The sequence below is a fragment of the Malurus melanocephalus genome, unplaced genomic scaffold, assembly GCF_030028575.1.
Source record: "Malurus melanocephalus ecotype Western Australia unplaced genomic scaffold, MMel_1.1 scaffold_4, whole genome shotgun sequence".
Classification (NCBI taxonomy): Eukaryota; Metazoa; Chordata; class Aves; order Passeriformes; family Maluridae; genus Malurus; species Malurus melanocephalus.
Window position 1 is genome coordinate 4880748 of NW_026623236.1, and position 72089 is coordinate 4952836.

At 40.7% G+C, this 72089-nt stretch overlaps 1 protein-coding gene across 2 annotated transcripts; it reads left to right on the forward strand.

Moving 5' to 3' along the window:
• Window positions 1–10475: 10475 nt before the first annotated feature.
• On the forward strand, window positions 10476–49760 carry SH3BGRL2 (SH3 domain binding glutamate rich protein like 2). 2 transcript variants are annotated; one of them, XM_057369404.1, is made up of 4 exons: window positions 10476–10661; window positions 31800–31985; window positions 45310–45390; window positions 46509–49760. In XM_057369404.1, exons 1-4 carry the CDS (start codon window positions 10617–10619, stop codon window positions 46521–46523), a joined length of 327 nt encoding a protein of 108 aa, XP_057225387.1. In that variant the 5' UTR covers window positions 10476–10616; the 3' UTR covers window positions 46524–49760. The 2 variants fall into 2 exon arrangements, with proteins under 2 accessions (XP_057225387.1, XP_057225396.1); XM_057369413.1 differs by having other exon boundaries at window positions 10477–10661; window positions 46506–49760.
• The last annotated feature ends 22329 nt before the right edge of the window (window positions 49761–72089 follow it).

Genomic DNA, 72089 nt, shown 5'->3' on the forward strand with positions numbered 1-72089 from the left:
TGTCACCTTGAAAAAAACTCTGAAGCCTGCTGAAAAGTGCTGGCACTAATACATAGGTAAGGGAGCAGTCTTTCCCTYTTTTTGACACCTCTCTGAGGTCACTGTGTAATGACAGATCCTCTCAGCTCCTTCTCCACAGTGACTCCAAGTGTTCCTGGCACAGATGCATGGACTCCTTTGCTGTTCAGGGAGCTCCATCTGCAGCTCAGTGATCACAAGCTGGGTTTTAACCAATAGATATAAATAGATTTGATGGAGATGATGAATGTGATAATCATCCCTAGACAGTCACTGCCAGGAAAACAGCAATATTATTAAAAAAAATTCCAAATGTTTGGCCTTTTTGGAGGGGCAGAATGRGAACAAACTGGGGTGAAAGGCAACAGTTAAGGCAGATGTAGAACTTAAAAATAGTGTTCACTGATATTAATGTTGACTAAATATAATAAATACAGCACTGGCTAAATTCAGGTCTACCAGTGTTGAACTAAGAACTGGTGAATATTGCTTGTGATAGGAAAAGTAGAATGTGCACAAGTTTTTTTTGTTTTTTAAAATCTTGACTTTTCTGTTCAATCTTCGTATATTTTAAAACACAATCACAACCTCCTGCTCATCAGTTTTAAAAAAAAAAACCAAACAGGCTGCTTCTCAGGCTTCTCCTTATAAATTCTATAAAGACTATTTTAAGGGTATTTCATGTACTTCTTTTGGTGGGAAATTACATTTGACATTGGAGTTAAAGGTCATATGACCTCACACAAGATGGGTGCAAGCGTTGAGAAAACTGAATAGAGTGGTACAATTTCCACAGGATTTAAAATTAACCTCATTGGATGATTGGCTTACATTTCTAATCCGATATATGAGGCTAAATATAGACTTTGAAGACAATTTCTTTCCCTGCAAATAATCACTGCAGGCTAAAAATGAGTAAAAATTTAAAAGAACAGAGACAAATACTAAGTTAAATTATAGACAAACTGCCATCTTGCTAGAATATTGACCCAAAACTGCACATATGAAAGAGCCTGCAAGGAAGAGAAGGCAAGAGCAGAAAAAGAAAGAGCAAAAATGTTATGTTTAAATATATATTTATAGAGGGAGAGTTTCTGATGCTGTCAGCAATTTCTGACAAAGATCTACCTTCAGAGGCATCACTGTTGACTTTCAAACATTTCATGTTTTATTACTGCATTTTAATCATTAACTATGAATGGCGTCCCTGAATGATCTGCAGGAGCCATGAATCATTCATTATAACTAAAGCAACCTTTTTTTTTCTTTCAAAAAAAAATAGCAAAAGGACAGAAAAACCTTTAGAAAAGAACTAATACTTTAAGAAAGACTACAAATCAATACCGCAAAAACCTCCAAGGTCACAGAARGAAACAGAGCATGGGGATCTGAGATCAAGACTGTATGCAGGGTTGTTTTTTTGTTTTTGCTTCCTTTCTCCTCTGGTCTCCTAAATTCCTGAAGAATATAAATATAATAAAATATATTATGTAGGCAGATGTAACTTGAATTAAGTAAGTCCATGCTAATATTCTGTAGATAAGAGAAATGCTTCTGTACAAGAACCAGCTCTGTGGCACTAAACCCACTTGGGAACAGACTTTCATTTCCCATATTAAAGCAAGACATGAATTTCCATGTGACAGACTGAAAAAGAGTTGCCTCACTGACAAAAGTTCCTATCTCTGCTGGAATCCAGCAAGTTCCAAACATAAAACCAGTTTACTTGGTTTTATTTGTTAGTGTTACTTGTACCAAGAAATATAAATAGCCCTTGGTTCCTGGGGAAGCTCACAGCACTGTTTTTGCTCAGTCTCACGAGAAATTTGCTCTGAATACTTATAGGGTTTATTCTTAATCCATGAATTCCAGCCTGTAAGAGAAACTGTATCTTCAGCCATGATCTTCATTATATCCTAGTCCTATAAAAAGAGTTCTTATCGGTTCAACATCTATGTTGAGCAGATGCAGCTTCCAGACTACCAAGTGACACAGCCCAGCCTTGGAAGTGGCAGCAATGTGATACAGTGTGAAGACACCACAGGTAAAGATGAATCTGAGTAAGATGGAGATGTCTGTAGGTATGAAAACTATGTCTAACATTTGTTTACTGCTTGTCATGCTTAATGGCTACATCACAGAAAGCAACACAATGGAAAGAACCTCAAAGAAATATTGCAAGAGAGAATGTCTCTCAGAAGTTGCTTTCAAGAAGATATGCAAGATACACATGATTCTCTGATTTTCTGCCTGCTCAGCTAGGTTGGCTGCTAGTCAGAACCAAACCAGGTTTGTCTAGGCAAGTATCTCACCACTGGATCAWGCAATAGAAGGTTTGCAAGACCTTGCCAGTCATATTATAAAAATAAATCTGTTCTTTGTGGTCATTGTCATTCACAGTAGTCTCCCAGCCTGAATCTGCAACCCATCTTGTAGAGTATCCATCCTTCACATAGACAGTCCCATTTATTTCTCTTGTCTGAGTAAGGTCTGCTCAGTGGCAATAAGGACTGCAGCTACAGGCTTTAGTGATCCAAAGGGTGTTGGAAATGAAGTATTTGAATTGGCTGTGTGGGCATATGACACAATATTTTTCTCTTCTGTGAAGTCTCCCATTGAGGTCTTTGCTGGACCCTTTGAGGTCTTTGCTAGTGTTTGAACCACTGATGATGTGAAGGATCTCAGGAGGAACTCCTCACATTGGCCTCCAGTGCAGCCTACTATGTAGTCCAAAATCTCTGAGAATGGGTCTCTGTATGTCCTATTACCTAGATTCCACTAAGAAATATTACATCTAATTATGACACTGTTGTATTGAGTTTAAAAAACCTCAGACTTTCCTAAGCTTTAGTTATCATCATCCAAAAGTTAATATTGAATCAAAGTTATTTCCTGTTGTTTTAAATAGAACTGKTGGGGGCAGTGAGAGGGGGCTTACATGGCAAAGTAGACTGGGCATCACAAATATTTACCCACTTGGAGTCTGATACAGCTGTTACATCATATTTGTCTGCTTGTGGACAAATTGTGGTCCACAKACCACAACTTTCTGAATACAAATAAGGAAATTTATTCAAGTAAGGTTTTTAAAATATTGTAGCTTCTTTTTCGGGAGTTATCTAAGAGCAGCCTATGGTCACCATGGCTAAAATAGGTTACAACTGAAACAGGTATGCTGTTTAAAATAGGTTTAGTAGCATAGTTGCTTGGCTGTATCTTCATTAGTTATATCTGCTATTCTGAAAGTAGTTTTAGTTCAGTCTAGCTGCATTTAGAAAAAATCAATGGCAGCTTTGACATGCTTACCCTTGCCATGCCRTTAGCAGAGCAGCAGACCTGACCCTGCTGGCTGTGTGATGTTTGTTGCTTAGTGAAATAGGAAGTGTGTATCTTGAGAAGATGGTTTTGAGGAATTGAGAAAATAATATTTCYTGCAGCAAGATTAATTTTGCTAACCTCTCATAGCTTCTCATTTAGCTTGCCATGCTTGTTTTACTGATTTCCTATGAAGACAAGTTGTGTGTCTTTCATCATTCTTTTCTAATTAATTATTAAAAAACCCCAACAAAACARGGTTGTATTAGCTTTTTGTTCTTACCATCCAATTCATGCTCTGAATAATCTGGAAGCTGTCCTAAGCTGAGCCTTCACTGACAAAAGTCATACATGCTTATTGTGCCAAGCWGCAGTTCTCCCAGTGAAAAAAACATGGATGCAAAGAATGTAGTTTAATTTCTGCGAAGAAGGGATAGTAATAATATCAGATGTGGCCAGGGTAACAGTACTGAGTTTTGTAACTAACTTTGGGGAAGTGCTAAAAATTCCACTTAGYATTTTCATCATTTTACATTTTACAACTGAACAACAGTTGCAGGTTAATTAGTCCTCTATGGAAAATATTACTTTCCAACTGCTGCTTCCCCAGTACCTTTATAGCAGTGGAAAATAAATCTYAGGTAGCTCTGAGACAGAGTAACAGCTGCACCCAAGATCTCATTAGGGAAAACATTGTACAGAAAACAAGATATGGAAATGAAAAATGTAACAAACTTTAGTCTACAAATCTGAAAGGAATAAACAAATGTTAGCAAATTTTGTGGGGTTAGTTTACCAAAGAACACAAAATGTATATCTACTTTGAGAGGCAGGTCTGTGTTTAATTCAAAACAGTTTGGGTGGAGACTTGTAAGGCCATGCATGGAAGGACAATGATTTCTCTACCCGTCACTGAATGGTTTCTCATTTATTTGGCTGATGTTTAGTTTGGCTTACATTGCCTCCTACCTGTTCCTTTGTTCAGTGTTGCACAGGTTGTATCTGCACTAACCTGATGGCACCAGGCCAGGCAYGTGGTTTACATTCCATGTGCTCCTGCTCCCAGCCCACATCTCTTCGGCTTCTGTCGAGGCAGTAAAGGCTCATCTTGTTCCAAAACAACCTATGACATTGACATCACTTCCCATGTAGGTCAATACAGCCTGTCTGCAGCACATCCCTAATCAAACCTGTGACTGAGTGCAGTCTTGTGTCCTCTCAATATGAGAGTGGCCTCCATCTGAGGGCTTGAACCCATGCTTGAAATGCAGTGCATACATTATATTTATCCTCAAATTTACATCAGCTTTCCAAGTTTGAGATGTCTCCCTACATCCCTGTTTTGTGTAACATCTAAAACACTCCTAAATACTACAAAAAGAGTAACTATTCTTAGCTCATTTCATGCATACACTTTAGGAAAGTCACAAAAAAAAAAAAAAAGAAAATTCATGACTCAGCTGCTCCTTATTCTCCACAAGATTACTCTTTTTTTGTCCTTGTATATGTAAATATTATTGCAAACCCGCTTCTGCATCCTGCAAGAAATGAGTCTTCTAAAGTGCCTTGTCAGAATGGAACTGAGCAGATATGGGAAAACAGCTGAAAAGAAGCCAAAATGAATGTGGTGGTAGATTGTTTTTCCAAGAGCTTGGCACAAGGTCCCTCCTGGAAAGGACTGGCAAGAATGTAATGCTCTATGGCTGCTCTTTGAGTGCACTTCATATCTTGAGTGCTTGCTAATTTAGGTTTCATTGGAAACTGCAAATGGGAAAATGAGATTTTTGGGGGCTTTCATCCCTCATCCCTCTGCAGTAATGTAGATTACTAAAGGTTGCTCAAATTAGCAGAAATACAGACACAAACCTACTGGACTTGACATTGTTTGGCCTGATTTATTTGCAGTATCTTGTGCTGAAAGGGTAGACGGGGTAGAAGGCTTGACACTGACTGAAACCTGCCTAAATTCCTGCTCCTCACGCAGAGCCACCAACTTCAGTAACAGTGGATCTTTAAAGACACGAGTAGAAAATKAACTCTAAGACTTCTTACACAATGTAGCTGTAAATTTAAGGAATGATGACTGATTTAATTCAGAATATGAAAGATGTTTAAATCTCCAGGTTCAGTTGACTGAGCAAGTCAGATGACTGACCTACATCAGATGAGGAATTTCACAGGAAAATGTTCTTCTTTTCAAAGGTCCGTAGTATTAGGAATTCATGGGGGGAATCAAAGCAGGCACAGATACTAAAACTAATCATGTTTCAACTAAAGAGCAGCAGATTGTGACTTCTACTAAAGGACAGCAGCTGAGAAGAATGGACTTATACAGCTTTRTTATTATCTAGGTACATTTCGGTTTAAACGACATGAAGGAAGGGTTACTCAAGCACTCTGTGGAATTTTTTTWAAAATAATTTTGTTTGTTTGGCTTTATTTTCTTCTGTAAGTTATAAAGAGATGGTACAGAAATAATTCTAAAATGAAGAACAGCTGTACTTTGCTGCTCTCCTCAACATGCTACAAATTTAGAAATGCAAGAATCAAAACCTCTGTCAAAATTGTTCCAACTTTGTCTCTTTCCAAGACCCCGCTTTAACATGTKGGCTTTGTAGTAGCTTCAGAGTAAAAAAAGAGAGAGCTTTGTCTTAGGATGTTATCTCTAAAATCTGACTGTGAGGAAAGCTGAGAAATGCTCTGAATGCAAACCTCTGGCCACAGTGAAGGTTCTGGGAAAAACAGAGTCTTGCAATAAACTGAGTTTGTTATTGAGAAACATCAGTGACAGATAAAACACTCAAAAGAATTTTGCAAAGGATAGAGTGATCTTGATTAGGAGGTTCTTGAMCTGTTGTGCATGTAGAGAAGGATTCATACGAGTATCCACAGACCATGGCTGCAGGCATTTAAGCACAACTGAGAAAATTGCCCTGGAGGTTACTTCTGTGAATAAAATAATACCTTTAAAATATGGTGGCTTCTAGGATGTATGCAGAGAATCGGGCTCCAAGCAGCCTTATCTCATACATTTTCAAACTGTGTCTGGCCAAGATGTTTATGGGCTATCAGCCACCACGGTGAGTGCTATTACACAACGAGTGAAACAGTTCTGTTCTTAAATTATGTTACTTTGGCCATTCTGTATGGTTTAAATTATTTTTCTCTGGTGCTGTGCAGTGCAATAAGCAGGAAATGATACTCTGTAGTTCTATCGAAGCTGAAACACTAGGTTTTCTCTGCCCTTTATTTTCTGCTCCCTATCATGACAGTCACATTTCTACCAAAGAAGACTGATGTAAACTGTCACAGCTTTTAATGGCATTATAAATCTGTAATTCAACATGTTTTAATACTTGGAATTTATTAAAAGTGATGAAGACCTCCTTAGAAAGCAAAAGGATGTGGTCTGTTGCAGAGTCGATGAAACTTCACTATTTTTTAGCAATGTTTCACAGAACCCAGAGAAATAATTGATTGGTACCAACCACCCAGACCAGAAAACTTCTGAAATGCCTCAGGCAGACTGCTTCTTTCATGGAAATAAAGCCATCCTAACTATTTTTTCAGTCCTGAACACAATATGCTGTTTCTCCCATATTTTTATCCAGTGCATGTTGCATCTTGCTATGCAATCATCCTTTATCATAACTAGAATGTTCTTTGTTCGAAGTTGTTCTTTTAGACTTCTGTTTCCACACACYAGTAAGCCTTGGTTCTGTGTGTACTTTGTTACCTTAGCAGCAGTAAAGTTCTGTTTAATCTTCCATGAAGGTCTGACATAACAATGAATCATTCTTACCGTGAAATCTTTAGAAACTACCCCTGCCCCCCATAAATTTACATTGTCAACTGGAGTCTTTCAGTACCTGCTGTAAACATGGSAAACTGCTCATAAATCATTTTAGCAATGTTTTTAATTTATTACATTTCTTCTACTTAACTAAAAGTTTGTACAATTTTGTCTTCAAGCCTCCAGAACTGTACAACAGAAATGGAGTAAAAGGCATGGCCTCAGGGATATTTGCCAGCAGCAGCTGCAGGACAAAGGGTGATGTCCAGTCTTAACCTGTATACCACCTAAAAATGCAAAACAACATATGGTGATGTCCAGTAGGTTTTACACTCYACAGAGGAATATTTCTCTTCTTAGGAGTCACATAGATTAAGAGGCTGCTGTATAAGCTTTAAAATCTTCACTTTCTCAGTGTAATGTTTAGGTTTTCCTAACTTTCTGGACTACTTCTATAACAAAYTAGCTGCTTTATGTGTATGGAAAGACCGGCAAAAGAAAAACATGAGAAAGCTGTCTGGATTTTCAATGCCCTTTGTTGCATCAAAGTTTATACTGAAAAGTCATAGATGCAAAAGTATTAACCCAAAACTTTATCAATTTACTTATGAAAATAGAGAATTATAAGAAAAAAATGTGGAAATATAGCTTGAGATTGTTCAAATTCAGTTTCAAAGGAAGTCCTCAAGGATGCTTTAAGTTGCATTCATTATGAAGTTGAATGTAGGCAGTGAGTTCCCCTGCTCTGTCTTTGATGGTTTCTCCAAATATGTGTGGAGTAAGGATGCTGAAGCTTTGGCTAAAACTGTGTCAAGTGTGATAGAGGGAAGATTTTCATGAGCTCTGGTACTTTAGCTCAATTTGATTTTATCAACTCTGGCCATGAGTTTAGCTGCTCAGACCATATTTTGAAGTTCAAGCTGCAGGAAGCTACCAACCTTAGGGCTGCAGGAACAAAAAGGAGACTCTAAAAACAATAAAAAAGAAGAATGTGCATTGTCTTGTCTTTTTTTCCCATAGCTTTTGAGAATTTATGCAGTTCATAAACACTTTCAAGTGAACTGAAATGGAAGTTGTATGTTTTCCACATAGGAACAGAGGCTATATCTGTGGCTTTTGGAGCTAACAAAATAGAGGATTCTTATACAGAGAGGAAACAATCTTAAAAAATACATTAGTTACAGTTTTTACATTCTCATTAGAATTCTTAATTTTCTTAGTTACAATTCATGCTTTTTCTATGTGATGATGCCATTGCCATATGTTTTCTCTGGGTTATTGTTATGTGTCAAGGCTGTCTCTGAGATGTAGGAGCATTCTCTTCCTGGGTTTAATGAAAGATAAAGATCTCCAGCAGCCTTCAGAATCAGTCTTATTATCTTTTTTGCTCCTTTGCTGTATTTATAAAATATATTAGAAAGCAGGAGTTATTAATATTATAGTTTAATGCTATATATTACTGCAGTGAATGAATCACATACAACCAGCTGCAATGAGTTGCCCTGATTTTGTTTCATAAAATAAGAGTACGACCAAAATAKAATATTACACCCAATATTTTCTAGTAGTGAGTAAACAGAGAAATAAGTAGGAAGTAAGCACCTCTATCTTCTAAATAAAACTTGGAGAAATACAAGAAAAATTGTTGCCAGAAGTAGTCCTGTAGCACGAAGGAATTCACTGAGTAAGGTAATGGGAATTTTCCAGAAAATTCCTATAATTACTCACCTATCACAGAATTTTAACAAGTTGCTTGGTSTTGCCTTACAAACCAACATAAAAACAAGTTTGTCTCCTTTGCTGCTTTCACTGGACATTCAGCTGCAATTAAACAATAAACACTTGTTATTCACTGGTTCATGGTTCCCACAGTAAAAGTTATGCTCAAGTGAAGACAAGAGCACTGAAGCCAGAAAACCTTAACCTTTGTACCTAAGTGTTCTCCAGCAAAGTTTACTCTTCTTTTATTTCAACAAGCACTCTCACGAAAGCAAAGTAATGCATAAATRTAAATCTTTGCAAGATTGATACTTGAATTCCCATTTAAGGACTTTATATTCCTGATATTAAGCTTCAGTCCAGAGGACAGTGAAATCAGYGGAAAGCTTTCCAATGACTTCCACAAGATAAATCAAGCTCTAAGAGAGCACTGAGCATTTTATGACACTTGCTAGGTACCTTCTTCAAGACCTTCAGGATTTCAAAATAAATTATCAATGTTAAAAAGTACAACAGATTTAAGGACACATTTAGCAGCAAGTCGAGGTCTGTGCTTAGTCTGGACAGTGGAAATTCACTGAGGGCAGTGCAATGCAAAGGTGTGAAGGAGGATGACACAGCACACTTCATCATTGGGGTGAAAGGGTGGGAAGGTTTAGTCAGAGGGAATGAGGAACCATCTGGCTGCACGTAGGGATGTAAGAGGATGAGGGTTACGAGTGTAGTAACATGTATAAGGCTGTCWGCTGTGTATTCTTGACTTTAAAGGAAGGCAGGCTGCAACCTCACAGACCCGAGGCTGWTGAGGACCGAGTTCGCCTTGGTCACTTGCACATGAGCTGCCTGAAGGGTTATTTGGGGTTATCTGCTTATCCTGATGATTAATAACATCTGTTCCACAGCTGACACTATTGGGAACTGTACATCTATACCAGGGAGTGAAAACGGGCAGGGCTGTTAACTCCTTCTGGATGTACGGCGTAGGACAGCCCTCTCGCCCGGTGTCCTGCCTTTCCTGCGTTGTCCCTGTTGCTTGCCTTGACAGGAATGACAGTCCAGAACGGTTTCATTTTCCATCCCTTTGCCGCAGTAAGCGGCGACCAAGGATCAGATCTGGCGGCTCCGCAGGGGGCATGAGGACCAGGATCAGCCTGAGCTGGAAGCGAGGGGAGCAGCTCTCGGCGGGAGGGGCGGCAATTTCAGGCGTTGTTCACCTCTTCGGGTGGGCAGCGCACCTGGAGGCGGCACAAGCCCCTCTCAGCCCCCACAAAGCGCACGGTGGCACCGGGCAGTCCTGGGCGCCAGGGCACGGCAGCCGGGGCGGACAGGCTGCCTCACGCCTCCGTTTGCCCGCAGCCGGGGCCGGGCAAGCTCCCTCCTGCCTCCGTCCTACGGCTGTCCCCGCCCGGGGAGAACTACAGCGCCCGTCGGTCCCTGCGCGCCGCCCACACATTCCCGCCTCTGCCGCTATCGCCTGCCTCCTGCCAGCCGGGAGCCGGACCCGGCTCGCCCGAGAGGGGCTGCGCTCGCTGGGCAGGGCAGGGCAGGGGAGGGCAGGCAGGGGAGGGCAGGGGGTGCTGCGGGCCCTGCGGGTGCTGCGGGTGCTGTGGGCGCTGAGGGCGCTGCGGGCGCTGCGGGCGGTGGCCGCCCTCGGGGGCGGTGGCGGGGTGGAGCCGGGCGGCCCCGGCCCCGTCCCGTGCGGGGGAGCGGCTCCTCGTAGCCTCGCTGCCCCGTCCCCACCGCTCCTGTCGCCGCGGCTCATGAGGTGAAGATGGTGATCCGCGTCTTCGTCGCCTCCTCCTCGGGCTCGGTGGCGGTGAGTGGGGGCGAGCGGCGGGGAGGAGGGAGAGGAGCGGGGCCGCGGCGGGCAGGGCTCAGCCTGCGGGGCCGGGGACTGCGCGGGGCTGGCGGCTGTCCCCCCCGCCCTCGGCTCCCAGCCTTGTCCCCGCACTCCTGCACGGACCCCGGAGTCCATCCGTCTGTGGGCTGCCCTGCGACGCGGGGCTGAATTTGCCGCGGTTGCGTGTGCGATGGGGGCGGAAAAGACAACTCTCCTCCGCAAGGCTGCCGAAGCTTAACTAGTTCGTAAATTGCCTTTGGCAAACCAAGCGCCCCGAAATTTTTGTGGGGACAAAACTTGGGTGTGTTTGGGTCTTAGAGGTCATTAAGCGGGGCTAGACTTCCCCTCCTGGGAAGCGATCGGCGCCGCGGCGCAGGGGAGACCGTCCCGAGGGGAGCCGAGCCCGGGCAGGTGCGGTGCCTCCGTGCCTGCCACCCACGGCAAGGGACAGATAAAAACAAGGAGAGCCTAGGGACAGGCTTCAGGCCGCCTGCACCTCTCTGCATTAAGAAATACTCTGGAATTGGTACAGCTTCTCTCAAACTCGCTTTGAAGGGCATCATTGCGTTCTCTGTTTAATTCAAGCTCGTACATCATTCTCTTGTTGAATTAATTATGCGTGTGAYCTATGAATTTCCATATTTTCTCATAAAGTGACAGCTATCTGTTAAGGAAATCTGTGCATAAGCATCCTACTGAATTCATTCTTTAGTAAGAAACATCACTTAGATATAATTGATATTCTTTATGCTTCAGCAGTGAGGATAGCAGCATTTTTTGTGTTGTGGAAGTATGTGCCACTTTGCTGTCTGAAGGTTTATTGTGTATTCAGTTCCTTCARCCTTTTATTGTGTAGATCTAGTTTTCAGTTCAGTGGCGTGATGACAGGTATGTGTTCTGATATGTTTTGGCATGATGTGTTCAAAATGCTTAGTGGYTACATTACAGCTAATAAAAACTAATTATCCATTTCAGTAGCCAACTGAGTAAACAGCATCTTCAGAACTCTGTAATCCATGTCCATCAAGTACCCACAAGAGAAACATCCTCTTCCCTGCATGGGCAGTTTGTTCATGCTGTGGTAGTGTAGCATTGCTAGTTTTACTTTCTGCTTYGTGTCTCATGGGCTGAACAATATACATAGTTTTGTATATTGTTTTTGTTCTAGGGGTTGAAAAGGGCCACATAATTCACTCACCCACATCTCCAGTCTGCAAGCAGATTATTGATATGAATTTCTGATTCTKCTGCCTCCTTACCCTGTCTGCTTGCAAGGTTCATATCCATTTAGCAGAGCAATATAACCCTCATAACTGTCCATTAACCCAGCAAACCAAATCAGAATTTGAGAAGCAATTTAAATTGCACATCAGTTCTCTTGCTCACTCTTGTTCTGGGTTGGACAACAAGAATGAACGGAATATGGGTAACAGTTTGCATGCTGGTRATAGTCAACTTTCTTCATCTAGACWGCAGCACATCTGACAGCAGCCTAACCAGAGAGGAACAGATGATTTAGTGATTGAAGATACTGTTAGAAAGGGCCAGAGATGTGCCATCTCTTTTCTGTCAGTTTTTTTTTTTTTTTTTAATCTGTGTTATCACAGGATTTAAGAACTTTAATTATGGGTTAGGTTCCTGCTGTTCTCGGTGTTGCATCATGGAGGCTTTTTTTCTGTGGGCTTTGCAGGGGGTGTCCTTAGATCTGGGCTAAGAGATGGAGGAAAATGACAAAGAAAAAACTATTATTAGCTGGTTATGTGGGAATCTGTGTCTGGAGAAGAAGGTGGTTACTGTATTTCATGTCTCTAAACAGTTTTAAKGGAAGTTTTAAACTTATTATTCTCTTTCTAGAACTAAACATTAGTAAAAGGAAACAAAAGTGTTTGAGTCACACAATTGTCATCTCCTCCAGCCTTCAATAGTACATCAGCTGTTTTTTGGGATTCCATGCAATTCATGAGATGGGATTATTTCCCTGTTGAGAAAAATGAGTATGCCTTATAGGTCCTAATGTGTCTTCTGCTAAAAATGGTGTCAGAATCCATGGTTTCATTTCTACCTGTAGGTCAATTTGARTCAAATTGTAGGCTAGTTGCTTGTAACAGTGGGTATTTTTCAGATTAGTATCTGACATGTTGTAATTGACCAAAAACTTCTATATGCAATATTGACTGACAAAAAAAAGCAGTGTCATKGTGACATTATTAGTTTTCCCAATCTCTCTAGACATACTTAGTTGAATTACTCTATTATACAATGGAAAGTCGGTGTAGTCTCTAGAATATACTTTTGTTTTGGCAAATATGATGAGCTAAACTCTTTGTTAGGACTCCTTTTGAAATCTTCAGAATGCCCAGGTCAAATGATAGGCATTTGGCTGAAGCATTGCTGAGAAATACACCAATTTTATGCTCAGAAAATGCTTTAGCTTGAATAAATATAACTTTCTCTGGAAGCTGCTGAAGTAGTTATTGATCTCRATACTTGGTGTAATTTATTAGGTGCTAAAGAAGGTAAAGATATATAGTTGTCACGCATAATTCTAAGAGTCTTGTGCATAARACATGTTGAGGGTCATTCCAAAGAATGAGAAAAGGAAGTAATTGAAGCAAATGAGAAGGAGCCAAGAACAATATGAATTTTCCCTTAATTTGGTTTTGGAGTTCTCCCTGGACCATCTTCCAAACATCTGAAAGTTCTTAGACCTCTGAGAAGTTAATGGTAGTAACTGCTTTTTGTTTGTTCAATAAAACTTGTGACTATAAATGCTTTGTGAGCTTAAAATAACTCACAGATCTCAAAATTTAGTTGTTGCTTGAGTGGCAACATTGATCTTCAGTGTTGAGGAAAGCTGGACTGTGGGTTTAGCCTGTAGGGACGCTGTAGAAAAGTTTCTCAGACTTTCTAGTGGGAAGGGAGGAGAGCGGTACTGTGCGTGAGTGCGTTTCTAAATCACCTCCTGTCGTTTCAAGCATGCATTAGGCAGATTCAATTGAATCACAGTGCGAAGCCTCTGAATAGGCAGGCAGGCATGTTTCTACAAGCCTTACTGTCTCCTGYTCTTTCTGACCTGAATTTCTGCTTGTATTGGTAAGCTGTGTCTCAAATTCCACACACTTCTTTGTAGGGCTTGGGAGGCTTTGCTACTCCTCCCTGATAAGGACAATCAGTGTTCTTTTGTGCCTAAGAGAATGGTTACTTTAAAAGTAGCCTTTACTTTTCTCCCTCAGCAGTGCTTCACTGTTTTCAGGGAATAGTTTATGCCCAYGTTTTTTACCAAATCATTCCAAATTGACTGTAATTTTCTCTGTTTTACTTTCTCTAGTCTATCAATAAAAATTTATATTTGTGCTAGTGTACTACGTACAGACTCATAATTAAATGGTTTTCAGTGTTTTAAAGCAGCTCTACCTTTGCCAGAAAGCTGGTAGTATAACCTAAGTTACTCTAAGGCTGGACTTCCTACAGTTGTCTAGAAATGCCAAAACAGAGAAGATTTCAATCTTGCAGTTAGGGGACTCGTGATCAGGTAAGGGAAATATCATTGAAGAGCTATGAAATAATGGAGAMACTTCAAACAACTGCTTGTACTGTCTCCTTTGTACTGTACTGTCTTGTACAGTCTCCTTTGTGGTATTAATTTATTGAAGCTTCATCTATTGAGCTCAACAGATAATGCAAGGGGAGTTAGTGAAATAATACAGAAGGTAGAATCTACTCTGACTAGTGAGAAATGTGAAACACCTTCCCATTGAAATTTTTATAAGTTCACAAGATGAGAAAAACAYGTCACCTACATGAATTCCTTTTAGTGCACAAAGATAAGTGCTGCTTAGCCACATTCTTCAGGAGAACATGTTGGGACGATAGGAGGGTTTGGGAAGGAACAGCAACAACCTGAAAAKAATAGACTTTTTTACATGACCAAAGCTTGGACTTTGACTCTTGCGACTGAAGAGGATTATGGATTTTTTACTAGGGAGCTTGATAAGATAGGTGCAGTTGCAGTTAAATTGTTTCTATAGCAAATATTGGTTTTATGAGACTAAAGCTTTGCTTTTGATTAAGCGTATTATGGAGGTGAAATGAATTGGATTTTTTGTTTCCTGGAATGACTTGAAATCACATTATAAAACATTGGAATGTCAGRATAATTATAGTCATGTTTGTTTGGTTCACGTGTTGTTGGGTAATGTAATGAAGACAAATACAGTGCTAGCATTCTTAAGGCTAAGCTGGTTTCTGATCAATGATGAATTTTAACTCCACCCTTGTTTGTAAAAAGTCACCGGAACTCAACATTTCTCATAGCACTTCTCAGAAAGATTGTGCTTCTTACTGGAGGTGTGGAATAAGTTAACTTAGAATATGTCACTTCTAGAATACCCACCATCTTAACTTTTTTTTTGCCTCTATGCACCCCAAAAGTACAGCAGGCGAAACAGAAAGTGATTTGGTTGAGCAATACAAGTGCCTTTTGAGAAAACGGCATTAATTATGGTGGTCATTTGGAGGGATTTACAACTTGTTGCATGTGATTTACGAGAGTTCAACTGCGTATAATATAAAATAATAAGCTTTGCAAATTATAAATATTATCATGATTTTTAAATATTTGTAAAATCAGATCAGAGCAGCAGATAAGTTAGCTTTTCAGAAATGAGACAATAATCTTTACTGTTAGAAGTAATCCTGCAATATTTACATGGGACATATCAGTATTTTAAATGCTTAACCACAGGATTGTCTAACATGTCAGCATGTTGAGGATACAGTTGTTGAATTGGATCATCAAATCCTAARTTATGAATGCCACATGACATCATACTGGGTCACTTCACTTGTTCAAGGTGGTGGTGCTTTTGGTTATGCACCTACAAAGCACTGCTGTAACTACAGCAGTGATACTGGAAGAAAAAATTTGGATCCTTGCTCAGTAACTGGACACATCATGTGTATCCACGATCTTGGACGTTAGCAATTACATTAATGCATAGGAGAGATCTGGGGACTTTCTGGATCTATTCCCTTTGATGAACAATATTAGTTCCTTCATCCTTCCTCAAGTTTCTTATTATCAGGTCAGGTGGCTCATTCATCTCTGCTGGCTCCTGTCCTTCCTGTTTGACAGGGATGTGGCAGGGTGAGAGCCTCACCCATGACTATGAATTCTGTGAGGCAGGGAGGTCAGTGCTGAAAGCTTTAGCTGGTTTTCACCCTAAGGACTTACTGCAGATCTAGGTTTCAGGTCTGCATTCCAAATAAGTCTAAACTCTAGTTACATTCTCCTGCCTTGTGATGGAAAGAACCTTGAGCCTCTGAACCTTAAGTTCAGATCACTTAAGGAATGTTCAGTAGGGAGCTGTGTGTGTGAACCCTAGTCACAAGGATGCAGGTTAAAGTTGTGTATGGAATTTAGTAGCTAATTGTTGCACCATTCTTGTATGCTCTAGTGATTTTCAAATATTTACATTTCTTCTTGGCAGGTAGAGTATGTCAGAAATAATGCTATTTTAAAGAATGTGCTTTGGACTACACAGTGTCATGTGCAGTAGGATGGTTACTGACCTTTGATTACAATTAACTGTAATRAAACTTCAAAGGAGGTATTGTTCTGACTGGGGTTATGAAAACTTTTCCCCTTTATTTTTCTATAGTGTACAGCAGTATCAATGTGCAAGTCCCCAAATGGGCACACTTCACTGATGGCGACCTATTCTCCTTAATCTTCCACCCATAAAAAAAGCCTTTTTCCTAACTCTGGTCATAGTGCCAGTGATTACTGGATGTTGCATGTAACTGAATTTGATTGTAATAAATGAAAAAGAATACTGAAGTAATAACTGACTTGTATGCAATTTATGAGTACAAATTACTTAGGAATGTTCAGAAATTTGGAGTTGTGGAAAAATAGCATTTAAGGAAGTTCTTCATTGTATAAAATCAGTATCACTTTTTTGYTTATCAATTCTAGTGCAACTTGGAGAGAATTGTCACTGAGCTGTTAACCCAGAGTGTATCTCTGTACTAGCAAGTACACTAAGTGCAACAGCTTCCTCATCTGCAGCCTCAAGTGTTGGCCCCCTCAGGAAATCTGTCCAAAAGGAAATACTGCAATCTTTGTTTTCCTTACAGTGTGGAAGCTTGCTAAAAAAAAGTAATGAACACAAAAATGCAGTCTCCATGAAATCTATTCCTAGTTCTATTGTATCCAAAAAAAACCATGATCATGTTCCTAAATGTCAGTGTTTTTTAACATCCTAATTTTTAAAGAAGTTTTACMGAAGATAGTTAACATTTTTCAAGTCTCTTAAGTTGGCAAAGTTTCTTCTTGGCAAGGTGAGGGGGAATGTGGAGGTGGTGCTAGTATTTCTTACCTGTGACTATCAATGAAAATAGTCTGCAGATAACTGACAGAGCTCAGAAGAGCTTCTGAATTCCTCAGTAGCCAAGAGATTGTTTCCATAATCTTCTCTCCTGGGGTTGCTGTGTTGTTGAGTTGGCACCAGTTGGATGGGCAGATGGAATCAATTCAGAAACCTAAGCCACTGTTGCCTGTCATTTCTGAAAACATCAGATTTTAGTGTGGCTCATGACTCAAAGTTGTTGTTGACTGGGCAGAATCAGTGAYTGAGATACAAATATTGTACAGGCAATTCATTTAGCATATTTTGTCTTATAGCAAGAGAACATGGATACAAAACTTCCTTTCTTGTCTTATGTGGGCTGTAGACATCCATYTGTGAATTATTTTGGGGTGAAATCTTTTAATTCTTCAGTTCAAAGCTGTGTCAGTCCTTCCATTCAGGTGTGCYACTTTACTGTAAGTTATTTATCACCATTCTGAAGGGCCTGAGTCTAAAGCATGTGGGTATCYTCCTTTTGTGGTTGTAAGAGCTATAGTGATGAGAAACCTTCTGAAAACAAGTTATTTCTATCTCATTAGTGAGGAAGAGAAAATCAATTTGATTTTATATTAGTAAACAAGCTTATTTAGTCTAAATTTAATATTGTACTTTGCTATAATTGAATTTGGTACAGAGAAAAGGGAGTAATGGTCTTGCTAGCTGATTTCTGAAGAGAAGCTCTTAGGAGATGCAGGTTGTTCAGGGAGTCGTGAATTATCAGTGACAGCATGCCCTTCTGTTGCTACCCATCTCCCTTGGGTAGGACAGACCTTGTCCTCACAGTTAAGAGTTCCAGGATYTGATATTGTTGGTTTTGCTGTTCTATCCCTGGGTAACTAATCCCCATCATTCCTACTAAAACAACATGGGAAACACAAGATGTTTGTCATTTTACTGCAAGGAATAAACTTGCGGAAGTTAATGGCTGGGAGTGACCTTTGTATATGTTGCAACTTGCATTTTGTTTGAATATGCATATGTAGATATGTACTTCTGCATACACACATATATATGGAGATATACAAATATCCATATATATATGTTCATGTATATATACTCGAATCTTGGAATCACTGATAAATGCTGATTATCCCTCAGTAAAAATAAACTACTGAGTTTAGCATTTTGAGAAGTGAAAAAGAGTCTTGCTGCCTTTAAGATGCTCAAGATACGCTAGCACCTGCTGGGACTATGTAAAAAATGCCTGCTCCTTTACTGTAACTGTGGATATCTGTCTTCAGAGTAAGMTAGAGTGGTGAAATTGTGATACTTGCTCACCTATCTCTATTATCTCATGGTATTTCATGTATATGGCCAGTACTTAAAAGCTTTATTTATGTAACTTATTTCACATAAGGAGCTGTTTGCAAAATATCAGAATAGTTATACCAACATAAGATACCGACCAATTTAATGGTGCTGGCTAATGGGGACACRCAGTGGAATAAATAGCTCCCTTCCTACCTAGGAAAAAGGTAACATTGGTGTAAATAGTGTTACAAAGATTTTTATCTGGCACTGACAAGGATGGCAGGGACAATTGAAGACCTTAGTGCTGACAACTTCAAAGTTGTTCTTCTGCGTGTTGCAGAGCTCCAAGGACAGAACACCTTGCTGTATTCTGACCTCCTCCATCACAGCCATGAGCATTTGCCTTCCTGCCTTCACTCACCCACCTGGGTGCGTGATACATTGGCCCATGAAACTGAACATCTGCAGCACCAGGCCATGTCTAGTTGTGGCACTGTCACTGGGGTAATGATAACTCATGGTGCAGCTTCTGCTTGTGACAAAGCCCTGCACAGACAGTTTCTGGCTTTCTGAATGTCCCATTTTGTGGGATTGCTCTGTTGCAAACTCGGCCAGCAGGGTTACCCTCAGAGCTTTTGACTGTAAGAGGAGACCTGAAACTCCGTATTAAATGCAAATCAAAACATGATTGTGGATGTTCCCTTCACRCATGCTAACATGTTTTCCCATTGGGTTTTGGATTTTCATGCCMTTATAAAAAAGCAGAACATTGTTCACCTTCATATGTTGGGAGATAGGGCCTGTTGTGATTCTTTTCACCAATCCAGGTAGCACAGGTCCTCTGAATTCCCTTGATTGGGTCCCACATGAAGCAACAGAAAGTGACTCATAAAAAATTCAAAACGAATCAGATTTTAACAGTAGAAATTCTATTAAAACTTTCACGAGTTTGTTTTGTTTCCTGGCATTCTCATATGCCACGGAGGATGATATTGGGCATTATCAGTGCTATTAAAACTTTTATGAGTGATTATTTGAAACAATGTAATAGTAAAATTGCAAATCAATTAAAGACTGTTTTCTTAATCTGGGTTTTTTTTTCAGAGAAAATAATTATTTTTGTGTGTCTTCATTTGAAAAGAAGCTTCCTTTGATCTGATGAACAATAGAGCATCAGCAACTGAAACCTGTCATTAAATTGCTGCAGGGTTAGTGAAATTATCATCCCTGGCCAATCTAAAGAAAYGGAATTCAAGTATGCATTAAACCTTTGATCTGGATCTGCATCTCCTAAGGTCAGACAGTCTTTCTGAARCATCTCTAATTGAGTGATCTGATAGGTTTGTGTAGAAACAGAGACAGGAGTGGCATTTGAAGGATGTAGATAGCATCACATTCTTCAGTAGGAACCAGTTAGGAAGCTAAAATTAGTCAGATACAAAACTGGTCTTTGATCAAAGAAGACAGCTGCTATGAATGCCCTGATGTGCAAGCAGTCCCTTCCTGCTCAGTCAAACTGGCTTGCCTGCAGCRAGGTCTGTTTTCTAGTAAAGGTTCCCAGCATCAGGCCCCAGGGAAATCTGAAAGTCTGTGGGTTTATGCAGCGTGGTATTCAGCAGTACCTTTGCTTATTTGGAGGTGACTCTTGTTGACCTTAAAGGAGATGTGTCTGCAGTTTGTCTGCAGTTTGGGCTGTGTTTGGGGTACCAAGATACCAAGAAACGGGTCTGCAGAAGTGGAAAAGAGCATTTAGATACAGAGCTGGAAAAACACACATGCTACACAGATTTAGTTGTATTTGTTGAAAGAGAAATAATGTTGACATTTATTAATAAGGTTAGAAACCTTGTTCTGCTCAGTTAAGTCAAAGATAATTTTGTTACTGATCTGAATAACAGTGGTGGCAGTCAGCCCTGGTTTAGAAAATCTATCCTCCTAGCCTTACTGCAACATGATAGCATGTTGCAGTAATATAGTCCAGTTTTAGCTGAAATATGACATTTTTCTAGAGCCACAAGTGCATTTTTCTGTTGCAGTTTCATACATTGCTGAGAAAATCTGTAAATATCTGTAAAAACTTAGCACAATGAATTTTGAATGACTTGCACTGCTGTTACTGCTGTTATTTTAAAGTGCATTGTCAGGGTTGTGTGCATCGGTAGTTGGCAGAATGACACATCTGTGCTGTGTGGATAGTAACTGTCAGRAGAAAACAGAAAAAGCATTGACAAYTTTATTTCACAAACTTGTGTTTRAAATTTTTGGGAGCACATTGGAATCRTAGTATCTCCTCTCCTTTARGATGGGAAAACAAGTAAATACAAGCAGAGTTATTCTTAAGGATAGGCTAGATATTTTTCCCAAATGTTCAAGCAGCTTTATCATTCCTCCAAAYTCATGGAGGAGGATTAGTACCTGTGTGGGAGAAATATGGCTGTGACCTTGTGTTTATGTGGGAACAGGATTCTCCATTAACCCCAGCATACCCCTGCTGGGCTAGGCAGTGCTGCAGTCTYTGAGCTTGCCTTAAATGTGCCTTAAACCCTGTGCCCTGCTGTTAGGAAACTGCTGCATGTGGCATCTTGTGGATCCACATTCTGCMTCTACCAGCTCTTGTTTTGGGCGTAGCTGGAGCTGAACTGGGTGTAACACTGTGTTGGGGCTATGGGACCTGAGTGACAAAATTGGGAGGGTGCAGCTCATGGCTATGGCAGGAGATGGCCAGAATGACTTGTATCTTGAGCTGACAGAACTAAAACCTCATGCAGATGAAACAAGGCTAATTACTTATGTCTCAAGTACTTCTAGGTGTTTTTATCCATTCTGATATATAAATAATACTATGCCACTGGATTTTGATGCTTAAAGCAAATGAGAAGGAAGAAACATGACCTACTTTTTTTAGTGCTGAAAGTTTTCTTTTATATCTCATTTGCTCTAAATACAGAAAATACAGCTGGGAATGCTTTATTGATTGTGACAAAACAATTTGACTGATAAATACAAAGAACTAGTTCAAACACTTTCTGTGTYCTGCTGACTCACCTCATCACAAAAAAAAGTCAATTCTGTGTTTTCATCTTAAAAGTTCAGGTGATAAACACGTTCTATAACAGGAAATATGTGTGAATCTCCRTTAGGGGGATTTTTTGTTTCTAAACTTTAATTTTTCTTTGTAGAATTTARAGTAGAATGGAATATTTCAGTTGGAAGGAACTTACAAAGATCATCTAATCCAACTACTTGACCACATCAGGGCTCACCAGAAGTTAAYTAAAGCATGTTATTAATGGCATTGTCCAAAGATGTGTTAAACAATGACAWATTAGGAAGCTTGTTCCAGTGTTTGACTGAACCTCCCCTGACACAGGTAATACACATCCCATCACTGGATACCAGGAAGAATATCAGCACCTTCCTTTCCACTTCCCCTCCTCAGGAAGCTGTAGAGAGTCACARAGTCACCCCTCAGCCTCCCTTTCTCCAGACTAGACAAGCCCAGAGCCCTCAGGCTACAAGACATTCCTTCCAGCCCCACCACCAGCTTTGTTGCCTTCCTCTGGATGCATTCAAGGACCTTCACATTTTTTCTGAAACTGTGGGGCCCAGAACTGCTCACAGTACTAAAGGTGGGGCACCACCAAGACAGAATGCAGTGGGACATCACCCCTCTGGAATGGCTGGTGATGCTATGCTTGATGCATCCCAGGATGTGGGTTGCCCTCTTGGCTGCCAGGGTGCRTTGCTGACTCATATGAGTATTAGAGCATTTGCTTACTTTCCAAAACCTGCTTATAAAGCTGCTCTCTTTGGTGCTATTTCAGTGAMCTTTAATCAATTACCAAATATTTAATGTTTTAAGAAAATAAAGAAACAAAATGGATTAATCATATTTTACTTCCCTTCACAAAATCATAATTCTACCAAGCAAGCTGACGCGCACAACAAAGTGACGCCTCTAAATCCCTGCAGATTTTTAGCTGTAGCAGTTTTGAACTCCCATTTGCAAGCCACCAAACTATTCCCCACTCTGCTTAGTCTGCAGAACTGTGGGACTGGAAGATCAACTTTCTGTTCATCTCTGCAGGACTGAGTTTCCAATATTCAGACTTTACTGTTCTCATCCATCTTGCTGAACTGGAACTTTGATGGGGAAGCAAAGGATATTATTCAGAAACAAATGACTTGGAGAAATCAAAAGAAATAAACATAATACAGCATGGAGATCAGATAACAACTTGCTTTAGTTATGAGGTACTGAAAAGCAGTTGAATTAATAATGGTTGCAGTTATCATACTTGTATTTATGTGTATGTATTTTGAAAAGGAAGATAGATGTTGCTTGTTGAAAGGGTTTCTTTCATAATGTGAAATACTTGCTATAAATATGCTGCTCTGACAAAAGGGAGTAGTATGAGGAGGAGTTAAATGTAGGATGCTGAACAGGAGATTTAAATTATTCTCTGGCATCTTTGAGAGTTTTATGCTGGAAAAATGCCTGAAAATAGCACTTTCTTTTTAACCAMCTCTCTTGAACTACTGAAACATATGGTAAATTGCAAACAAAACCATTTATCTATTGAAATAAGTTAGCAGCCAGCTAAGGTTTGAATTGTTAGCCTTTTGAAGCGATAGTCTAGTCCTGCAGAATGGTTCCATTAGGAGAAGTTTCTGATATGCTTTACAAATCCCTGAGATCTTCCAAGCTGCTCAAGGTTTCTCTGGTCTCTTGTGCTAGCCACTAAGATCCTCAACTTTATTTAAAAGAAACAGAAAAAGTCCTAACACGTTATTCTAATAATTTTGACTTTTTGGCTCACTGTTGACTGAGACATTCTTAAAATCAGATCAAGTTATCAGCAAGGTCWGGTAATCTGCCCTCTGTTTTAGCTGGAGGTGAAGAATCATTGAAGAACCAGCACAYGCTCTCTTAGAGTCCTCACAAGAAAATGCCTATGACTAGGAAAGAGCCTGTATTTGTTGCAAAAATACCATTTCAAGCATTCATTTTGTCAAATAGAAACGTTTTCAGGGTAGTGTAGTTCCACAGAACAGAGCTCTTCCTGTAAGTTATAATCTAAACTGGCAGCAGGCTTTGCAAGCTGCCTGGGCTTTGCTGCTAGAACAACCAGCTTTGCATCCTGACCTTTAATCTGGCAGTCACCCGCTGCTTGCCAGGCTGGGCAGGGAATCTTCTGGCTATGTTMCTCAGTCTGCATGGAGTCCTTTGGCTCTTAGTATGTCTCACTAATTTGAAGCTGCCTGTGTGCTCAGTAAGACTTCCAAGTTCTGGTTCAATTCCTCTTGCAAAGTCTTCAGGTTTCATTTTATTTTAGTAATTTTTTATTTCCACAGAAATGCTGTATTTTTCAGTTTCATATTGATGCAACAGAATCAGAACTCACGCCATTAATTGGAAGGTAGATCCAGCATTAGTGTTCTTCTTTTAATGAGGAAGCAATGAGCCAAAAAATTGGGTTTCGTAGCATCTGTTTTCCTGCAGTCCATCAGAGACTCATGTGTAAGTGGATTTTAAACATTGTAAGAACATATTGTTCCTACTGCAAGAAGAAAATTRTAGAATCACTTACTTCATTTGTGTACAGCAGTGGCAAGTCTTGTTTCCCAAAATACAGAAGAATTCAAAAGAAGTAGACTCAGGCATAACTTCAGAGGCTTTTTCAGCTGCACACATCTCAAAGGCACCCTGYGTGGCAGTCTCTAGGGGATTTTTCTGTAGAACATTCTCTTGTTCCTTTCTTGGTCTTTCTCCTTTTTCTGTTTCTTCCATTTTTGTCTCTCTGTTTTTCTTTATGTTTACTGAAACAATACCTATTAAACCCCTCAGCAAACCGCCATCATCTCTTTTTTTTTAGCGGTGATAGTTGTATTTATATTTGCTAAAGACTTCTTTGTGTTTTGGAATGTTACTCTGTTATGATTTCAGACAAACTGCCTTAAATAAGAAACCTTTYCCTTCACCTTGTAATAGACAGACACGCAGAAACAGATTTAAATGCATTTGTCATAGTGCAACATCTGGCTAGGAAAATATGAGGCTAGCACTCACTGGGCATCAAGCAGTTTAGCTGTCTCTGTAGCTTTACAGAAAATGTTTTCCCTTGCTGACCGCTTGTGATTAAGAATCTGTTAAAAACCAAACTTGTCTCAATTTTTAATTGCATTTCTTAAATACTGGGTTCTTTCCAAAGTTGCCATACATACATTACACAGAGGCAAAGATATACAGASTCCTTGGCTAAGCAGTATCTCAGCAGTTCCCAGACACCTGCAGACTGATTTTGGATAAARCTGAACAGATTGCCCTCCCAGTTCAAGAGGGTGTTTCATATTGTGCGTCCTTAATTACGTCTCTGTGTGCAAGCGGAAGGTTGCTGCTAGCAGGAGACCAGGGCAGTGCTGGCTGCATGTGGCCACTGTTAACAGACTGTTCTGTTTCTTTTCAGGTTGAAAAGTTCTGTRGTCAGTTTTTAGGATATTGAACCATTTTTTTTTTGCAGATGAAGCATTCAGATGCTTTTAGCTATTTGGAGGCCTGTTATGAGAAGACAGTATTTTCCTTCTGTTAGATGCAATGCAGTATTTGCTATGGTGAAGAGACACTTTACTTCTGGAAATARTTATGCAATGCTGATTTTTGTTTATTTTTATTTTTATTTTAAAATTTTCCTTACATTAACCTTCTCTTCATCACAGCTTCTCATCCTTTTTTCCTATGTACATAGCTGAGTTGTATTTTCCTGTGCCAAGAACAATGAATTAATCATATGAACCTTTGTAAAGTTCTGTCACAGAGCTGCCATCTTGCTACAATAAAAATTGCTTGGGGTCAGTTGTGCTCTCCTTTTCTAAGTCAGGCAAAGAAAAGAGAAATTTGGCAGAAAGTCTCTGTCACTACAGGTCTCAAATGTAAATGCGGAATTGCATGTCAACCTTGGGAATGCTTGGGATTGTTTTTTTATTGCTTCTTTATGAGAGCAGRCATATAGTGGAAACATAGGAATAGATTACCACTGTTTAAAATTCTATTCATTTAATGTGTTTAGGGYTTGTATGTGTTTGTTAGAGCATAGTATCTCCTTATTATCTGGGAGTATGTGTTAAGCCTCATCTGTGTGAGAAGTGAGGATTAGTAATCCTCTGCAGTAGCTATACTACATCTGAATTTCACACTGCAACAGTCCCTTTGGTTATGTTTGCAYGACTTGTGAAGGCAGGGGATCACATACAATATTTTCATTTGTGGGAGTGAGTTGAGCTTGTGTTTATGCAACACAAATGCTGCTTATGCAGTTCATATTTCAAATACCTGTAGCTGGTCATGCYTCAGCCACTGCTGAGCCATTTTCTTAGGATGTAGTTTTGTTACTGATATCAACTGATGAGATTGTGGTGCTGACATTATTGATGCTCCTTCCCTTGTTCCCCTGGTTCCTGCATTATGCTTGTGTGAGGAAAGCTGCAGGAGATACTTGGCAGGAGGGAGGAACATTGTGTCATCTCAGTGACAGCCAGCAGTGAGATCTGCTGAGTTGTATCATCAAACTGCACCATAAAGGTGCCCCTGCCAAATGCAATACATTCAGTTKTTGGCTGAGTCAGTGGGTGGTAACGTGGCTGATGCAGTTCTGGAGTGAAGGCAGGTGTATGGAAAGAGTAACTAAATTGAAAAAGRTAAAAGAAAATGAGCAGGGCAGTCTCCATCTTCAGAGGCACAGGTGTGTCAGGTTTCACTTGTTGTGAAACAAGTATCTGAGATGAACTTCGACATGCATTCTGGTTTTGTTTTTGAAATGTCAGACTTCTGAAATGTGCTTGTAGTCTGACAAGGCAGCTTAGAAGATAACCTTATAAGGCTTTGTTCTCACTCAGCACATGGGRTCTGAGTAGTTTTGGGGTGGGATTTTGTGTTAGAAAAATGGCTGTTTGTTCTTGGGATTTGTCTGGAATGAGTGGTTCAAGCTAGGCTTTCAGTTCCTTCAATGCCAAGATGAAGAGGCTGTAAAAGTCAGTGCTACACATCTCAGTCACCAGACAATGCACAGACTGGTACCTGCTGTCATTCCTTCCATTTGCAGGCAGGAGGACAGAATGCCTTATCTCCAGAAGATGAGGGATAAAGTCTTTAGCAGAAGACCAGTCTTCCTCATCCACCTAGTGAGCACTGGACACTCAGCAGCATTCCTCCTGTTGACACTGTGAAGAAATTTGAAACTGAGAATGTGTCTGCTTTGTCCCATTTATATTTACTGGGCTATTGAAAAAAAGCRGAGTTCTCTTTAATCATGGCACAGCTCTTATTGATATTACTACTTGAGTCATCTTGCATATAGTAGAGTAGAAGTAATATTATTTTATCCTATCTGAGTTAGATAAATCCTGGACTACTAAGATTTTTGCAGGGTATTGAATATCTTGGTTGAAATAGTATGGAATGATGAAATGCAGCTGACATTTAGTAATGAAGAGACCACATGCTATGCTCCTCTGGTTCAGCAGCTGTCAGTAGGCAAGCCTTTCTAGGACAAGAGAACTTCTGAAAACAGGTTCAAGAAGCATAGAGAGGGGAAAAACTCAGGAAACTGACCCTTGTTGGAAGTGATGAGAAGATTCCAGGGAACTTTGGATAGAGGATGTAATTTTCTGAATTTCTGCTCCAACCTGGACATGATTTATGATGGTAGCATCTTCATTTTCTCATTCTGCTACTAAATGAGCAATAGGATTTCTCTTGCTACTGGAGATCACTATTCAGCTTAGTTGGGAGATTTGTTTTTTCTCCATGTTAGTTGTGTGGGAAACAGAAATCTTCAAACAGTTTTTAGCCTGACCAAAGACATGCAAAGTGAAGGGGCTGAAGTGAGGTGGATTCTGAACAGAAGCAAGCAAATATTTCAAGTAAAGACAGTYAATTAATTAGGGGAACAATTTGCAAAGACGAGCAGTCACTCTGTTATTGWCGGTTCAGGAATAGAGCTTAGAGGSAAAAAAGTCCAAAGAAACCCTTCACTCCTAAGAGGAATTAATTCAGGGATGCTGAAGGTCAAAACAGATAATCTCAGKGGTCCCACCTGAACAGAACTGAGTATGTCTTTGAAATATTTTTCCAGAGCAGTCTGGAAGTGTATCCTCCTGTTACCTGTTGCAAATCAGTATAAAGAAATGAAAACTAGGACAGAAAGAATACTTTAGCTACAGTAGGCTTTCTTTATAAATCAGGTTACTGWTTAAGTGATTAGCTCATTTTAGCAGTTTTATATATCACAATGGACATCCTATTTTTGCTGCTTTTTAATCCTAATAAAGATACCAGCTCTGAATACMAGGATAAAATTGAGATGCCTCTGGGGATTTTTTTCCTGTCTTAGTTTTGTGAATAGAAATATAGATTAACAATAAAACCAAACCCAGAGAAATTATGTTCAGAAAAGAATTATCTTGCTAAAAATATGGGAGGCAAACATTGGAYTATAATAGCAGACCATTAACTCTATCAGAGTTTTCTCACTGCACTTAAAGATAGATTAGAATCATATTACATAAAGAYTTTCCTCTGAAACTTAACAGTGGAGATATGTTTTGAAGGTGTATTTTCCAGTGTCTTCTGGTGTGCTGAAAGGTATTAAACCAAAAATATTTTGATGCTGAAGCAGTCTGTCCTGTAAGACTACAAATGCTTTCTCAAAGTGGTATATGAATAGCCACAAACCAACCTTTTCTGAACATAGTACTTCTGGCAATAGGAATGATTTTTTTCAGGTTCCTTTCAGTCGCATCAGACTCGATACCTTGATAGCAGCAAGATACAAGATTAAGATTTTCAAAGAGTATGATCCACCTCCATGTTTTTATCAAAKGAGCATATGTTTTTGTCCACTGGGCTCTTGGCAGGACAGGCTAGTGAGGAAGTGAGAACTGACGCTGCTCCTTGTGCCGTGTTCCCTTGTTCTGTGTTTCCTGTGGCCGAATGCTGAGAGCTTTTAGGGCTCCGAGTAAGCACAGATGCGAGTTGCAGGCAGGATTGTGAGGCTGACGCACTTCTGCGGCACAGATCCAGTTGTAGACAGAGACAAAGGTCCTGTGGTTTTCTTGGGGAATAATCAGCTGGCTTCTGTTGTGGCAGATGCTCTGAGCATCCATCTTAAACAACAAGGCATAATTTAATAGGATTTTAAATGCAACTAATGCTCTTGTTTCAGTTTATAGGCCTGAATCAAATCAATTGGGGGAGGAAAAAATGCTACTTTTTTGTTTGAAATTTTCAGGCTATTTTGTTTAAATGTATGCAGCTGTAGATCCACAGCTGATAACTCATACAGATGTCATGTGGAGAATTGTAAGGCTTATGGCTAAAAAAAATATCAAGACAACCCCAATTTACTTCACTTCAACATCTTAATTAGTTTTATAAAAATAAAATGAAGCATTAGGAAATTTGTGTTTGTGGGAGAATTCTCATGGTGTGAACTGTAAAATAACAGGGTTCTGACTAAATCTAAGTTGCTCAGTGTACAGGCTKCTGGGAGACAGCAGATGAAAATGGGTCCATGTGGATACATCTCTACTGGTGCATGTCCATGCCCTGAGAATGGAGCGCTCTGGTACTCTGAACTGTTTGAAGAATGGTTGCTGGCACAGAGAGCTTTGGCCATGGTTAACTTGTCTCACAAACAGCTCATGGCCATGATTTAGATGTTAAAGCATGGCAGGGATCATTCCCGTATAAAGTTTACAGGCAGCCTCTCTGAGAGGCTACAGGTTTMATAGCTTTGCCAGAGGATGTCAATTGGCCTTGGGGCCAGAGGGCTGGCCCAGCCACTCTGGAGTTTGGTCATTGCTCTGACCAATGGAGAAAGGATTTCATGTTAGTTTTAGCAGCACTTTAMTATAAGGAAATTACCTCTTCCCAATATAATTTTAGACATCTGTGAGGAGCCATTTTAATCTTGATTTGTCTCAACAATGTTTGTTAGAGGCATGTGTGGGAGGGAGAGTGGCTTGCAGGATGCAGCCCGGAGATGGAGGAAGCCTTGTCTCTGGGGGGACTTCACCTGGCAACACCTCCCATGGGACAGGCAGTCAGCAGAGAGGCTCCCCAGTCAGATGGTGGAAGGTCTACACCAATGCACTGCAGGGGAAGGTTGGACTGGCCCAATGGTCTCCTGGTCAGCAGGCGGACTTTGGGAGGGGGCAGGGGTTAAAAGCTAACTGCATCATGAGCTTTGGGGCTTGCTCGCTGATACGTTCATTCCTTGCCCTGGCCCCAGCCTGCTTTTTGCCCTAATTTCGTTCCTGACCATCTATTTCTGAAGAGCTCCTCGCAGTTCCCCAGACTGGAACTGGAACAGGTGGCAGCAGTGGGATGGCTTGAAAGAAACATTGTATCTGAACCATTTAGACTGTGTTTTGGGGAGAGGTTTCATTTGGGCACTAAAGAAAAAAAGATGTGACTCTCCCTGAAACTTGGTGCCCACAACAGACCTAAGATGTGTCCTCTCAGGAAGTGTTCTATCTCTCGGGCAATTTGGTACTCGTTACAAGTGTGGCCCTTTCTGAGATGCATTTTGCCACCTTATCTGTAACTGCTCTGGTAATTTAAGCTGGGCCCTCTCTGACAGGGTTTTCCTTGGGGCAGTTTGAGACTTTTTAGGGTGAAGTGGCTTTTCTGAAAAGCACTTTGCCCCCTGCTGYCCATTTCCCCCACAACAGCTCTGGGGATATTGCGATAGTTGACAGCCAGCCYGAGATTTCCTGTGAGAGTTGGAGGGGTGAGGGGCAGTTTTCTCTCTCTTCCAGTGGAGGATTGGGTTCCGGGAGGTGCCCACTGTGATCGCCCTCTTGAGAGATGCAGTTGCTGCTTAGTTTTTTGTCCATTTTTTCCTCCCTRTTTCYYTYSSGCACYGKGACTGGAGCTTACTGGCTTGCTTTCCCTGCTTCTTGGGAGCCCAGAGCTATTGCCTGCTGCGCGGAGACCCGGGAACACACCGTTTCCCACCAGGGGGCCACACTATGTATTTGTAGTTTCTAATCATGGCTGCCTTTTTATTTCAAGGAAATAAGGATTCCATCAGTATTGCCTCCAAAATTAAATATTTTTATGATGCATTTAGGTATCTAGACTGGGTTGTGTGACAGAAACAACTAGCACGTGGATTTTGAAAATCAGAGGATTTTCAAATARTATCTAGGTCATATGATACCCACAGGCATGATTCACCCACCTGGGCTTTAAGCCAGCCAGTAGCTGCATGGGTATGACACTCCAGGAATACTGTAAAATTATTAAAGCTGGATTGTTTTTTCAAATAACACTGTGATGATAGCTGTAAAAAATACTGCACGTAATTTATAGTTCCTTTCTGAACATATTAAGTTCATTAGATTGATGCAAAAAGTACAGTACAGACTGAAACGAATTCAGAGCAGACTTAGCTGAATGAGTCCAGGTGACTTTCCTTGGCCTGACAGACTTTCATTTCAAAGGCTGCTCTCTTGATATAAAGTCCTATTTGAGGCAGAAGTTGTCTTTTCGTGAGTGTATCTGCTTGAAGCCCAGCTAGCTCTTAAGGGCTGATCTTARTATCATAGAATCAYARAATTGTTAAGATTGGCAAAAACCTCTAAGATCAYTGAGTCCAACCAATCTTAGCTACAATGAGCTAAAACCTGCCTCTGTTAGGCTTTTGTATAAAGATGATAATCTCTTTGAGGGGCAGAAACCCCATATTTAATACAAACCTCATGCTTTTTTTTTTTTTTTTTTCTTTTTTGCAGTGAAGATAATTTTCAAGAAATGACATCATGCTTACTTTTAGTAATGTGTATTATGGAAACAGACACTCTTAGCTAAATATTCAACAAGTCTTGCTCAGAAAACTCTTGAGCTGCATTTCAAAAAATGTRTAGGTGTCTAGGAAAACAAAAATGTGTAGCTGCGGTGGGTTTTTTTCAGAGGTACTGGCATGTTTATCTCAATGAACMCTTTTAGGAGTAAATTATTCTGGGACTTGCCAGGTTGTTTACATTGCATTTTTAGGTGCCTGTATAGTTTAAAAATGTAGCCCCTAATGACTYTGAAAATCAGCTGCCTCTTTTAACTTCTACTTCTGAAGAGACCCTTACCGACTGCTTTTTAAAAACATCTTTAGATAGTAAAGGCTGAAATTATCACAGCTGAATAAAACAGATGGCCTTGTAGAACTGAGATGAAGAAATATAAGCTTTGCCAACATGTAAAGAAACAGTAGTGCTTAACTTACATGAACTTAAAACTGAAAAAAGTATTTCTTCCTTTGTCTTTCTGAGATTGTGACTTCCCATCCTATGAAAGTGGGATGAGAGGGAGGAATGTTCTCAGATTTGTAAACATGTCTGTGGTATAAAGGACTTGCTCTAACTATTTTTTTTTTTTAATTTTCCTTCTTTCATCTAGATAAAGAAGAGGCAACAAGATGTGGTGAGGTTTCTGGAAGCCAATCGYATAGAGTTTGAAGAAGTGGATATCACCATGTCAGAGGAGAAGAGACAATGGATGTATAAAAATATTCCTGAGGATAGGCAGCCTGCACAAGGCAATCCACTGCCACCACAGATATTCAGTGATGATCGGTACTGTGGAGTAAGTAGCTGTTACRGTTCCCAGTGGACAATGTATTGACACACTCAGCTGGGCATTAAAAATGGGACTTGCTGTTGAGCTTTCTCTAGTAGAATCTGAATTAATGGGGCGATAGGATCAGGTAATGACCATACAGAGAAAATTCAGGTTGTTCTTCTGTAAATTCTAGGGCTGTCAAGGGGATTCCTTTCAGGAATGTATAAATTGGTAATGTCACATGCTTCATGTACAACCTGGTGATGGTGAAGTGCCTTGTGAGACCACTGTARGCTGGGGATTTGTGATATTCTTGCTGCTAGAGTCTAGTCCATGCACAAAAATTCAGAAGGAAGTCTTTGCACAGTAAATGAGAACACTGGCTAGATTGAGTTTTATTGTTATTGTAATTAAGCTCCTCTGCTGYTGTCAGAGTGTAAATTTTGTTTATGCTCAGAGCATCTTTATGCAATYGGAGTGTTTAGGATAAGTCAGCACTGTTTGCTGTAAATCTGACAGCAGGTTGATGGGCAGGCTGTTTTTTTTGGTGTAAGCTTCTCCATCCACCAGTGCAAGCTGAAACAGTAGCCTTGATATGTACATCCAAACTGGTGCTTAGTCCCTGCCAGATTCAACATTGCTSTTCAGATCTGATGAGTGCCTGTTGACTGCAGTGCAATTGTTAGCTTAATGCAGGAAGCACATAAAAAGTGATTTAGGATCCTCTGCAACAAACAGATTGGCTATGATGCAGCAGCTAACTGGCTTCTTGAAGGGACATATTTAACATCCTTCCCATGTGCTTTGTATTGGCCTTACTTGTTTACCTCAGCAGTATAACTCTTATCTTCTTACATCCAGGTAAGGTAAGTCAATCAAAGAAATGTATCTGGGACGTGGAGGGGATTTTGGCCCTCACTTATGGATAAGCCCCTCACTTACAAATAACAACCTTTACATTGTTCTGTGTGATTTTAGTTTTCCTGGGAAATACAACATTTTAAGCTGTTGTTTCTTACCCATTCAAAATGCATTTATAGTGTTTTAACCTAGTCTTAGAAATTGCTGCTTGGAATTAGCAAGGCAGAAGATGTCATGCAACATGTGAGATGATCTCATTAATCTGTCTACTAAGCTGCTAGCCATTTTGGTTGAGCAGAGTTAATCCTATTACTAGACTTCAATGTCTGCATGAACATCTTTAAAGAGCAAACATGCTTTGAAAGAAACTATATTTTCTAGGATGAAGGAGAAAGTGTGTGCAGGATCTCAATCATTCCCGAATTAACCTGCTGCATTAATGACGTTCTTAGATACTTAGAGTGGAGGCAAAACATTATACAGAAGGAAAAGGAGGTCAGTGCTGGAAAGGGGAGTAGAATATTGCAATTAGATAAAGTGACCAAACCTTGCACATCTTGTTTCTCTTTGTCATTTCCACAGTAAGTGATTTTATGTGTTTATCTTGACATAAATAACTAAAGCATAAACCCTATTAAGTAACTTAAATTGAAAAAATAGTGAGTTTTCTGTTAGTTGAGTTAGGGAAATTAGTAGCTTATAATTTCTGATTTTTGTCCAGGCAATTTTTAATTCAGTTTTCTCTGTTTAAAAACTGTTTTTCTGCATTCTGCAGTCTTATCAGGAGACTTTCTGTGTACTTATTCTGGCTTATGCATTGTTKCTGGCAATTCACACTTCTTTACGATACAAACTAATCAGGTCCATTGATTTTCCTCTAAAGGTGTTAGGGTTAGACAATGTAAAGCAAAATWGAAACACTTTTAATTTTTGTCATCTTATTGCAATAGAAGTTCACAAGCCTGTGATGTCCATGACTCAATGTTATGTTCATAGCTATACTGTTTTTTCTGTGTTAATATTAGCATTAATAGTTTTGGAATCTTTTTTCTCCCAATTTTCTCCCTGGTAGAAAACCTCAGCAATGCACATAAGGGGTTTGTCTCAGACTAGATTTTCCTGGCTAGGACACCACCATTTGAAGTAATCACTTTTCAGGATGTAACTGCAGGTTAGAGGAAGTTTGTCTTTAATGGTTTCAGTAAGTATCCAAAATGGGTTTGTGTCAACCATTTGAACATCTGACAGCTGATATAAGAGGGAAGAAAGGTACAAAAASATGATCAATGTTTACTGATTCACAGAGTGTCTTGTACCACAGGGGGAGGGATTGTTCTGGTACCAAGAGACAAACTCCATATTTTGAAGTGTGAGCAAGACCTTGTGGTTTTCCTGAGTTGATGTCATTGCAGATACAATCATTAATCATTAATCTGTCTTCTCCTYTTCTCAGTCCTCTGAGATGCACTCCTCATTTTTCAGTAACAAGTCATGCTAAGAGATTTTGAAATAAAGTACTTGGCAAGAACAATTTTTATTTCCTGCGAACAAGATAAGAGCTGCAAGCACACAAGAACACAAATAATTTTACTGATAATCAAGTGCTATGTTACAGCACCAACAATATGATAATTTGCATATTTTTATGACTTCACAGTCTATTGTTTCATCTTAGTGAAATTGCTATAAAATTTTGTGTGAGAAGAGAGTCTACATTTCAAATAAATCAGAGCCATGAACCTGCTTTTCARATTTGCAGTTATGTAAATCTGAAATTAGTATAGTCATCTTGCTCTGGTTACTGTTGTGTAAGAGGGAGATGTTAGTGCCTAGTGCATGTTTCTGGAGAAAACTCATGCACTTTGCATAAAGAAGAGTAAAGTGGGGTTAATTTGGAGGAGTCTTAGTAGGATCTGGTATGTTGTGTTGGGTTGTTGGGTGTTGGAATCAGTTTTATCTTGCCCAGTTCCTTACAGCGCTCATCTTCAGTTAGTTTTATTGGCTCCTGCTGTGGTACTTCGACCTACAGCTATGAAAYACAGCTCAAATTGTGGATTATTTTCCCCTAAGAAAATAATCCCACGCCGTTTTTTCCAGCCACTGTTCCCCACAGCACAGGGGCTTTACCCAGCTGACTTGCCTGGTCGTGCTTCCTGTTCCACATTCATGGATAACCTGTTYGGTGACTTCAGTGGTCAGGCCCACCCTTGGGCGTGAGCCCATCTCTACATYGCATCTCTTCCTAGGTGTTCTGATATGTCGTGGGCCCCCTGAGCTGTGGTCAGCTTGCCTYTACATTCTCAATCCAGGTCTACTGTAGCCATTTCAGTTCTGGCAGCTTGAYCTACCTGTTCCTTGTTTCCATGTTSTTCAGTGACATGGCTYTTGGGTATGTGAGTATCGACATAACATCCTTTTAGAACAAGGTTCTCTATCTGGGCAGCAGTGTCCTGCAGCAGCCAAGATCTTTAAGCAGAAAGCCAGAAATGCTGGAAAACTGAATGTTTGAAATTASGCCTGTGCCTCACACCTCTCTCTTCTTGAATTCTCCACAGCTGAATACACAACTTTCAGAAGTTTCARTCTTTCAGAAGACTGGAAACGTCCATTTCCCAGTGAAAGTGTGATCTTGAGAGCTGCAAGTTAACACTTTGAACAGTGATAGTTTTATATGCAGAAATCTGCCACTAAAGGGAGATTGCCTGAAATTTAGGCCAGCCAAAATTAAAAGGAAATCTATCTCCAAGYGGGAATTTGAGCCAAAGGAAAAATATTTACATAGCAGGCTGACTCTTTTCTTTCCTTTGAAGCTGCTCATGTGGTTTAGAGTGTTATTGTAAGTACTGATAGAGTGCCTAGTGGGCAGCAGTAGAGAGAGAGATATGTGATATTTATCGTCCTTCCCTGAAATGTAATATATGGGTGTCAACTCCAACAAAACAGCAAAGGTGTATAGACAGGAAAGAAATAAAATAGGCTGCTGAAAGAGATGCAGTGTTCTTTAGTGCACAGGCAATTGTAGCACTGATTTCTTTGCTGTTATCTATCACACTGTTATGTATCATTCTCTTCTTGTTTTTTTTTTTAAGATCATGGAAAGATGCGTGCATGTTTCTTTTTCTTCCTTTTTTATAGGTGTCGAATTACAAATAAGTAACTGCTCACTGATAAAAGAAGGAAGAGAATTTAACAAAACTGGCTGGAGGCCATCTCAGAGTTTCTGCCCTGGCCTGTCACTGGGGAGTTTGATATTATTCTTGTATCTACAGCTACAGAGAGCTTGAACTCTGTCTCTAGATCCTCAATGTGACAGAATTCACCTTAGCATGTCTGCTAGAGCAGTAGTGAGGCTAATTTGGTATTCAGAAAGTCTACATTTGATTCTCTTTACCCTTTGGAGTTGTCTTACCTGATTCACATGGCATCTTGTTGATCCAGGTGTACTTTTAGGAAAGGGATAATCTTKCTAGATAGAAGTTAATGTGAATTGTTCAGAGATCATGTAACAACTGTTAATTGATTGATGATGCTAATTCTTTCTTGACTAATTATTTTTATCATCAGAATCAGAGTTTCCTGTATGGCCAATTTAGGCTSTTTGTATGCAATTGTTCTTAATTACATTTTGCACTTGTATTGTAGCAGGTTTTGACTCACRGGTATGCACAAACCCTAGGTTGAATGTGCCTTGAGGCCATTGACATGCACTGTTCATCTTCCTGATTAAGGCCTTGTCTCAGAGCTGGTTTTAGAAAGCAACCCCTGCCCATGAGTCTTCTCCATGTTGGGAAGATACTGTTCAGATCATTGAAAAAGTCTGGTTATAACTTTCAGACTATGCCTATGCTTTTGCCATCCACTTCTCCATTGCTTTTCTGTGTCCTGGGAAAAAGAGCTTCAGTTCCATGTTAATTGTACTTTATAAARGGGAATGTGGTACCAGAAGCAACGTGTAGAATAGCCTTGCCCAGTGTCAGGGCTTAAAAAATAGAATCTCAGGAACTAAGTAAAAATAAAATAATCCAAGTATTTTATCTTCCTCAGAGAAGTCAGGACTCATGTCAGTAATGTGTTATAGTGCTGCTGTTTACCCTGTAGAGGAGAGAGTACATTCCTATGGAGCAACATTGTTTTTGTTTGAACTAAATATGCTTCATTAATAGCTGTTTCAAAGTGAAGTGGCAGGTATTTTGTAAACCACCCCTTCACCCCTCCAAACACATCTTTGGAGATACCTTACTCTGTTTGCAACTTTCTRTTTCCTAAATATAATAATGTAGGGCATCCATGTATTTTAAAATACTTAAAAAGAACCAGTGTAAAATTAGAATTGTTACCTTTACAGGATATAGTAAAAAATAACTGTATATTTTTTCCTTCATTTTTATATTTATTACACTGATATTCTGCAAAACTYATGAATAATCAGCAAGTATGCTGTAATTGCTAACAAATTTTTTGGGATCTTAATTCTCTTTTCCATGGAATTGAAGTTTCCATGCTTTCTTGAAGTAACAGGTTTTATTATTGAAGATGTTGTGACTACTTTAATTAAAATCTTTTCAAAATTCTAAAATATAGGATAAATCAKATATAAAGAAAGGCTAAGGAGTCGTACTGAGTCGCAGTAGTACTTTGAGGTCACATAGTGCAGAGTACAGATGTAACCATATTTTGGAACAGTATCTAGAAAAGACCATGGCTGTTGTCAAAGAGCAACAGGCATGAAATGAATAATTCAGTCCACTACTGTTTCACTTGCRTCCAAGTTAAAATATCTTCATGCAAAGCTTCTGGTCATTTTGTGTCTTCCAGTCATTACCTTAACAGGCTGATAATCATAGTTAAACGCCCTGATGTTTCCATCTTTCCTTTTCTCAAATTCCTGTTGTGGTCTCATTTGATAATAAACAATTATAATTTGTAAAGTGACACACTGGAAGGTGCACAAAAGGTGGAGGTGGTAGCTGTTGCCATCCACAGTGCTTACAGATCCTACCACTGAGTCCCCTGAACATTCCCCTTACCCCAGCTGGGCATTAGTCTGGTTTGAGTGCTGGTTTCAGTGCTTGCCTAGGGGAAGCCCTTCTGCACCCAGAATCCCTGCCTTGGAGGTGAGGGATATTGGTTCTTAAATAGTTGATGTCTGTGTACCCTTGCCCCATTGCTGCATGAATGGCAAACGTCACTTCAGCCTGAGTTTGTCATGTACTGTGCAAACAATAGAGCTGTGGCTGACATCTGCTCCCTTTTATTAAAGCCTTTGTTTCTGGAAGGCTACAACTAAACAGATTACTGAAATAAACATCTGGCCTTTAGTAGAGGAGTAACCAGTTGCTTTGTAGACTCAATTCTATAAGCTCTTTTAAAATCCTGTGCCGAGATCTTATCAGGAGGTTAGGTAATGAAAACTGTCATGTTTAGCTTTTCTTGTGTTGTACAGACAAGATCTTATTTTATTTGTGCATTTATATAATATTAAAAGAGACTCACTCATGCACACACATTCTCCAAGGAGAGCTGTGCTATGTTGGAGCTTTCCATTGTAATCCTAATCAGATCAGTAAATGAATGTCATCTGTTCTGGAGAACTGAACTGCCCTATTAGGGAGGATGTTAACAGCTCAATGGCATACAGTATTAACTCAGTAGCAAAGTGCTGATTCAATGCATCTAAATTATGAGTTCCTCACTATTACTTGAAGCAGCAATTATACTGCCCTTTTATAAAAATGGAGAGATCATAATCTTATATTAAAAATATTGACAAAGAAATGAATTTGAACAGCATGCCAATGGAGTAATCTGTAAGTGTTGTCCAACAATCATTGCATTTAAAAAATCTGTAGGAAACGCCATGCAAGCTACATTTGGGTGGGTTTCTTGTTTTTCTGYTTCTTTGTGTGGAAAGCAATAAAGATTTGTCTGAGATGTTTAACAAGCTCACTCTTGTTGCAAACTAAAAGCAAACAGCAACAAAACCAATTTGCTTGTTTAAAAAAACTTACCAGACGGAATTTTATTCACAGTTACTGTCTTTGAAACTTCATTAGATGTAATGTTCTCCTAATCTCAGTGCAGTAATGAAGGTGTAATTGCTAATTGTAAATGAAATCTACTTTGTGTTAATGTTTTACTTTAACCCAATGCATTCACKCTACTGTTGTGTTCCTCGAAGCCCAAATAATTACTGATCTGCAGTACTGCCAATTTTAACTTTGGTGTGCAGTAAATAGTTTCTCCCAGCAGTGACAGTGTTTATTTAAACAAGCCTGAGTGTACCTGCTTAGCAAAATCCTGAGCCAAATTAATTATGGCAGTGTCTGTAATCACATCACTCCAGTGATCTCATTTCCCAGCACCAGGAATACAGCACACTTAAGGTCTAGGGATCATCACAGCTGGGATACAGCTAGYGCTGTAGCTTCAGCTTTGTGAGCTTGGCAGTTGCTGATGGGAGAAGAAGCTACCCTGGAAGTGGGATTTCTAAAGAGGAGAGAATTCCCAAGGACCAGAGGTTTTCTTACTGGAGTAAATTGGCATAAAACCCACATGAAGGCCAGAAGGATCTAAGACATTTGTATCGATTTCCTGAATACTTGTCCAGGGTCTCAAGACTAAGCATTTCTGTMGCATTTCTGTAGCATGTCTGTAGCATTTGGGCGGTGGATAGTCTTTGGGATTTCTGCATAATGTAGACATTAACAAAATTCTCCTGTCTTTGATTAATCTGGTTTTAAAGAGGTGCAAAGCAGCCACAGCACCTCTTAGTTTCAGGATAAACTGCAAAAATTCAGATTTTAAAAACAAARCTGGGAAAGTGTGAGGCTTGGAGTCTTGGGTTGTTTGGTGTTTTGGTCTCTTTTTTCCCTTTACTGTCATACTTAATGGAGAACATCACTTGGCTTTGCTGATTATTGGGAGTTGGAACTAGATGATCTTTGAGGTCCCKTCCAACCCAAGTCATTCTATGATTATTTTAAAACTTTGTGTATGATGCACTTTAAGATTAACATAAATTGCCTTACACGTATGAAACCAAAGATGTACCCAGCCGAGTTTTGTCCCAACAATGGCCTTAAGGCTAGGAAAGACTACAAGCAAGTCAAGATATAAAATGCTTGAGTATTTTCCTTGTGTCTASTTATTTTTCTGAAACAAATATCATTTTACCATATTTAGTAATTCTTACTGCATTTCTCTTCCATGAACTTGAGCCTTCTGGGGAATCGTTTAACATCCTCTGCMTCTAGAAATGTGTTCCATGTGTCACCAACACATCTGGTACTGAGTGTCCTGCCACCTTCACAGTCTTCCTAGCCTTCCTCCCATTACCCTCTGAGGTAACTTTGGTCCTGAAGACCTTTGCAGCCACAGCTTGTCTCCCTATCCCAGTTCAGAATCCCTCAGCAAGAGCTGGGAAAGCAAAGCACACCTTTAGGTCACAAGGCCAACAATATTTTGCTTGTCTATAGGTGAGCTACAGACAAGTAGCTCACCTTCAGTAGCTTCAGTTTATTTTCAACAAAGCATGAGCTTATTAGGTCAGCTAATCCATTCTCCAGCAGCTCGTTGAGCATGTTTAATGCTGTAACCGCTCTGGTGCTACAACAGAGCAGAGAGGGTGTATCTTGCTCAGGTTACTTGATGGGTGATCGAGCTGCCATCAACTTTAAGGGTAAGGAACCATGCCTAAAGCAGACAGATAGTTTTTATCCTGGTAAGAAGCCCTTTCTGCCTTGAAATAGCTTTTTACTTACCTTCTTTATGCTCCTGTCCCTTCTTTATCCCCTCAAAGCATCCTGAGATATATTTTTTCCTCCTAACTGGCATTTTTCTTTCTTGGTAGTGTTTCATACCCTCTGTTGTGGGATTTATTGTCTGTATTTTTGGCTTTTCAAATTCTCCAGAGGGATTGAACATCTCTGCATCGCTGATGATTCATGTCCACTGTCTCCATGTCTTGCTAGTTTTAGTAGCCAGTTTTTTGCCAGTTTTAATCAGCTACAAAATTTTATGTTATTGGAGTGTTATTAGGARCTCTGTAGCTTAAAATGCTACAGCAAGCATTATGTTTGTACACATAGCTGCCTTTTGACGTGGAGCAGTGGGTAGCAGTTTGCCATACTTGTATATTTTTAGGTTTAACAGCTGCTCTCTCCCCTTGACTGTAGGAGCCTCTTCCTTGCACAGGGGCAGGACAGCTCTGCTCCTCTGATCCCAGCAAATCTGCAGCACCTGCTACCTTGATGGAATTGGTTGGGACAATGAAAACAGGTTGTAGTAACTTGCTGCTGGTGGTGAAGCCTGATCCAGAAAGAGGGAACCACTGCCTTGCCAAAACCAGGGAGTGGTGGTGTCCTTCCTCTGTGGGAGGCAGAATGTGCCACAAAGTTTTTCCAAGTGGACCCCATTGGGTCACCCCTGAGTTTGGCTCCTGCCTGTGTGTGAAATTCTCAGCTTTCAATGAAGTTGTGCTATTTTACTTCTTCAGCCTCTGCATCTACTGCTAATAGCAGTGTGATTTTCCTTATTGAGATAAGAATTTTCATATCCTCACCCATGGATTTAGTGTCTTTACATGTGGCCCRAATCTGCACAGACTTCCTCTCCTTATAACAGTAAGATCAAAGGCAGGGTGTTTTTGGAGCATCTTTTATCTCACCCATGTGACAGGAAAAGCCAGGGATGCCCACTTTGAACTCCTATCACATGCCAAAGCACAGCCATTGAGTCATTGTGATCATAGTTCTCAATAATCTTTTAAGAAACTATAGTGCTAAAGTAATTTCTTAACATTTTATAGGACTAATATGCATTTCTGTAACTTTTTTCACATTGGAATATTTTGAGATCATATGTTTTAATTGCAGACATCACTGGAAAATTTTCCTGTTTAGAATTCATTTCCACTTTATCTAAAAGCATGATGCTTCTTCTCCCCCACCGCCCATGAAAGTAAGTGTCAATAGCATTTAAATACATTTTGCCATGCAGATATTTCAAACCATCGGGGAGATTGCTTCTGGTGGATAATCTCTTGTGGTTCTTAAATATTCAGGTCCTTTTAAAATTAATCAGTCTACTGGGTTTTGTGCTCTTTCAAACATAGACTTAGTTTAGCTCACCATTTAACTTTCACATTTTTTTCAGTAAGTGAATCCAGGTTTGTTAATCAGTAAGAATGTGAAGTAACTGTACTAAGTCGGGACTTGGTAATTTTGAAAGTAAAATGGTAACTAGTACTTGAAGACAGCTTTTTATTATTAAGTACTAAATTACTTTACAGAGGTCAGGTTAAACAGATGTTCACAGATGTTGGTGGATTAGCTGAGTGTCMAAGTCATTGTCAGAGCCAGGAGTGCAGCCTTATTTCTTATGACATTTTCAGTGTCTGAGTCCTTTCCTGCTCTGTTTATCTTACCAGTTTATTAAGAAAGAGTGAAAAAAACATGGTCTTAGAGTAGCAATACTTCTAGAGCTAATTGAAGTACTGGGATTAAGAGACTTCAGGAGAACCCCCAAACTTGAAAACGGGGATTGATGACTCACCTCAACAAACACAGAACCTTCCTTGGACAAACTGCTGGGACAAACAAGTGTCTGGGGTTGGTGAAACTGCCTGTGTGCTTATGAGGGAGAGTGCTCCTGATGGAGACCCAAAAAGGTGTCTACCACAACAGCTGCCTCCTGCCCGAGGGTTGGCTGCTGGTAGTTTACAGGGCTGTAATGGGCATCTTCAGGAAATTCAGACCTGTCCTGATTTTAAAGAAGAGGTCCTTCTCACTGTAGGTTGTACTCATCCACTGCTGCCCTASCTTCAGCTCCAGAGACTGTGTGACTCACTTGTCAATGACCCCAGTGGAGAAAATTAATGTTATTTGTCAGTTAGATCACACACTGTCTTCTCGCCTGTTGCTTATTTAGCTTGTGTCCCTCATGGGTTTTCATCTGCTTTAGAAGAGTCAGAACAGACCTTTTTTAAGGCCTAATAGTGTCCATGCAATTTTTGAAGTCTCACTCTTAGAGGCCAAGGGCTTAATTAAATATCCTTCTGCAGAGCTTCAGTATTACTTATTACTCCTCTAGGTAGGTATTCAGTGATCACATTGTCCCTTTTGAATCTGTGGTGCTGCTGGGATTCCTTTCAGTASCTTTTCAGCTTACACTATGGGTTATTTGATTTGCCTGTTTTACTTGGATTTACTTCCTGGCAATTAATTGAAAATTTATGTTAATTCATAAGTTAGCATATGACATGTTTTAAAAAGAAAATAACAAAAAGTCATCTTAAGAAGGTTTACTCTTTCTACTTATGTCAGCTAATATATCTGAGGCCTGAGGACCATTATACACTCCTTCTGGCCTCTCTGTGTCTTTCACACATGCTTTTAGTATGGAGGGTTAGGCTGAGAAACTGTCCTTGTGCAACTATGGATTTTGTTTTTGGAGGTGCTGAAGCTGTTTGAATAATTACACAACTACAAAGTATCCCAGTTCACACTGATATGGCAGTAGATCATTATTGAAATGCTGATAAAGTATCTTCATCTAGTGCCCCAAAAAGGTTTTAGGAGAAATTCTGCACATCTGCAGAATAGTTATGGATCTCATGGGAGGTATATTATCCTTGCTTCACTGTCTATGTATTCTCTGTCCAAACAATTGCTTATTTTACATTGGTAGAGGGGAAAAAAAGAGTGAAGTCTGTATCTTCAGCGCACACTTTCTCTACAGAGGTATTTCACAAAGTACCAACCACCCCTTTGCAAGGATATAGTTTGGTGTATCTCATAGCTGGATCTGGCAGGTGGAATAAAGGGAATTTGGGGATTCACACTGCACTGGGAAAATCCAGAGGAATCCTTGGAAGCAGAAAGCTTTCCCAGACCACTTTAGCTTCCTGCTTAGATCTGAGAAGCCAAAATGTTAACACAAGKGGATATTGGCTAGGCATGTGTCCACTCATGGCTAGGCATGAGTAAAGTCTGGTTGGAAAATAAAAGAAGGTTCCTAATTTTTGTGTGACAGCCTTCCAAGAATAACCAGGTCAGAGAAAGATTTCTTCTTTTCAATTAGKTTTTTTTCTGTTTATTGTCCATGGTGTCTTGTGATTGTGGGGTGTTTTGAGGTTARGGGTTCACAAGAAGGCAGGTGTGGAAGGAGACAAGTGGGCAAAGCAGCTGCCGCTGGGGGAAAGCTGAGKCCCTGTTTCAGAGAAAGCACCTTAAACTATGTCCCAGCCAAAACTAGGAAAAATTTACACTGAGAAGAGCTTTCAAAAAGTGATGAGATTATCGGTTAGGAGCCAAAGTAGTGCTGACTTTGGRGGTCAGTTGCACTGGGAATRGCTGTTKCACAGAAKGGAATCATGTGGAGGCACTGAGACTGCCTGTTATTRTTCTTTATTGAAAGCATGTATGTGTACAATCAATGTTTAAAGGGTTTGTCTTGTTGAATGCTCTCAACTTAAGTGTAACTATTAATCTTGAATATTTAAGAGATATTTGCTAGATATTTGCTATGTAGTGATGAGCACATACCTGAAATTTCCTGACATTTACAGAGTATTTTACATGTCAGGAGTGGTTGAGTAAGGATTGATATTTCCATTTTGCAATTATGTGGTGGAGGAAAAGAGTCTGAACTGGATGCATTATTGTTTGCTAGTGGTCATAGACAAAATCTCTGCCAAACCACAAGGAGCGTATGAAAATTCTTGGCTCCTTACCATATGCCAAATCCATTCACTGAACTGTGCTCTGGTTTTCCCTGTTTTTTCCCCTTGAAAACAACGTATTGCCATCTCATCTGATGATAGAAGGGAAGAAGGTGTCCAATGCGATAATCAAATCAGTAAAAGTAGTAGTAACACTTTGAGATCAGAACAGCCTAAAAGGAACTGGATAATGAAGACTATTATTCATATTTATATACTGTAAGTTTATTTATGGTAACCTTTTATGTTTAACTATGTTGTTKTTCAAGGCTGAGATATGATTGATGATTTCAAGGGATACAGTGATGATGAAGTCTCTGTTCTACCACAGAAGGAATAAGGAATTCAGYTGCRTTAGGATTTCTTGGAGGTTTCCATRTTAGGAAGTATTTTGTTTGCTRAMAGACAAATTGGAAACCKGKTCAGAARCTTATTYACATTGCCAGGCACTTAAATACCTTTAAAATATATCCACAACAAAGCTTCTTTTCATGCAAGTACATGCTTATAGTTCTCTGTCAAAGTAGTGAGAGATGTTGAAGTGAGAGAATGTATGTGTTTTTCTTTGMCACTGTAGTTTGTAATTTGTGTATCATTGCAGTTTAGGTTTTAGGTTTGGATAGGAGCATGGAGGTAAGTATCAATATTACATGTCACCCTTTAGTCTAATACAAGATGTGGTAATATCAATCAAATATGGTAATCAAATGTGGTAATATCAATACAAATACAAATGTTGAGTCATCTTTTCTCCTTTTAATTCTCTAGGATTACGATGGCTTYTTTGAATCAAAGGAGAGCAACACTGTGTTCTCCTTTCTTGGGCTGAAACCTACTTTGGCATCAAAGGTCAGTGGAGTATTACAGACTTTCATTAAATTCTTGAGATGTTGAGATTGAATTTTCTTTGATCACTACATGGGATGGAATTTTGTGTGTTTGGATGCATCATTGCCCTGATCCATACCTTGTCCATATCAGTTTCATGTTAACGAAGTAATTGAAATAGTTGTAAGGAAAAGTAGAGCATTTTAAATGAATACAAGCATATATGTGGGAGTAGTTTGGGAGAGCAGATAAATTAAGTTTAAAGAATACATTCTCCTTCAYATTATCAATCTAAATTGTAACCAACTGACTTAATTATAACAGGAGATAGAACTATGATCTTAATCACTGGGCTATGTGCAGCCTGGCATAATGGCTCAGCATTTATTCATTAGGTGTTAATCAATTTATCTTTAATGCTGAAATGCTGGAGCAGTCAGAACTTGAGTTAACTTTTTAAATTCAGTTTTAGCAAATATTTTTATACACATGAGAACACAAAGCCCAATAACATCTATCTGTTGAAGGCACTGTAACAGAGGATATTTTATTGCCATATGGAAATCTTGTTCAAACAGACTGTGTATGGTGCACCTTTTGGCAGCAGATTACACACATAGGAGAGGATTTTCCTTCCTTTGGATACTTTAAATRTGGGTGATTTGGTAGTAGTACTGTTTCAAGATGGGGTGGTAACTCTTGGGTATCTATAGAGTTCTTCTTCTGCCAGGCATTAATTTATTTCTGGACCCCTTGAGGGACAGTAGCMGGAAGGAACCTCAGCAGAGAACTGTAAAAGAAGGTTATTTTGGCAGCCTGCCTCGCTTTATAGCTTGGAGAACTTGTTCTAGGAAAAAGATGATGTTATAATGCAGTCTGAAATAGCAGCTTCTACGCAGCTGTGCACCTAGAAAATATGATATTGGAGGCCCGGAGGGGTGTCTCTATAAATTTCCTGCTTCAGTCTGGTGGTACTTCAGAGAGATGCGTCCTCAGCTCCAATGTGGTTCAGGGTTAGGGTCACCTTATTATGCAAAGGTCACAGGTATGGGAGATGAGAATGTATTCATTACATTAATACTRTGTTAATAATAATTAATAATGATTGATAATACTTTTCTATTTTCTCTTTTCAGTAGGAGTCAGAGCCCTAGAAAGCCCATRTGAAGTATCAACAAGCACATTCCTGAATGAATGACTCTGTTCTTCAGCACATAACAGCTTCCCCAATGGATCACTGTGATAGAGCAAACATGTATCATTACCAGTAGTCTGCTTGCCATGAGATGGTGCTCTCCAACAATGTGGAGCTAAAACCACGTTGTATGAAATAGGATTAAGGSTGGCCTACTCATCTTCCTGTTTAAAAATGCTCACTGTTGTTGTTTCACTTTTGTCTTTGGATTGCTTTGCAGCTGGCCCTAATATTCTAACAGGCATGTATGTTTGAGAATAAGGAGTGGAAGTGTAAGGCTTCTGTCATTCATGGGTATACCTATGTAGTCATATTCCTTACTTCTTAATTCTTCCCACTACCGTAATTCAAATTAGCTCATCATATTAGTTAAAATGCTGGTGGTTATGATGATGTTTGTGTTGGCTGTGATCCAGAAGATAAAAAGCATCAATCTTGAGATCTCAATCTAAGCCAATAACTGCTGTATTTTTGCTCAACGTTTATTTATTGTGATGTTTATTCTAGATCATGGTTATTTTAAGAGATATGGGCTGCTAATCTTGATAATGAAGACTTGATTTGTCTAATGATGCACATTGCAACTGACTGTTTAAAACAAGTTGCTATCATGAAGGAGGTGCCAAAGTGAAATATTTTGACRTGTTTCCAAATACGGGTGAAATGTTCAGTAAAACACTTGGTGGAAATACTGGGGAGTTCAGAAGAACTAAAGGTGTCTCATAGGTAATGATAATAGGAAGCTGTCTCTTAACTGAGAAAGTCTTAACACCCAAGGTTGGAGTTCTATAGTTGGACTGTCTTAAAATGAAATTTTGCCAAAACCTTCAGTTTACCTTCAGTAAGCTCCTCAGCTCAGCTAAAGGGCTAGTTGGAGCAAGAGCACACACAGATTTGAAGTCCACAGTTGTATTTAATGGTCAAAATCTTTGTCAGAGCACCTTCTCCAGAGGAACCCTGAAGGGGCATTGGTGTATGTATGTGCATTTTTAAGAATTATGTTGTCTGTGTTAAGATACTGTGACRTTCTTGTAACCAATCCCATATTTTCATGAGACTTGAACCTCACTGTAGGAAGGGAATATGACATGAGGTGGAGATGTACATTGTTAACTTCACCAAGTTCAATATAACTATTCCTAAAAAGAAGTGACGTATTTAACTTTATAGATGAATACAGATATAAATTTATGTAATTTTGCAGTTGATTACAGAGAAGCCATCCTGGATTTATAATGTACTTGATGCGTTGTAAACTTTGAGAACTGCCTGAAGTCCCAGGTTTGAAAAATTTACCTAAGTGTGTCAGCATGTACCCATGAGTAATCCTGGGTGAAATCCCAGGCTTACTGATGTGAAAGGAAAAACCACACTGATTTCTCCAGGGGTGAAATTACTTTCACAAAGTTCCTTTTGAATTTTGATAATTGTAGAATAGAAGGCTCTCGTTTAGTGGAGAGTTAGTCTTGTTTCTGCTKTTAAATAAACCTGGCTTATTTCAGAGCACGCATGTGGGCATAATTAGTTGTATGGAGGACAACACTGGCTCCAAAGATATCCTGCTTGCTTGTATGGATTGGCAGTGTAAGTCCCATAGAATATGTGCTTTTGAATTTTAAATGGCTAGTTTAAAAAAAAAGAAATATATATGTTTGGATGTGAATTTTGTGTGTTGTACAACAGCCTTATTTTTGTAATTAAAGCAAGTAGAGTTCTAGTTTGTTACACAAGATGATCTGGAATTTTTTTAATTAGTTTTGTAGTAATGTAGATTCAGGTAACTGAAAAGGTCTGGGGAAACTAGAGACATTTATTGAAAGAAATAGGAAATTCTTAATTCTGTTTAAAATTTTGGCATATAAAGTTATGCTTAAGAACCAAATAATCTCAATTTCTAGCTAATACTTCTAATTACCCCAATTTTTAAAATGGAGAGCAGTGTGAATGAAACTGTTAATCTTTGTACCTAGCTGAAGTTGCTGTGTGGGCTGACRTGCACGTGCACATTCACTGTATCAGTGGCTTTGATAGAGGTGTTTTTGTTTGTGCCACACACTACTGGATAGTGCCTTGCCAGAAAGGGGACTGTTTCTCTAGGGTCTTCTTAGATATGCTTAAACTTTGAATTGAAAAAGGGGTAGTTTCTATATTGCTATTTTTTTAATAATACAGTACATTTATTTTGAGGCCTGAGTCAAAAGGCACGTGCTTTGTAAGACTGAAACAGTTTTTGATGAGTCTTCTGAACTCTTGATTTTTCCTAGGTGACTTTCTTTTTTTTTTCCTTTTCCTTTTTGTTGGCTGTCTAAAATCAAACCTTCCAAGGGRAGTGAACCTGGAGTAAAGCCCGTAAATTCATGTTTACACTTTCTTTAAAACAAGTATCTGATTCTAATGTTGAGCAGCCCAAGTGCTGTCACTGAAGTGAAGAGTAGCTGCCAAGCTCTCAGTGGATTTCTTGGTTCTTTTCCACCATCAGGACATTTATTTGGGATGTCCTATTCAGGCAATACCATGGTTCAGAAGYAGGACCCTGAAATTGCCCTGTGACCCTTCACAGGAGTGCAAGAGTGGGGTGATCAGCAGGAAAATGCCAAATCTCATTAGTCTTCAGTGACTTATGCAGTGATTTCACTAGATCTTGGCATGAACAGTGSGAGGAGGATGGAGCCCCCCATGTTCACCCTGCACAGAGAGCAGAGCAGCAGACCCAGTGCAGAATGGGCCATGGCTGGTTCTGGCACCCTGGGCAGTGGTTCTCACAGGGACCCTTGGTGGCAGTGCCATGTGGGACATCACACAGTGCTCTGTTCTGCAGGGCTCCAGCTGCATCATGGCCCATCCTTCACACTCCTGYTCCCTCAGGAATTTGGGAGGGAAGACAGAACAACTTCTTGAGAGCAGTCCTTCAGCCAGGGCAGATCCAGCTTACTCCCTTGTTCCTGATCTTTACCTCTTCCTRATGTGTGTCCAACTGTCCTGTGTAGACCTACCTGTGTGCAAAGCTTCCACTGCAGCCATCTGTAACATCCCTGTGAGGTCACAAAYGCAGAGCTGGTGTTCCCCTTCACTGTGTCAGTGTTCTGTAACTCGGTAGGGGAGGGAGCATGTTGCATCCTAGGACATGTACACGTTATGTATTAAAATGTGTTCATCTAATAAAAATTATAATGCAAAAAAGGCATTTGCACTGTGTTGTATGTGCTGAAAGAAACTGAAAAAATATGAGTCTTTATTCTTGCTGCAGCTTGCTCTGGTGACAGCCTGGTGCTTTGGTTTGGGCAGCCTCTGCAGGTGGAAGCACTGCAGAATTTTTCACCTGGGATGGGWGAGCCTGGTTCTGCAAGATGTTAGTTGGCTTTGAACCCTGGTGGCTGCATGGGAATTGCAATGTGTCCAAAATACCTGCTGGTTTGGGGTCTTCCCTGGTAAACAGTAGTAAAGAAAAAAAAAAAGGGTATGATTTATTGTCTTCTGTTTTTTTATAGCTGGGTTATCCGATAAATACCATGGAAATAAAGACAGATCCTTTGTGGTGGTGTGGACATTGGAGCCAGGAAGTTTTCACACAATGAAGTTTTATTTGTAGGGCTAAAACCTGCACTGCTTTTTATTGGCTGTAAGGAATGTGAGTTCCTTGTTTGCCTATCCACTTTGCCAGTCCRTAGAAGATAATTAAACAGTTTTACYARTTAAGTGCCTAACCAAAGGCACMGGTTGCATCATYACAATCTTCMCTTGAYTCTCAATCTAGTAARTATTTTTTAATAYCTTWCTGTTCCTGTCTAGAACTTGCCCACTGTCTATTTTGAGTGTGGCTGTGAAAACTTCATTTGTGACTTCTGCTGCATCCTGGAGAGAGGTTCTGTGCCACCTGCTTTAGGCAGAAAGCAWAGAAGAGGTATGGATGGAATAGGCAAGGCTGAAACACCTGCAATGGGATCCTCAGCTGGTGTAGGATCAGTAGCACCACTCTGGAGTGAGCAGAGCTGTAGTAGCTCAACTCTTATGTCATGGTGAGTAGAAGCAGACAGATTTTGCCTGCACGGGTGGACAGGAGCTTCTTGACTTGCAGAGGAAGTGATGTTCTGTGTGGCTTTGCTCATGTAGCCTCACAGCCTCCACTGTGTGAAAACCTGAGGCACTGCCATTCCTCCTACCCAGCTGCTGGGTGACTGAAGGAGTGAGGGGCAGATCAGTGCTGGCATGGAGACAAACCTGCAGAGGGTGATTGGGAGCCCWGGGGCAGGCAAATAACATAGGGCTGCAGTAGGTGAAGTTTGCTGAAGGTAACAAACAGCTCAGGTTTGTCCCATTCTGCTTCTCCAGCTGCTGCCACCCCATTACTCCTTATCATTWAATACTTCCAGTTCACACCTTCCCAACAGGAAAAGTATAACTATCAGATTTGATGGTTTCTGCATGCACTTCCAAGATAGCCTCAGCCAATTTTCCTTCTTCCCTGCCAATTTGTGTGTCAGCCTCTCTTTCACAGGGCAAAGCTGCAAGGAAAGCACACAGTGTAGGATATGGCGCGGGTGCTGCCACAGTTGGGCTCCAGGCTGCAGCACGTAAACGCCAGTCCATCCCTCATTTGCAAAATCTGTCCCATGGAGCCAGATGTTAAGGCTAACAACTCCTCCCTTCTTTTTTCTTTAGATTCTCTGAATATATCAGCGTTATATGCTTAATGGAGAGAGGCAGTGAGAATGTAAGTGTAAAGAGGTCAGCCTGTCAGATGTGAGAACTAAAAAGCTGAATCACTCTTGAGCATGATAAGCACACTGATGTGTCCAGATACATAACGTTTATCATTTAATTGTGGATTTTCTAATTAAAACTGTATCTGGACTGGGCTCAGTTCTTTCTGCTTCAGCTTCCTTTGCCCACACACCCATATTGTTCTCTTCCAGCTCTTGCCTAATGACAGTCTCTGCTGGAAACAGCCCTTGCAGAGTCCTTTGGTGATATCACCTGCAGCAGTGACACAGCCATGTGCCAYCCCAAAAAACAGGAAAGCTGCTTGCTGAGCTGGCTGTAGTCCCTCAGCTCTGCCTCTGACTGGTGCTGCAGTCTGGGCATCCTGCTGCTGCCCTGCCACACTGCACCCCACAATGGCTGTATAATGGCTTTCACTGCTGACCCCCAAGGCAATGGTCTTTCTATTATGAGACTGGTGTTATCATTGGCACTCTTGGTATAATTTTTCCTTTAGCACGATTTAATCTCTGGGTTTTCACATCTTTAAATCATCTGGGTTTTTTCCTGGTTTTGGTGGATATGCTGTTGGTTTTTGTTTTTTTTTTCCTTTTAGATGTATTCCATGAGTRGCATAAATTTGAGTTTAAGCCATGAACAGGCTTTTAGGTCGGAACAGCTACACAGCACTGCTGTGAAATATGCTCTTGAGTCATTAAGGTAAATTGCTGTAGCATCACTACTGCTCCAGCTGGACTATAATRCTTAAGCCCTAAGTGGCCATTTCATGTCCTTTGGAACATTCTCACCCTGAGCAAAATGTGGGTATCCATCAAACCCACTTATACCTACTGAAACCTGCTGAGGGGATGGCATTTTCAGTGCAGCAAATTTCATGGTCTGCATTAAATAATCAGCCTGAAGGAGATCTCTTGGGTTACAGAGACAAATCTGCTGCTGTTTTGTTTCCACAGTCTGTTTCATAAAACTACCTAACTCCAGCTAAAAGCACAACACTGGGTCTGGGCTGATATCTTTTCCTGCGGTTTTTTGGCTTTGCTGTGCCAGTTGGAAGGTTGTCTCACAATCCTGCTGCTCTTGTAGCAAAAAAGAAACTTTTTTCCAAATTCCAGCTGAGCTTTATTCATGGCCAGCTTGTCTTCATCATCCAGTTGTTTCTTCCATTTGAGTAAGTCTCCCTTGCAGGAATTACCTGTCACATGAGCTGGTATTTCCTCTTCTGCCTTAGCTATGCTTTTGTCAGGTAGAAGTGGCCAAGCCAGTGCAGAGTCCAGTTCTTCTGATGGCACCACTGACATCCAGGGCCAATTGAGATCCTCAGGATCAGGAGATTCCCACTAGTCAGTAACATGAAGCAGTGCCATGAAGCAAGTCCAGAATGAGCTCTTTAATTACTTCAGCTAGCAGAATTCATAATTAGAGATGATCCTGATACTTGCTTTCAGTGTCTTGGCAAAAGTGTTTCTGTTTAACAGTTTCTCATTTTAACCCTGATTGAGCTATTGCTCCAGTTTAGCATATTTCCTGGCATATTGTGTGGGCAGATGAAAGAACTGTGCTTGCTAAATACATGAATWAAACATTCTCTTGACAGACTTTAACCTTCAGTTAATTCAAAGGTGTCAGAAAAATCGATAGCCAGGGACACGCTCCTTGAACTTACAACAGCTGCAGGACTGAACTACACATCTGGAAAAGACCATGGGTAGCCAGACACCTTTTAAAATTTTATTTCAGTTTAATAGACATATACACTAAAAATGAGTGTAGAGGCAGATCCCCATTCCCCACTAGTTTGAACAAGGAACATGACTATTTTTGGCAGACAGCAGCTACTCCAGCATCAAATGCTATATGTGAGGCCTGAGGGCTGCTGTGGTCATGGCTCTCTTTGAGGGCTGTGGTGAGCAAGACAAGGGCAATGGCCACTTTTCCCCAAGCATGTGCACAGTCTGTCTCCTTCCTTTCAGCAGCTGAGTGCTCACCCTGTTTCTGCACAGGGCTCAGGCTCTCCCCCTTTCCTCTTSTCTGACAGTTCTTGCTGCTGTTTCTGATTCACCTCCAGCACAGTGCTGCTGCCCGGATTTCCTGCAWGTCAAAGCCAAATCGCTGGGTTTGTCCCAAAAAAATCACTCTTGTGGTGTTTGTTCCAACCTGCTCCCCTCATGCATCTCAGCAGGCTCCCACAGCTGATTCCTCCACTCCTTGCACCATCCTGCCTGAACTTCCAACACATTTATCAGAGTATTTTCCAGTCTTATCTCCTTGCTTGACACCCTTTCGTACCTTTAAATACAATCTCTGTGCCTTTGTGTCTTCTGTTTGCCACCATCCCCAGCTTCACATCAGTCTCTCTGCCTTGACTCATCAGCTGAGAGGTTATGAAGATAAATGAGAARTTTTGGGATATTTTATAAGGGGAAATGTAACAAATATACTGATTATCTTCTTCCTGGGGTAATCAATTGCCATTGCAATGCACCACTCACCAGAAAACACCTCTCACTGTGGCAGCCAAAAGCCCCCAGAGCAGGTGTATCATTGCCCCAAGGATTGCTGTGGAGTTCATGCTCTCCAAACCCCAGTGGGACATATGATCTTATGTTTAATAATAATAAGAAAACCACTGTTGCATATGTGCGAAAATCATGGAAAATAAGACATGAAATGGTGATTGCTTCAGCAGCTTTTCCCAGCTAGAGACTGGGGAGAGTTTTGACCATTGTAACTTTACAGGACCTTCTGTACCATGAGGATCTGCTCAACATCCTCTCAGGGTTAGAGTGACCTAAAATTTAAATGAAACTGTCCTCAGGGATGATGATAGTTGAAATTGGAAAAAGATATCAGGATTTCTTAGCTTCCTCTATCCCACTTGACTGCATTACAATATCTGTTTCTTAGCAATATCTTCAACCAACCAACAGCAGTCCTTATAAAAGAAGCTCTTAGAGACTTAGCACCAGGGATCAATAAAGGAAAATCAAATATATGTTGTACCTTTCTGAAGACCTTATGCTGGGGAATTAAAAAGGTGGAATGGAAGGCTGAGAAAAGGGTGAAGTTAGAGAATGAGGTTTCTAGAGAATATGGTCTTCACATGGTGCTGACTGAAGATCTTCACAAAAGAGATATTTAGAAAAATGTCACCCACTTCCCTTGCAGAATAAAGAGATGGAAAAAAAGCCAATGCAATAATTATTTTTATTGAAAGATAGAAATCCCAAAGAGAGTAGATATGTAGAACTTTTTATGTGCACTTTCACTCACCTCATTTTCCATTGAGAAAAGCTTTGATGGAAAGTTATTTTACCAGCAGTTCCATTAAYAATAAGTTCACCTCACATAAATTAGTGCTGTTTCTCCTGCACCTCCTTAGCTATCTGTTGTTGGAAGATCCTGCTGTAACACCATCAGCACACACAGGTGTGCTTTCCCCATCTTGGTCAGGGATCACCTCTGAAGAGAGCACCCCTGCTTTGGTAAAGCCCAGCCAGGTTATCATTGATATCTGGATGGTGCATGGTAAGAGACCATGTTACCAGGGAGGGGTGACCCAGGGGAAAACTGCAAACAGGCCTTTTAAAAAAATGAGGTCCCAGATTTGTGTCTCAGCTTGCTTTGGGGGCTCATCTCCTTTGGTGCTGCCAGGAAGTGTCAGTCCTGTGCGAGAGACAATGAAACCGGGGAAAGGGAAGGAGGGAAGAGCCTGGCCCAGCCATGATGGGGTGTGGATTGCAGTGGGGAGCTGGATGTGCTGTCTGTCACTGACATCTAGAGGACAGCACAGTCTGTACAAACATGAGTTACCAAACCCTGAGCACCGTGTGCCTTCCTGGCCTGGCACCACCCCACTGAGACAATCGCAGCTGAAACTCGCTGGATTTCCAYACTCAGGCCACTTTTAAACATTTTAACCAGTTTGAACACTGATTTGGCATTGAGGCACCAACACTGTTGTCTTCTGTGGGTGCCTTCTCATCTTCCTCTCCACAGCCAACACAGAAGCTGAGACTGACCAAAACAACTTGCAGCAAAGAAGTTTCTGCACGGGGAGCCTGCTGGCAGAGCCATCACCCAGCAAGGCTGTGGGACCCATGGGCTTTCCCCAGCCAGGGGAGGGAGGGAGGAAAGGGGRTGGCAAAGCCCTCTGTCTCTAATGCCAGAGCTCATGGGCACCTGCTTGGCACCCTGTGCTGAGTGCACTGTTGGTAGGAGGCTATGGAGTGCTGCTGGGTGCTGTAGGGTACAAACCCCACCACAAGGTGTGTCCCCTGGCCCCTGGACCCTGGCTGGGGCTGGATGGGATCCCTCTGGTTGGAGGAGCATCCAGGAGCATTGTGTGATGCTGTTGTCATCCATTTGTGTTACGAGCACTTTATGCCTGCCTGTACAGAACATGTTGTTCAATATCTGCTTATGCAACTTAAGGCAGCTTTTACAATCAAAGAAAATAAGTAGGGGGGCTCCTGATAAATTAGCTTTAATTTTAGAGAGATATTTTCACAGTATGCTCCTCTTCTTCGCACTTCTTTTGCAGCTGAAGAGGAAGAAAATTAAAGTTATTACAGAGAGGCCACCCTCTCTGTGTCTTTCTGCCCACACGAAGCTTTTGCAGACATAGAAAACAACAGGAAAGGCTCAAACAGCAATTCATACCATTTCCAGGAAGCTTTAGAGGGATTATTTTTAACTGTTTGCAACTCTTTGAGCTAGGCTGGATTATTTCTCCCCAGGAGGTGGTCAGTGATCCTCCAAACCAAGGAATTCCTTCTGCATCCACAAGGGCAGCACCAGCACAAATAAAAGAGTCATTATCCCATTCAGCACTTGTGAGGCCAGACGTGGAATGCTGTGGTCAGTTTTGGTCCCCACTACGCAAAAAAAAAAATGTGGACAGGCTGGAGAAGTTCTACAGCCACAAAGATAATTGAAGGACTAGAAAGAGTCCACATGAGGAAAAGGTGAGAGGACTTGTTCAACCTTGAGAAGAGAAGGGAGGCTCTATTACTATGAAGGTGTAGACCCCCTTTTTACAAGGAGCCACATTGACAGTACTAGGGATAAGGAGTACAGGTTACTCCTGGGGAGATTTGGACCAGAGACCTGAAGAAAATTTTTCTCAATGAGAACAATCAGAATAATCTCCCCAGGGTAGTGGTGGATTGCCCAGCATTAGACACTTCAAAGATTTGGCTGGTGAGTGTCCTGGGCCATCTTGCCAAGACCATGTTTTTRCCAGAAAAGTTTAAATCTGATTCATGGGGTCCCTTCCAGCCTGGTATTCTATGGTTCTGTGATTCCTCTCAGGGTAGCTGAGCAGGCACACAACAGTTTAGACCACATCAACTTGGCACATAAAGGGTTAATTTCCCAGGCTCGGGGATTACCTTACACCTTGTCTTTTCAGCTCTCCTGAACAGTCTGTCCTCATAAAGAAACTGAGAAGAATAGTAAAAGGATGAGTAAACAGTTTTATGCAAAACTAATAAAAATTTTTAGAGGGATTTTAATTGAGTGCTGCATTTAATTAGCTTTTCCCATGCTTTCAACTTTGCTCTCTGGATTTACAAGGTTGAGCTCAGTGGGAGCAGGTAAGGCAGTGTTTGTAACCTGTGCCACTGYTTCCCAGCAGCTCTGCACCTTGGCTCTGGTCAACCCCCACTGCTGCCTACTTTYCTGCTGGGGAGGCTCCTGCCAATTTGCTTTTGCAAGCAATGGATTCCATTGGTCAGCATTTTCAGAGACTTATTTTATTTCATTGGATTGGTGAAAGATCTTCAATAAAAAGAAGTCAACAGTGGCGTTGATCCTCATGCCTGTGGTGATGGAATTGGCATTTCTGCTTTTCCTGTGCACCATGCCAGGAAAAACAAATAAAAAGAAAGGGAGAAACCCACTCATCTGCAGTAAAAGCATGTTATATGTGGAAAATAAATTGGGCAGTGGACACCTGATGGTGTTTCAGTAGATCTGAATGGCACAGGGACTGACATCTTCATGAAGGTTTAAAATGACAAAGCTCTTCCAGTTATGCCCTGGAACAAAACTCCCAAATCTTTATTGTTTCACGTGATAAACCAGCCAGTAGTCACTATCCTTAAAGCAAAGAAATTTCTTCTGTGGATGGAGAAAGGTTACTTTATTCCTCCTCCCTGTTCCCCCGAAGGGAGTGGCTGTCATTTACTGTTTCAGCATAGATCCTRGTGAAGGAGGTGTATGGATGGAGGTAGAAATGGCCTCAGCTCTGGGGGCATCACTCCCCTGAGACAGAAGCCACCTCTTTGGAGTGCTCCTGTGTGAGAACAATGGCTTTGGGGGATGTTTTGCACCACCTGAGATAGCTGCTGTGGAGGACAGTGCCTGCATGGCCAGGGAAGATYGGTTGAGGCAAATCCAGGGGCTCAGTTCAGTGCCATACAGGGACACCCCAGCACTCAAGGCAGTTGCTAAAGCGAATCAGTTTTAAAAGCAGATGGTTTAATTAGAGCACTAAGCTCCCTTGTTGTAATACTATGTCTCTAGATAGTTTTACTCTTTTATTAACAAGTCCCTTGTACTTATTTCTTTCCTGTTATTTGACAGATGCTTTCATCAGGGTTATATAAAGTCCTGTTTTCATCCCTACTTTGCCTAGAAATAGATTAAAGGAAAGCTGAAATACAGATTAATAATTATATGCAGAGTGAAATATTTACGACATACATTTTTCAAGTAAAAAAATACAAATTTAAGCCTGTTGCCTTATTGCTCCATAGCACTCTGTGCTTGCCTAGGAGTGGTTTCTCCAGGGAAGCAGCTGTTTTGCTGAGGCTGACAGGAGCTCAGYGCTGCTGGGGGAGAGGCAGAGTGAAATGCCTCTCCTTGCAGAGGCACACAGAAATGGGAAAACCCCTCAGAGAATTTCAGTGCTGCTGTTGTCAAGACAGAAAACCAGGCTGCAATTAGACAGGACCCTGTGGATCTCTGCTGCTTCTCCTACACACATTACCGAGCAGCCAGACAGAAATTTTGTAGCAAGAAATGAATTCACCAAAATTCCTGGAGTAAAGTTAGCTCTCCTTATGGCTGGGTTCAAAGAAGAGCTCCCAGGAAGCAGAACCTTCCAGCAATGGTGCCCCTGAGCTTTGCTTAAAAAAGGGACCGATGGATGTTCAGGGAAGGCTTTTTGAATGCAGCATTTGGCCATCTAACCCTGCACCCAAATCCTGTCTTCTGTGGGAAAGGTAACTCCAGATTTTATTCYGTGTCCATCTCCAATGAACCAGTGTCACAGCTCCCAGATCGCCAGGGACACATTTTCTCCCTGCTTGTTCTGCTACAATTGCCCTAAACTTTGCTGCAGTTGCTGTGAGGCAAGACTTCGAGGATAGAGGGAAATAAGAAAATGTCAGTTTAGAGTAATTTTAGAAGTTCCATATTTTAGTGAAAAAAAACTCATTTCAGCATAAAATGAAAGGTCATATAAGAACTTTGAAGATCTCAGCTTAGGATTTTCTGTGCTTAGGATTTTCTCCAAACCTGTATGTTTGCATTACATTCYTTTTTAAGTAAAAATATGCTTAGTGCTAATAAGGTACTAACCTGGATATGCCAGATTTTGCATATCAAAAAAGAGCAGAAAATCTATGAGTTGTTCATGAGGAAAGGACAAGACAGTCAGGGAATGGGACAATCTCAAGGTTCCCTAATAAGTTGCTTCTAATGAACTGCATTAAATAAACAATAAGCACTTTATATTACAGGCTCTATGGTTTAACTAAAAGAGRCCATAACCCTCTGGAGTTTACAAGTGCTTTGTATGAACTAAAACAGTTTGGCTGACATCTGCTTTTGCAGCAGATTTCCCATAGCATCCAGCTATTCCAGTTTAATCATAATTAAATAACAACAGAGACGTCTGCTTTAAAAGCAAAAGTAAACCTTCCAAAGCAGTTACAGCTGCATGGTCTTGATTTCTTTTTTTATTTTTTTAAGCAATGGGACCATCTTCCTTTCGAAATGGCCTTTAATTAATCTCCTTCTTCCAAGCAGCTCTATAAATACTACCATTGTCCATGGTTTGTTACCASAGTAGATTGCTGAACCAGAAACAACAGGGAAGGACCTTTCAGATAAGATTAGTGGGGATGCAGCAGCAGCAGCAGCAGCAAAGGAAGGAGAAGGAGAGGCACAGAGYTTAGCAGAAATGCCACTGACATGAACAGTGATAACCTTTCAAAATGTTTCCAATGAAGTGGAGATCAGGGAAGAATATAATCAGATCTTTACTGATACCAGGTAAGAACATAATCAGGTCTTTATTGATATCAGATAATACAAAAAAAACTCTTGCACAGACAATGCTTACTCAGGTTTTTCTGCTCAACTGCACTTCATCTACTTTAGGTGTTGGGAAAGAAGATCAATCCATGGAGCAAGTGACTCCTTTCACACTGGCCAACTGTCTTCATAAAACATTTTATAAAYTATAGGAATAGAAATACAGTCCTGTTCATCTGTGCGTGTGTAGTGAAATGTCACCAGCTGTTTTTTGTTGGTGCACTTTTTTCAAAGGAAGCCCAGGTTTCTCCTGTGTTTCCCTCTACCCTTTCATGAGGTGTCCTGATCGTAACATCCTGTTTTCATATTCATAAAATTGCTTGTCTTGAATTCACAGCCAGTGTCTGAGAGGGGAACTGACCAGCTGCAGGGACAAGAGAGGCCTCCCTAAAGTTGTGCTCCTACTAAAACTACTACAATAAATTATTTATCACCTCTGAGGAAATTATCTGCCAGTAGAAAATGCTTTTCCCAGATACTTAGAAAACKACATTTGCCCCATCAGGTGTCAAGCAGTACAGCAAAATGCTTTGGTTTTCTTACTCCCTTTTTAGCCAAACACAGATTTGATCAATTCTCACCAAAGATATATCACCAGAAAATTTGTTTCCTCCCTGAGAGAAAGCAACAGTGTGCATATCTGCTCAAGCACAAACTTTGATGTAGATAAAAGCCTATATCCACTAATAACAGATCCAGGCAGGCCTGAGCCCTGGAGATATTTTGTGTCYCCTCCAGTCAATGGGAGGCTGCATCTGCCCCCTTGCCCTGCTCAGACTGGTKCTGTGCTCAGATTGTGTCCCTTCAATGCAAAGAAAGCTTGTGGGTTGCAGAGGATAAGGATGGTGTTGAGATGGTGTCTCTGCAGGAAACAGGATAATGTTGAAGGACATGTTCTGGCTAATGGCTTGTGACTGGGAAGGGAAGGGAGTGCAGGATGTGCTGTGAACACAAAAACACAGAGTGAGAAAAACWTATTACAGGAGAAGCTTTACATGGGACAAGACAGTGCTTGAGCTTACCTAAAGCTGGATAGGGGAATCGAGAAACAGGCAAGACATGTTGTCTCAGAAAAGCACACAGACAAGCCAAGTGAAATGAGTGTGAAACTGGTAATTCAAGGGAATTCAAGGCCTCTTGGGGAATTGAGCCTTGTGAGGGCAGCTATGCCTAGGGAAGCATATCATTAATGACATTTGATTCTGAGATTGCACCTGTGATGGTGTCAGGCATTTGGAAATAAATGTCACAAAACAGGGATRACCAGGTGGTTTGTTTGGGAGGAGACTGGGTGGAGAAAGGGAGGCAAGGATGGTGAAAAGAAGAGCTGAAATAGGGGAAAACAAAAAAAGGAGAAGGTGGCAATATCCATTTAGTGAACATCAGGAGGAAGGATGTTCACTGCCAGGAGCATGGACACCTACAGGCAGTGCCAAATCTGAAGCCCACAAGGATGCCAAAGGAAACACCTTGGATGACCCACTAGGCTCTCTCAGTCCAAAAGATTTGTGTGGGAGGGTAGAGCAGGGTGGAAATGTACTACAGTGRTACAGGGAGTGGGAGGACACAGGGAGGGGTGGCAGAGCTGGAACACTTTGGAAATTACCAAGGTGTGATCTGTCAGTCTGTTCGAGTTTCCCATTACATTTGTCAGCCTCATAAACAGACAGATAAAACTGCAGTCATTTAATGGAAAAAAATCATAGCGTTATCAACCATTCTAAAATATAATAAAATTCATATTGCCTATTCTAAAAATAAAGAAAATAAGTGTTATGTGAGGCTTTGAACATTTTTTTTTGTTTGTGAAAAAACCATCTTTGCATTTGATAGGTGTTTCTTAATGCAGGGGCAGGTAAGGTGAAACATTTGCTGACAGATACATAGTTAACTTGGCTTTTTCTCTTTACASTGAATGATGATGGAGCCTGTATGGATTTATAAAGTGACAGAGTAGTGTTCATCCTTTRTGAGCTGGCTTATAAACAAATAATGATGGACTGTTCCCTGTTAACCATCTGTTCTGGCAGATAATAGTTCAGAGCTGAGCACTGTCACATCAAGGGTGGAATGGCCTCTGCAGCCTCGCACATCTTCAGGGGGCTGGGAGTGCAGAACACGGGAGGGCTCTCATTGGGTTAACACTCAGAAACTCTCCAAGTGCATCCATAATCTGCTTACTGGCTAAGCTGGTTGGGAAGCAAGTGGCTGAGATTCTGCTGACCTTGCCCAAGGGGTAATTTCGGTCCACACAAATTTCAGAGGGTCTCAGACTGCAAAGGCAGCGTGCTGGCCCTGCTCAAAATCATTGTTACTGCATCAGAGACGTGTGGTTGCCTTGTCTGCATAAGCATTTAGAAGAAATATGGGTGTGATGGTGATGATAATCTGCAGTTAATTTGAAGARTTTGACAAAATTGACAAAAGGCAGATAAGAGTTGCAGGAAGCAAATAAATAGGCATTTTTCAGCAGAACTTATAACATTAAATTCAGGTAAAGGCCAGGCATTTCTTTTCCATGGTGCTCACTGAATGCTTTGAAGCCAAGAGTTTCCTATACATTATATTATATTTAGATAAATATATATATATATATATGTGTATGCATGAATGTGAATTCTAAGGGACTGGCTGGGTGGACAGGGATACAATTATGCCTCTAGCTTGAAAATTCAGTGTGATGTGATGCATTTTCATCCTTGTTAAAGCTATCTTTAAAAATATTAATTAAGCAATGTTTTTTTTTTCTCAATATAAATATTTATTTATACTTCAGACATGGTGATCATTTACTTGGTGTAATATTAGGTCTTTTACAGCTCCTTTTCCCTTTGAGGGGGAAGCCACATCCAATCTGAGGTATTGCTAAGGTCTGGTTTTACTACATCAAGGCAAAGAAGGCATTAAGGACACTGGCTTTTTTCATCACCTTCCTAGAGATTAAGGTGTGTTTGACCAGCCTGTAATTCTCTGAATCCTCCTTCTTACCCTGCTTGAAGACAGGACTGACATTTGTTTTCTTCCAGTCCTCAGGATCCTCTCCCAATTGCTGTGATCTTCCAAAGCTGGTCAGGAATGGCCTTAAAACGACAATGGACAGTGCCCTCAGCAATGATAGGTGCATCACATCAAGTCCCATGGACCTGTGTGTGTCCAGTTCCTGGAAATGATACCTAACCTGGTCCTTCACAGAGGGGAAGACTTCATTTGGAGAGGTTTAACTGTCCATTTCTCTTTCTACCTGTGACCTCTTTTTCCTGGCTTTGAAGTGGTTTTTTTTCCCCTGCAAATAAAGTAAAAAGCAAAACAAAACCAAACACCCTAGCATTTATATTTCTTACAATTTTCTGCAGGGAACACACATTGAGAGCAATGATTCTCACACTTGTTGGAGATCAGCAGAATGAGACCATCAGTTCTGTCTGTGTTGCAGTGACCAGGTGTGGATGACCACCAGACTTCCGTGTCTTGAAGGATCTTCCAGAGTTTATTGCCAGCTCCTAGAGTCTCCTACAAGATTCATTGCTTTTCACTTGATAAATTCCCCCCACCCCAAATTCCTTTTGCTAAGGCCACATTTTCCCCTCCATGGTTTTTCCATCCCCTGGCACTGCAGTTTGTTGACACTGCAGGAATGTTGCTATTYCTTGTCTCCCCAGTCCTGTTTGGAGCATGGACCTCAGTGAACAATGGCAGAAGGGAAGTCAGAAAATGAACTGGAGTAAGGGAATAGTGCAATAGAGTAGCAGCTCCTGTTTTGAGCAGGACTGATTAATGCAGCTTTGCATGGAGCCAGCCTATTATGCAATTATGATTTTGGATGTCAACTACTCTTCAGAGAGCGGAGAAGTTGTCACACAGTCTGAAATGTTTTGAAGGATTGTTGTTTTTACCCTACTGTTCTTTCCTAAGAAAAAAAATAATCATACTCTAYTTCTCATTTTACACAGAAATGAGAAACCAGCATATGTGAGTARTGGAGAACAAGGACAGATTTCCCTATGCTGGGACCCAGGAATGCCTGAGTTTGTTTTTAAGCCGGATCTGGTAAAGATTAGATAAAGACTGATTAACAGTTTTATTGGAATTACAACTCCTTTCCTAATTTAAAAGTACCACCATGTCTTATCCTGTTCACTGTTGAAAAGAGACTGAATGGTTTGTGCTGGTAGCAAACTTCACCCSTTCCCTCTGTGCCAGCTCAGCCAGGTCCTGCTGCAGAGCACAGCTCCTGAGAGACCCCCTGGGCAAATCTCATGCACACTTCCACCAGGGTTCAGCGTTTCTCAGTGGGCACGAGCAGCTATCTGGTATGAGTTCTGATGCTTTAACACACCTCTGGCCCTTCCAGTATTGTGTCCCCGATGCCACCCCTGATCCCCTCCAACCTCTTGTCCTCAGAGGTTGCTATTCCCCCCTTTCTAGTGCCTCAGCAGTACTCGTGGCAGCCCAGCCTGGGCTAACATGTATTCCTGGCAATCACCCAAGAGTCCATATCAAGAACTCACACAGATTTCCCCTGAACACCCATTGTGATGAGAATGACTGATTTTTACTGACCTTGAATTAGTTAAACACTGCAAGATTCACAACTGAACAGAAGCATATAGATTAGTTATATTTATTCTTTTATTTTGAACTGTCTCCAGAGGATGTCGTTGATATTCTGGTTTCTAAGTCCTGCCATGATAAATGGGCCTTTGCTTGCAGGCACATCACAGTTCGGATTTAGTTAGTRATATTCTTAAATGTCAGTTGGAAAGAAAGCATTATAAATCTGTGAGTCAGRCTCATTTGAATTCTCATTTGAATTTATTATATTAATTTCAATAATTTGCTATTTCTATTTCATAATTTAATGAAGAAAGCTACACATTGGTATCTATTTTTAATACTGTATATAATTTATTACTTTTTTTACATAGTGTTATATGTATTATATACAACATTATTTATATGTTTTTGTTTTCACTTCTCTTCTAGACTCCATCATATTATTTACCAGAATTRTATTTCTGGCATGATTTTAGAAATCTTTGTATTTCTCTGTTTCATTTTCCTGGCATCAAGAGAAAAATCAACATTAAAAAGAAATCAGGTAGCTAGAATCATAAAATGGCTGGGAAAAGACCTATTTGATCATCAGGYCCAACCATAAACCCAGCACTGCCAATCCACACCAAACCATGTCCCCAGGTGCCACAGATGCACAGCTTCTAAATACCTCCTGGGATGGTGACTGCCACTTCCCTGGGTAGCCTGTTCCTATGCCTGACAACCCTTTCAAAGAAATTTTTCCCAATATCCAATCTAAGCCTTCACTGGAGCAACTTGAGTCCATTTCCTCTTGTCCTATTGCTTGTTACTTGGAGAAAAAGCCCCACTCAGCTGGCGACAATTCCCTTTCAGGAAGCTGTAGGGAGTGATGAGGTTTCCCTGAGACTCCTCCACGCTAAACAGCCCCAACTCCCTCAACTGCTCCTAGTAAAACCCATGCTGCCAACCCTTCCCCAGCTCTGTTGTCCTTCTCTGGACATGCTTCAGACCCTCAGTGTCCTTCCTCAATGGGAAGAACTGGACACAGCAGTCAAGGTGTGGAGTAATTTAATTCCCTTTTTCTTTGTCAGTGTCTTTTCAATATTTGTTGTTTGTATCCTCCTGCACTTTTTTTCATCTTTGGGTAACTCACTGAGACCTGCGTTCTTGCTGGGTCACTCTTCTCTTCCTCCTTTGAGACATATTCCCCTCAAAATATTTTCCATTTTCTGAGTGCATTCATCATTTATAACTACAACTCTGAAACATTAAATTCAGTTATCATCACAATCTACCTTCCATTTCTTGTCAAATAACTCAAAAAGTCCCTTCTCAGGCTGGATCTATGTCACTCTATTCTTCTAATCCATTTGGCATCATTTTCATTTTGCCATGGCCAAAGCAGCATTAAAGTAAGCTGTGTGACTGAAAGGTATCTTTCATAAAAGCAGGGGATACAAACTGCTCTCATTARCATGTGTTATCTCTGCTGGAAAACAGTCAGATTGCTTCACCAGGTGTTCTGTGAGGTTTTTTTCTACTAAGTCACAAAGAAATGGCAATGCTGGAACCTGATTTTCCTTGAAAGGCAATGACCACCTTGTAAAGTATCTTATTTCTGAGACAGCTAGAAAAAGGGGRAAGTTTACACCATAGTGCCTATTTCAGTACTTATTTATATTCCAAATACTGTTATTTCAGCTGTTTTCCAGTGATCAGCTRTAAAGTGAGGCAATTTTGGATTTCATTTCCCTGTGAATTTAGATGAACTTTTTAAATTCTCATGTTTTCTTTTGCTTTTCCAGTGAGAGAAGCAAAAATAAGACTAGAGAATTTTAGAGGAATATTTGCCTTCTTTTGCCTGGAAGATTTGTAACTAAATCTGGCTGTCCTTACCAGTCCAACTAAAGCAAGTTTTTTTCATCTTCARTTACAATATCCTCAATGCAGAGCCCAGAGTTTTTTCTCTTTCTTTTGAATAAATTCCACAATTCAGCTCTAATCTTTCAAATTACAGATGAACAGAATCAATCTTACTACATACAGGAGCACCTTTGGAAAGCAGGGCAGTGGTGCGTACGATTTGGTTTGTAGGATATACATTATCTTCTTTGCTGCCTGTGTGAAGATGAGTGAATTAAGTGAGTGYTGCCCATCTAGCTGAGGAGGAGACAGAGGCTGTGAAACCCTGGACATGCAGCTGAGGCACTCTGGATGTGTGTTTCACCTCCCTCTTAAATAACCACTGGAGGGAATGTGTGTGCCACTATGTTGACCCAGGGAGATTATCTGGACATGTCCTGGTTCAAGCTTTTTCCAGAGAGTCAATATAACTCTGGGTTTTCAGGTCCTTTTCATTCATAAGGGGAACCAAGCATGGGAAAGGGTGGTCTCTGCAATACTTGTGCTGTGGGGTTTTGAAGAGGCTCAAAGCAGCTGGTGCTCTCCAAAAAGCCTCTGGGCCAGGCCTRGCAGGGGAAATAGCACATGAATTCCCCATCTGCCAAGGCAGTGGGTGTCTAGGAGCTTCTCCAGCCTCAGCCAGGAACACACCTGGAGTGTTGCTAAGAGTTATTATCAGAGACAGAAATACAGAAATCAGAATTCTCAAAAGCAGGTGGCAGAGGCAGGTGCATGAGTGTGTCAGGAGTAAAGTAGTTACAGACAAGCTGTATCTATTGGAAATTAGGCAGTGGTTATGCGAGGCTTTGTATAAAACAAGTTTAGCCAAAGTGAAAAGCATTTTTTTGTACAATACTTATTCATGCTCTTTTAAAAATCGTATCACTTATATCTATAATTGCAGGGGTGTAGGTAATAGRGGTCATGGTCTGACTTTCCCTCTCCTCTCTCTCTCCATTTATAAAATTTATTCTGTCAGACTACAGTGATAAGAAAAGCCTATCCAGGAATTTTACCTGAGCCTCCTAATACTCAAACCCTTCTTTTACCTCCTCCATCCCTGCAGTAGGCGTTACTGGCACAAGTGTGTGTAAAGTGTGCAGGAATCCCTGGGCAGCAGAGGGTGATCCTTCTAGTGTCTCCACAAGTCACAACATAGTTTATGTTTTCTAGGCTGCACAATAGGTTAGAGGAAACAATCTGTTTCAGAGAGGTTATTGAAGAGTAAAACTTTGGCTGTGCATTTTCRTACTCCTGAAAAGTGCTGGCAGTGACAGTTCTGTCCTTTGTAACACTGTAATCTCCTTTTATTGCCTTCTGTCAGCRGCTTTGTCAAACATGGTGTGGTAGAGTCCTTTGCATATGGACATTCTATATAAAGCTCTTAATTAAGAACATTTTTTATACAATAAATAYAATGTAAACTTAGAATGCAAACAAAGAAAACCCTACCAACATTCTTGTAGAAAATCCCAACTGTTAGATGGTTACATGAAAAAATCAACTAGTCTGAGACTACTTTTTGTTTCTATAATGGTGAGCCATATGACAAAGTAGATTTTGAAAATCTTTGTGTCCTGTTCTTTCTTCATGGATGTGGTGGCATTGCCAGGCACATCTGTGTGCTGTCTGAAGGGGGCTCTGGGTCTGAGAGCTCTGCACAACCCCGTTGGTTCAAGGGGAATATGACACGCTGCATTTTAAAAATTAGCTATAGTGCCTGGTAGTGGGTAGTTTTCAACTTCTAAGAACCGAGCAGAGGAACAAGGGAGTGCTCAAAATGGAGAGGAGACATCACTCACWGCTATTTTCACTTACATCGTTACCAGGCTGCCTTGCTTACCCTGCTGAGTTGTGCTGAGTGCTTTCAATTAGCAGGAGACTCTGTGGCACAGAGGGTAGAATTACAAGGCATGGTAGTTTGTACAGGAAGTGCCTTTAAGCGTCACTGTCAAGAGCAGTGCAGTGATGTTATGGGCTGTTTTACTCTGACATGAATTTCAGAACAATAGTCCAGTGTTCCTGAGCATTATTTGAAATCTAAATAATTCCAAGTGATTTGTGTGAGCGATTTGATTTTGTGTGATACTCATGGTATCTGTCAAACTCTATCCCCTACTTATGAGAATAATGAGTTAAAATGGGAGAGAAAGAATCCCTGACAGGGCTCTCATCCCTCCTGGGACTCTCTGAATGGAGTTATTCGAGCACAGACTACATGGGCACAAGAACAGTTGATGCAAACTGGCCATGAATAAACTTACACAGCTTTCTAACCATGTGTGATACAAATCCTAGAATAACTTCCAGCTGAATGCAGAAAGCCATCTGCTTTCAAGGAAGAATATAAAAAAATGTAGGGGTGGGATGAGATAAGGTAAGTAGGTACAAAAGCTGCCCTACTTGCAAGGACATAATGTGTTGGGATTGATTTTTCATGTGATAGTCTGAGTCTTGATGTAAAGAACAYGTCACACTGCTTCCCCATGGACACGTTGTGTGTCAGTGATCCCTAAGGCAGATCAGTGTGTRCTCTGGTGGGCAGAGTCACCCTCATCAACGACCAGGGAATGAGGTATTTCTTAGGGATGGGTGTTTTAGGTTGAACCGGGGAAGCCATAGTTTAAAACCCATGCTTCTCTATGTTGGGTGAGCATCTGTGTCTTCTTTTTGGCTCAGCAGAGAGGTTCTGAGGAAGTTTCTTGGGTTAGTAGGACCATGAAGACAAGGCAGGTGGGGAAATAGCTGGTTTGAAAACCCTTCCCTTGATGAGATGGGACATAAAGCTCTGAGTACCTTAGTGGCATAAGGCTTTTTCTAGCTGTATATGAGGTACCCAGAGGAAATACATTCACTGTGGGGAGGGTGGGATAACGGTGACTGGGACAGTGCCTGTACCACACATGTTGGGGACAAGCACAGGAGAGTGGGCACCTCTTCTTTGGGAGTTACATCTGCTGAACAGTCCTACACTCAAACAGATTTCTGGAAGGAGACATTTGTATTATTTCACATAACTGCACGAGGGAAAGGTCCTTCCTTCACCTTCTGGCTGTCCTTCTGCTGACTGCATTGGAAGAGCGTCATCTGAATAATAAAATCACCTGAGTATCCCAAATCAAAACAATGTCATATTTGAGGACTGGAGTTGGTGGCCAGGCTTTATGTTTGGACTGGTGTAGTTCAAGCCCCTGGGGTTTGCTGCAACAGTGTGAAAATGTAAGCAAATTTTTGGCCTTGTAGTATATTTCAATCTTCAAGTAAATAAGCTATAATCATATTTTCTTAATGTGCTTTTAAAGGACCTAAACTCTGCGGGAATAAAAGAAATTATTTGGTGGATTAATGTAAACACTTCTTTACACACTCAAAGTTTTTATGTTTGGGCCAAAATATTTATGTTTTCCATTAGCAGGAAAACACATAACAGATATCTACCCAAAATGAATCATCTTTATGTTAAGAACACCGTTCATTTATAGTTACCTAGTACATATTGTGTGATTAGGCTATTTTAAAATGTGATGAATGGGAATTTTACCTCTGTTCCGCCAATGAGGCAATTTTTATACTCAGATGATATTTACATTATAAATAGTGCAAGCTGACTGCATTAATGCTAATAGAATCATTTGTTATTGCTCTCTCAGCATTCCTCCTGAAAGCTGGCTTCATTGGATTTAAATCCAGCCGAAGCTTTTGCTGGGAAGGTATTTATGTACCTTTAACATCCCCTCTGTGCTGGTATTGGGGTGCCGGTGGGTAGTTGCCCCCCCTGCATGTGAGGTTCACATGAAAACAAATCAGTGTTCTTTCATGACTTAGAGTATTTCTCCTTTCTTCTCCTCTCTGATTTGAAATGTAGTTTTCATATTAATCTTCTAAATAAAGCTCAGTGGCACCTGTATGATATTTCCTTGACCGTTTTAGACGTCCAAATTTCCATCTGGCTTATTGCAGTCACAGCAATTCTCTTTTCCCCCACTTCTTCATATAAACAATATTTCTAAGGGAGAGCTCCAAGTCTAATAAAATGCTGTGGTAGTTAGACAAAGGCTGCTGGGTAATAGTGCAAAGTATGCTGCTGGCATGATTAACTCACCGTGGGCTCTGGTCATCACAGAAATACATTTCTATGCTGGAATTCATTTCCCTGTTCAGCCCCTTTAGCAAACAAAACACTAGTTACAGAATGAAGGCTGAAATTAGCCTCTCTTGAATAAGTTTCCAACAGTGCTTAAGGCCGTGTGACAGCCCTGATGTGAATGGGAATACAGAGAATCCCAGTGCCAGACCTTTCTGTGGACCTCCAGCACCATCTGGCACTGCGCCCTGACTCGTGGGGAATAGGAGGTGGCAGCTTCATCTCGGCATGCTTTGCTTTGCTTCTCCTTGGGTAATACCATCACACACACACACTCACACAGAGCCACATACAGCAGAGCTGCATTAGAAACACTCCCAGAAGATGCAATGTCCCCTCTGGAGCAGCGCTGCCACCTATGCCAGGTCCTTGATCCTCCTGCTTGGTTTTCCCACTGGTTGCTGCCTGGTTCTGAACTGAGGAAGCACCAGCCCTGCTTTGGGACCAAGCTGCTCAGTATTTTGTTTTYCCTTGCTGTTGAACGTGTGGCTCCAGGCCTTATTTACTGCATACTAGCCAAGCCCTGTTCTCAAATGCTAATTCCCTAATACTTTTTTTCCTGTGGCATTCATTACCCCATAGTGTGCCTGCTTCACAAACATTAATTAACTTATCTTCACAACATGCCTGAAGCAGCAGAGAGGCACTGCTGGCCTTTCTTCCAGCCTTTCTGAGGCACAGAATGTTTGAGTATCCTACCGAGGGCTGGCCTGAGGCAAGCTTGCTGTGAGGGCAGGAGAGAGGAGGAATCTTGCTTGAGATATACATATTTAAGAGCCCCCCTGAACCCCTCAGATAGTGACAAAGTCTTGCCCTACCCAAAGTCAGAAGAAGATAATCTAGCTGGGTGTTGTTCTCTGTCCTTTCTGACATCCAAGGCACTGAACTGGGACTGCAGCTTCTGGTACTTTGGGTCCCATATCCCAGTGAAGCAAAAATGGACATCTCCATCCTCCTCATAACCCCTGCAGTCTTCTCATCACAAGAATGAGCACAGCAAATTAGATTTTTGGTGGTACGAGATGATATCTCCATCGTCTGGAATAGGACCCCGAACAACTGAGCAAAAGCAAAACTACAGAGTACTGAGCTCCTAACTTTCTGTTTTCAAGCATCTTGCTTTATTAATTAGTAGAAAAATACATATGAAGCAGCCAGTAGTCACAAAGGGGCCTGTTCAGCCCACAGAGGAAGACAGCAATGGGTCATATTCACTCTATTAACATATTCCACCCTATGGAGGGAGCTGGGCACATTGTGCTAGACACCCAGGCAAGAGCAATGTGACATGTTCCCTTTGCCCCTGAAGTGCAGAGATCAAGGTGTGACCACCCTGGGTTTTGGCAGGTCTGATCAGCTCAGTGCTTTCTGGTGTGGGAGATACAAAAACTTGACCTTTGTGGCACAGCAGACAGCTTGACTATGGCATGGTATTAACAGAGACATGGTGTGAGCAACCATCTCTCTGCAAAGGAAATATATGTGATGGAAGGACACTGCACATGGAAAACAACAGCACTGAAATCAGCAAAAGAGTGGTGCTTCATTCCTGCTCTGTAATGCTCTGCTTGCCAGAAACCCATCTGCATCCTTGCTCTATAGGTCCTCTCACATTTGGACTACAGACACTTCACTGCTTTTAATATTTATTTCTATAAGCATAGATGCACAATGACACTCAGACTGTAATTAGACATCCTTATTTAGAAATGTAGTATTTCCCAAAGTATGGCATTTGAAGTGTCTTGCTATAGTAATTGGTGGTTTTGGTTATTTCTAGATTACAGACATTATAATTATCATACATCATTGTTCTCCTATCTGGAAAAAATATGTTCACGTTTTTTTGGAGTGGCCAACCACTTATTTATTTGTTTTAACTTGTTATGCTGAGAAAAAGGG